Here is a 65,351-nt window from a genome sequence, read left to right on the forward strand (position 1 = left end):
TTACTCTGTAGACATTTTCTCATATATATCTCCTTTCTTCTGATGTTTGGTCTTTTCATGGTATTGTATTTCTATTGGTACAGGTTGCATTTAAGACTGGAGATTACAAACAGCAAGTTATTTTCATTGGTGGGCTGACAGATGGTTTTTTGGCTACTGAGTATGACACGAGACTAGTTCTATACGATTATATGCACTTCATGGAACATATGGTTTTGATAAGTTTCAACTGGTTGCGATGAGGGATCTTCCATATTATTTGTTGGTTTGAAGGGTATATCTTTTTATTTTTGGAATAAGCAGTCACTGGGGTGTGGAACAAAGTTTTGATCACAATATTGAAGAAACTGTAGAGTAAGAAAATCTAAGCCCATGCTATGGGGAAACTTCTACCACCAATTGAGTAGATCAAGCGAATAATGGTTGTTTCTCATCGTGAGACAAACTACCTTAGCTTTTATGTGAGCATAATCATAATATGCATATCTAAGTAGTCTACTTTTTTTTCTAGACCAGGTCATTTTAAATGGCTTGCTACATCACATTCTTTACCATTAGAAATAAGGGATGCCATTAAGGTTTGTGATGAATTAAGTAATTAGATTCATTTCCGCATTTATGAAAGCAACTAGTAGAATTGCTTTGATCCATAATTTTTATATTGATTAGAAATAGAGTAGTGACTTTGTGTAATTCATATTATTGAGTAGGAAGTGTATTGTCTTTTATCATGTGACACAAAAGTACTCACTCACACATCTTATAAATATATGTGGATGAATTATAATTGTCATGTTTAATGCTTTATATTGTCTTTTTTTCCCAAATGCATGCCCGACTAGGTCACATCTATTTTATATTATTTCATCCAAAAGTTGATGATTCTGAATCTTTCAGATATTTGGAACCTTTGGCAATAGCTTTGGAGAAAGAACATTGGTCATTGGTTCAATTTCTACTTTCATCTTCATATAGTGGATACGGTACCTCAAGCTTGAAACAAGTAATTTAATCTGTGTCCAGCTTCTTATTTTCTTTTTCTTTTGTTTGATGGAGTACATTAAAGCTCTCCTTCTCATGTTCTTTTATTGATGATAAAAAGTTTTATTCCCCGTCAAGAAATCTAATCATTCTCTGAGTTGACAGCTCTGTGAAAATATCTTGGTGAATTTGACTTCAAGCATCTCACTTCAATATTGGATCATATTTTAGTTTCGCAGTATGCAATTTCTATTATTTTTTTTCAAAAAAAAAAAGAGTCAAGTGAGGATTTCATTTTGGTAAGCAGCACTATTCAACTTTGACCTCAATGGTCATGCATTTGAGTCACCTTGAGGGGAACTGGAAAGCCGATCCTATTTCATTGCGTAAGAAAACAAAAGAGTTGGATTTTCATGTATGGTACTTCTTGGACTTTTTCTATCAACTCCTTTATTCAAATACACTGGAAAGTGACAATAGGTTGTCTTTGCGAGCGTCTGAATTCTATATTATTAAGTCTCTTGGCTAATCCTGCTTTTTTCATATTTTGTGAGAGGTTCTGATCTAATTTGTCACTCGTGTATCTTTGTTTACGCGCACACACACACACACTGGAGGAGGTCTTTCCCAAACACCCCGCACTATCCGCCAGATGGTTTTTTCTAAAACTGTAACCATACTTGATATAGCACAGTTCCTATTGTTTGCCTTCCTCCTTTTTGTTTGAGTGCAACGCGGACTGAGCAAAAACTCAAATTTTTGTTATTGAAGAATAAGAAAATTACTGAGAATGAAAATACTTACATACAGCCCAAGCAAGTAAACTCCTAACTGTATAAAATCACAAGACTCGAAGGAACAAAAACGTAATAAATGCCGAGTAATGATTTATTAACTTCTCTTTTTACTAAAATTTTAATGGATGCTTATGTTGATTGAAGGATGCCGTGGAGCTTGATCAATTGATAAGCTACTTGATTAACAAAGAAGATTCTGAAGGTGTGGTGCTACTTGGACACAGTACTGGCTGTCAGGTATTTCCTTTGAAGAAAACAAGCATCTGACGGTCAAAGAATTCTAAGGAGCCCTCAAAAATCTACATTTATGGCCTTCACTTGGGCAAAATATATCTAAAGGTCATTGTATTATGTGTGTAGGATATTGTTTATTATTTGCGTACCAATGCAGCCTGTTCAAGAGCAGTTCGAGCAGCTATTTTGCAGGTAATTTTTCCATTTAAATTTGTTGAAAATGAACGTGTTCTATTAGAGTTCCAGGAATTAAATTAATATTGTGATTTTATTTGCTTGATATGTGTTGACTGTTATAAAAATGCTTATAAAATGCTACATAATACAGCACCTGCGTGTCTTTGCATTTTTTCCTAATATCTTTTCGTGTTGATTGGCTTTCCAGGCTCCAGTCAGCGACCGGGAATATAAAGCTACACTGCCAGAAACGGCTTCAATGATTGATTTGGCGTCAAAGATGCTAAGTGATGGACGTGGATTAGAATTGATGCCCCAAGAAGCCAATCCTGATTCTCCGATCACTGCCTATAGGTGAGAGTGATTTGCTCCATTAGTTCCTTGGATCTAGGGGTGGATACAGGTATTCGGAAGAAAGGGATGAGACAGGACGAGGAAAGGGTGAAGGGGCGGGGCTTAATTGCTTTTGGGGGTCCAAACTAGCGGTGCTAAAATAATCACATATAATATTTTTTTTAAAAAAAACATTGCCCTTTCTGCTGGTTCCACCCCTGTCATCTTCTGCAAGTGATTTGAATCAACATGGTGTGCTTGCATACGGTTGCCATCTGATCATTTTCTAGCCATATCCAGATATCATTCACTCTGTGCATACAACGGTGATGATGACATGTTCAGCTCCGACTTCAGCGAAGACCAATTGAAGCAGAGACTCGGGCACATGTCTAACACGCCTACTCTGGTAAGTCCTTCATGTGTTACTTTTAACCCATGTTTTCTCCTGCATTGTGATTTATGTCACATATTGAAACAAACAATACATGTTAGCATGAGCAGAGCCAAGATTCTTCTTTCAGAAGCGAAACTAACATGATAAAATCAAAAGTTGGGAAAATACAATGTTACCCAAACAAGTGTTGAGAAGAATTGAAAAGAGAGCGGGTGGCAGACCACCACTCTTGCTGGTTCTTCTCTTTCCCAACTTTAAATAGCTTCCCTTATTACCCAAAGCATGTCATCATTATGAAGCTTCTATATTTTCAAAATAAAAGTACTGTCTACTCTTGGATATGCATTTCAATGTCCAATACCGTGATGTCAACGCAGTTCTACTCTCCTCACTTGATTTGCAGTTAAGCTAACTTTCATAACTTCCAATAACGGAATATACCTTATAAACTCCTTTGTTTGATCTATATCAAATTAATGTTGTTAAATTCAACTCCTTGAATTTGACTATCTCAACAGAAACTCATAATCCGACTTTCAATGGTTTAAAGATACAGCTAGCTATGAGTTCACAACTTCATTTGATTCAAAATAGCATTTATTCTTATTGCTTGTCTGAAATAACGTGATGTCAACGCATTTGAAATTGTGTCATGAAGTGATTTAGGGTCTCCGTTAATTTTCTCACTCTTACAATGTGAAAGTTTTCCAAGAACATTTGACATTGTCTGTCGTGGAGTGATTTAGTGTCTCCATTAATTTTCTTACTTCTACGATGTCAAAGATTTCCAAGAACATCAAGAGAAATTCTTTTGTAACCTTATATCCCTGCAGATCATGTTTTCCATGGGCGACGAAAATGTTCCGGATTATGTGGACAAGAAAGCTTTGGTTGATAGGCAAGAATACAAACTTATCGAATCACCCTTTTTTTCCGAATCTTTACATTTTTCACACCTGATTCGCAAAATTCAACTGATGGACATCTCATTCTGTGCTATGAACTGAACCAGATTGTGTAGAGCCATGGGTGGTGCAGAAAAGGTCGAAATCGAACATGGTAACCACTCTCTATCCAATCGAATCGAGGAAGCTGTCCAAGCCATTATGGAGTTCATCAGGCGGGATGGACCCAAGGGATGGGAGGATCCATGGAGTTAAACACAGTGCTCTCGTTGTCTTTGATTCTTGATTCGATTTCTTGGTGTTTTAATTTCTTATTCTGAAATTTTATGAATGGCAATTCATTCCCATTTCATAATCTATTTCTTGTTATTATTATCTTTTTTTTTCCTGTTTCGTTTTGTAGCTACCAGTGGTAGGATTGGTTATATCATCAACTCATTCTGGAGCAGAAATATACCGAAGTGTGATTTCATATTCATATGCGGTGTGGTGTATTTATCATCTCCTCATGTTTTTCACCCTGTTCACATAATTTGTGGTTTATTACGGTATTAATTTATTTATTTATTTTAAATTGAAGAGGGTGCTAAAAAAAATGTAAGCCCGTAAGAGTAATTAATTTAATTATACATCAAATGTGTGTTGTTAAAATTAAAATTAGTGTGCAACTGTGTGAGGAAAAAATGGTTGATTTTATTTTCTTCGCTGAGTTATACCTGATGCATGTTTGAATGTCTGCATATTATTGTTACGCAACGTTTGATTCGTTTAATAAGAAGATAAATAATGTATGATATAAAAGTAATAAATCAATATATATGAATATTAATAACATAATAATTTATAAATCTAATATTTTTCTAGAATTTGAGTCAAACGTTTGGATGAAATAAATGTGTAATCAACTAATGAGTGATACATTACAATTCGAACCAAACGATGTCTCATAGTATGGGCAAAGAACATGCTTTATCACATAAATTTTGCAAGAATTTGTATATCATCATTAAAATTTTAAGGTATTCGTATCTTTACGATTTTTATTGTTAATATTATTGATATTCAGTCTCAATCCATAATTTTATTTTTTTTAGCGATTTTAATCATTTGTCCCAGAGGCACTGGTACGACTCAATTTTGATTATATAGACATGAACTGCATATCAATTTTGACGATATAGGAATGAACCAAAATTGCAGAGAATAAATGCAGATAACCAAAAATACAATCTTCCCAATTTTTAAATATATCATTCTTGTATGAAATTGATTTTCTCGTAAAAGCTAGTTTATTGTTGAACCAGATTTGTCTCTTTAAAAGAAAGTTAAGCTCACACTCCTCTCAAGTCTCATGTAATATTTCAATTTCAAAATCCTTTCCAAACAAAGAGATAAGGTGTCAAAATAGAATCCGAATCTCCAACTTGATCCAATTCGACCTGAAAAATCAAGTTTGAGGGGTTTTCGATGTTTAAGTCAGACAGGGTTGGACCCGATATATTACCCGAAAAAATAATCAGGTTTAGGTCGGGTTCAGTCCAATCTGCATTTACCCCAGAATTTTTTTATTTTTAAAAATATATATATAATTAATAAATATTTTCTATATTTTTATATATTGTGTGTTTAAATTTTTTTATATATATTTATATCATAAATTTTAGTCATTTAATATTTTTTATATATTTTTAAAAATAATTATTTATTTGATTTAGTAAATATAATTTTAATTTTCCACAATTTATATATGATATGTTTTGTTATTGTGTGTTTATTTTAAATATTATTATTATTTGAATTTTTATTTAATTTTTTTTTTTTTTATAAAAAAAACAAAATCGGATTGCGTTGAATTAGTCAGGTTGTGGATGGGGTTGAGGTTGGGAGTTTTTCGTTGGTTCGGGTTCAAGTTAAGCAATTTTTTAATATTATTATGTGTCAAATGTTACGCCCCAAGCCCAAGCCCGAGCCCGTATCTGCCTGACTGTACAATAGATCCCTATAGCAACTAATTCGTATTTGTCATCGCTTTACCAAAATGATTAACTCAAGTTGCTATAGAAGTCCATTGTAAGCCCATTATAAACTCATTTTAAATCTTTAATTTTTAAGATGTGAAACAATGGGTATTACAATAACCTTTTCTTCAGAACGCGACGTTCTCGTCGCGGCCTGGCCCTTCGATCCACCAGCGCCGAAAATCTAGAGGTAACTCCTACTACAAGTTCAAGAGGTTGCTCCCATCATGTAGCATTTTGCCCCATAGGTTCAAGAAGTGGCTCTCATGCACGTAGCACTTTGCCTCGCATAGCACTTATTTCCCAGTGTTCCTTGCTGGTGATCGGCTCTGATACCATTCTGTCATGCCCCGAGCCCGATCCCGGGCCCGGGCCCGCGTCTGCATGACTGCACAATGAGCCCCTATAGCAACTACTTCGTATTCGTCCTCGCTTTACGAAAATGATCAACCCAAGTTGATATAGAAGTCTATTGTAAACCCATTATAAACTCATTTTAAATATTTAATTTTTAAGATGTGAGATAATAGATATTACATCAACTCGATCAGACATAACCCGATCTGACACTCTTACAAGCAAACCTTATAAAAATTGACAACCAAAACAACTTTAGATTTGCCATCTGTGGAGAGTATTTTGTGTAATCATATATTCTGTTTGTCTGCCTACTTTCGTTAATTACTATAATTATTTTTTTAACATAAAAACTCATATGAGACCGTCTTAAAAATCAATTTTATGGGACGGGTTTCTTACCCGACACGATCCATGAAAAATATCATTTTTTACTTTAGATATAATCTGGGACGATTCATCTCATTTCACATTAGAACTACTTTTTTTTAATTAATTTGTTGTCATCCGTATAACAATCATGATTATTCTCTTGCAAAAGTGCAATTACACATTAAAGCTGTCTTAAATGTAAAAGTAGCTCTAACCTAGTACATTGCTAACTGTCCGACTTGTTCTGTTTTCATTTGCTTTACATAAATTTATATCATAAAATTTTAGAATATTTTTCTTAAAACTCATATAAATCTTTTTTTAAAAGTTTTCTGTGGAGTTGTTAAGTTCTCCATTAAATATTTTTGAAATATACGTTTAAAAAAATATTTTGAAATATAAAATATAGTTGATTTATCAAATAATCAAACTAAAGTATATTATTATATTGGTTTAGTTAGTTAATCTGATAAAATCGAACTTTTGCGTACCCTTAATCAAATATGAAACTATATAAAAGAATAAAGTTAAATGCTTGTTCAATTATGATTCACGTTTGCATTTTTATATAAAAATTTATGGGGTAATGATGTAATTCAAATAAAAAAAAAAGGGACTTTGTTCGGACAAGTACTCTAGAATTAACTTAAAGGGTAATGATTTTCTCCAAATATAACTTTTTAAAAAAATTGAGAGTTTTCTTTTGATATTTATAACTTTTAAAACCTTTTTAACTGTAAAAACGTTTGTATAAATAGTCGTCCAAGTACATAATTATTTTTATAACAATTTTTAAATTTTTTTATAAATATTTTGTAAAAAAAATTTTATAAGTATTTCTCAAACTAATGTTATTAACACTTCTTAAATAAAAATAACACTCCTGTATATCCTAGCAATGTTTAAATATATACTACTGCACCGACGCACGCGTTGCGTGCTTGTACAATATATTTTATAATTCATTTATTTTATATTTAAATAAATATTAAAATATAATTATAAGAAATAATGAGTGACTACATTGTAATTTTGAATTTTGATATATGAATAAAAAAATAAATAGAAAAAAAAAAGAGAGAAAAAGACCAAAATAAGAATTGAACCTACAACTTGATGCTTAGGAAACAAAGACTCTATCCATTAAGTTAAATGTGATATACATTAAAATTTTAACACTTTAATAATATATATAATTATTAAAACAGGTCATGATATTAAAAGTTAATTACTCTAATGATTTCAAACATAATAATATAGTATATATGTATAAGAACACACGCGTCTATATTTATTCTAAAAGAAAGAAACAATATAAATTAATTTTACAATTAACATTTCTAAAAATGTTTTAATTTCAAACGATTGAATGGATCCCACGACCTATCATATATAGATGATAGATCCATAGATAAAGATGTGTGATAGCGCGTGCGCGCGTGCACAAAACGCCATAAAATGTTGGGTATACAAATTTGGCGATGATCACATCTAAATCTTTTTTTAGATCTAGCTATTTGTATATATATGAAAAGTGAAATCAATAAAACATCCTCACCTATATCTCTAACAACTAAACCTAACATATAAGAAAGTGCTCAATGCCAAGAAGTGGGCTCTAATCTCTCACTTAACAAAGGGAATGTTGGTGCACATTTTTATTACAACAAACAAATCAGTGATTCAAATAAAAATATCCTACATTTGTATATACTCTTGGGATCTTATCTATATCCCATATTATTTTATAATTGAAATTAATTTTTGAAATAATTACCATTTATTTAAATTTCTGCAATTTAAGTAACATTATGTCACAAATATCTCACATCGATATATTAATTAAACTAATAAAATTGTAGAAGTTACAACATCCAATAGGAAATAATTTTTAGGATGATACTTTTTTTGAGTTTATAATACACTCTTTATTAGTTTAATTTAATTTAATATATCAATATGAGACATTTCTAACATCATCGACTCCATGAGAAGCCGACGTCCACGGCGGTCTACTCTAGACAACTTTCACTCACTTTTTCAGTATTCAGTGAATTTATCATACACCTTAATCAAACCTATAATTTTTTTATCGACACTGATCTGATGGTAGTCTTTTTCTAGTTCGCTCATTCTACAATATCGACTCTCAATGAGAGCACTAATATATTAAGGTATACCATCTCAAAAAGCTTACCTATTAGATGATGTAATTCATAAGACAGTTTTTTTAGTTTAATATATCGATATGAGACATTTGTAACACAATCTTAATGAACGTTGATTATTAACAAAATTTAAGATTTAAAATTAACATTTGTTGTAGCTTTAACGTCAGCATGTTGTCGTACGGACACCTACTACAAGATTTTGCTAAAAAAAACATAATTTTCCCCATACAAAACCCTAATGAAATCATCATCCACTAAGCATAAATTTATAGTTTTGTCGGCTAAGTGTTGCCCTATGGATTTTTTTTGCTCCTTTTTTTAATAATAAAAAAAGTTCCCATGAGAGTAACTTTACGTGACGCACTTACTTGATTTCATTGGAATCCATGTGAGGAGACCACAACAAGTAGAATGACCTACCCTAACAATAAGTCTGGGGTGGAATAGATATATATTTGTCGTACGTATATTTTAATTATATTACATGTGTAGTCTTTATTTAAAAAAATATAAAATAATATATATATTTGAATTTGGACTATATTAAGAAAAAAAAAATTAGTGTGACAATAGCAAGGATGAAATTAAGAACTGAGCCATATGTTGAATTTCTAAGTATGAAAATGTCACCAATGTTAAACATTGATATATTAAACTATATAATAAATAGTGATTTATTAACTCAAGAAGCAGGTTACACCATCCAATATGTAAACTTTTTGGGATGATACCCATGTTATGATTATAACCTAATATTGGTATTCTCGTTGATAGTCGACATAGCGGAAAGAATAACTTAGAAAATAACTACTATCGGGTCAGTATTGATAATAAAAATTATAAGATGGATTAAGATGTTTGTTGCATGGATTGAATATTTAAAGGTGAGTGAAAGTTGTTTAGAGTGACCAATGTTACATCACTCAGTAGACAAGTTTTTTGGGATGATATCCCTCGTGAGTTTAGGGCATCTCCAACCCTGCGCCATTTTGGCGCAGGGGGAGAAGCTCCAACGGGTCAAAATAACGCACCTCTCATTCCCTCTGCGCCATATTTGGCGCAGAAGGAACCCCTGCNAATATAGTTGTTCAGATGTTTGAATTTGGATTCATATTAAGTTCTAAAAATAAATTATCTGTATTAAAATTATGTCAATTTTAATAATGAAGCATTTGTATTAATTCGTATTATAAATATTAGAGTTAATATATATAAGAATCAAATAAATAAATTTAACTATTAATAAAAATAAAATTATAATTATAATACTAATATTAACATTAATTATAATTATATTGTTAAATTTATAAATAAATAGTAAACAAAAATAATATTCTAGGAATATACTTTTTAGTGTAAGATTTGAAGTAAATGGGTTGGAGATGAATGTTATATTTCGTGCAGAAACTGCAATATTTTTGGTGCAGAAACTGCGCCAAAATAGATTTATGGGTTGGAGATGGCCTTATAGTCTAACAAGAAACGTCTCGTTTTTTAGTTTATCTAGAATGGAGAAACGGAAATAGCTAGCAAGCTATCAATATTTTTTATTTGATGGATCCAGCTAACAATAGAGTTACTGATTTTTTTAAGTATAAATTTATGCATGAAAGTGGATTTAGATATATTTAATTAGGACTTATGCATGATGGGATTATCTTATCTGCCTATATATATACTCATAAAAACTGAAAGAAAATTAATTAGAAACAATTAAAAAGTTTTGATAAATAAGAGTGTAAATAAAATTACTTTTTTTATATTAAAAAAAGCCAGAGAGAATACTGCTCAATATCTTATTAAATTGTAATGACTTCTGGGCAATTAGTTGTTGAAAGCGAACTTTGCTCGCTCGAAAAGCGTTTGGCAAGTAATACATATTACTGAGAAAGACGTCCACTCCATCAATTTTAGGGTATTTAATTTAATTATAATTACANTCACAACTTTGATATTTTTAATTATTCAAATTCCAGTCTTAGTCCTTTATATTTTTCTTTTTTTGTTGCTGTAATTTTCTTTCTTTTTTTGACGTGCCGGTGATGTAGCGATGATATGATGTCAATTATTGATGATATGTTAAGCGTCACGTCACGGAAATGACAAAAAATAAATTTAAAATAGAAGCAAATGTTGATGATCAAAACGGTAAAAATACATGCTTGATTTTGTAATTTCCCCTAAATGTATATCGGAAAATATTTGGAATAAAATAAGTAAATATTTTTAGCTAGGATGGATGGATATTGGAATAATAGAAATGTGGTCCTGATGACGTCTATGTAGTAAGTGGCGGTCGGCGGAGTCAGGAATATGACTTAACTAGGACAAAAATTTTAAATTTTATAATTTTGTTATATTTTAAATTGATCTCCCGTACTAATATCAAATTAATCCAAAATTTACATACGAGCCACCTGGGCTTATTAGCTCGGGTGTCATATAATGTGGCTCGGCCACTACCCGCGGCATTAAAATAACTTAATTAATTTGACCTTTGGTGGCTCTAAACGTGCATGCTTTATCAATCAAAGTACAAAAAAGCTTCTTTTGAAATATTTGGTCAGCCACTAATTACAGCTAGACGACACCAGTTTAGCATCAAAATACCATTTATCTTATTTTAACTATATAAATTCTTTAAAAAGAAAAAAAGAGAGCAACATAAAATAGGTTCGCGGAATGTTTTCTTTACCTTTTTTAGTTTATTTTATATATTATAAATCGTTTATCCAATCAAGCTCGTATAAAGTGAAATTTGGATTAAGCTTGTGACACTGAGGCTCAGCACTAAAAGAATTTATTTGAGAATGAATAATTGTAAATACTACTTAGGCTCAGCACGTTAGGGCATACTACTCGAATTCGACCCGGTTTAGATTTTGTAAGCATGATCTCGATTGAGTACTATTCATTTTTCAAGCTCGAAGTCGAGTTCGGCTCTTGAAAACATCAAGTTATCCGAGTCTAAGCTTGAAAAACTCGATAGTTTTGGTAGCATAATTTTAATGTTTAAAATTTGTAATTATACGGACAAAAATGACCTTTAAGTTAAAAGAATAATAATATATAGCTACCCGAGAAGTTTGTGAGTTATTCAAGTAGAAACAATTAAAACTCGAACTCGACTTGATCTTGGTCAAATCAAGATTCAGTTAAGATTTTTCTATCCTATCCCTAATATGTAATGTGCATGCACACATCAACAATTTGCATCGGCACAATCCATGCATCTTTGTTTAACCACATCATTGAAATATTATATATATTTATATAAACAAAACGTCATCTTCCCTCGTCCTTGATTGGGATTCAGAAAGTTTTCGATTTAAGATCCTTTTTTTTCCCTTTTAATCGTCTTTGATTGGGAATCAAAAAGTTTCCAACTTTTTGATTAATGTAAACAAAAGAATAATCACCATAGTTCATTCATGTGCTTACACAAGCGTAGGATCTTTTTCATACCCCATTTTAGTGCTCACACCTCACTTTCTATTACATCATTAGCGACTTCCGATCGATCGACTCCAAATTCATTTTTTACATGTATTAATTTGTGCTAGGGTTCTCCACACCTCGAAATCTACACATAACGAATTAGCCATGAACTTACACTACAAAAAAAAAACGGAATTAGCGACGGCCAAAACCGTCGCTAAAAGGGTTTAGCGACGGTTTGGAAAACCGTAACAGGAGGCCGCGTCGCTATTTTGCAGCGACGGTTTCTCAATTCTTTATCAAACATTACTAAGAATTTAGTATTAGAATCTTTATCTGGAAAAATTAGAAGCTGATCGATGCATGCAATGTTGATTTTCTGCTTTTACACTACTAAGAAGTTATTATTAGAATCAATTCTTTATCAAACATTACTCACTTCTGATTTTAAATTTTTCAATTTTTTTAAACACTACCCATTTTGGATTTTTCTCTATTTAATTATAATTTGTAAATTTAATCACTTGTTTAAAAGTATAAGCTATTGGAAATACTCATTTACTTCAGTTTGATTAGCATTAGATAAATCAAAGTATATCTCGAACAATTCGACTGACATAGTCTGTGGGGCCCTTAGCTCCTAATCGTTATTACAATACAATTTGATTAGGGTTAATTAATTACAGCGGAAAACGAGTTTAAAATTTCTTTACAATGAGCCCAAAATATGCTATTTGATTACTAAAAATAGTATTTCATCTCACATCATAAAACATGCCCACACATAATCAAAACAACTCATACAACAACAAATCATATCCTCGGGACATACCCCGGTATATAGATACATAACATATATACTGGGATAGACCACGAAACCTCAACTCAAACCGTGACTCCCTCCAGAAGTACCATCTCCGGTCTCCTGATATCCTGGAGTACCTGTCATTGTCCACATACAAAGACAACAACAGCCCCATCTGGGGTGAGCAAAGCTCAGTCTGAAGCAACCACAATATATACCACATATATCTAAACAATGATATATGATATGCAATGCATGTATGTCGTGGAGGTATCAGGTCAAATGCCCATCCACTGAGCACATGTCAGAGTCAATCGAATCGCTATCAAATCAATGCTCGAGCTGACACACCGACCTCAATCAGGGATAATCGTATGATAGCGTCGACAAAGCGCCATCAAATCCCGAATCTCAATCAAAGCATCGGGGCTACTAATGTCTATGCTTTAAGGGTCATGTAATACCAAACATAGCATTGTGTTCACAAAACCCAGAATCAAATCATATCATATCAGGGTATCCAAAGATCATAGCTCAACGTGCATGTCATGTATGCCACATCAACTCAACAAATAAGACATCTAGACATGTATCTCAATCCAATCAATCAAACATATATCATATAATACAGATACCTGTCGTATGTTACCCGATCGCAACATACCTCAATTCTTCGTTCCAGTCGATGTAGCTTGAAGATATCAGTATAATAATCTATCTATATCAATAACATATTCACTTCAATCGATAATTTCATTCAATATCAACAATAGAGGTTTCAAATATCTTTTGAAACTTTAAAGTTCATATCAAATTCAAATCATAGCATAATTCAATTCCGACTTCAAAACTTAGTTTCTTGTCGGTTATTCTACCGCATATATTTATCAGAATTAATAATAACTGACAAATAATTCTTCAATATCAATCCAACGATTAAAATTCCCTAATTATAATAAATTGGGAAAAATTCAAAATAACATCACTATAATCATCTCTTCTTCGTTAAAATCATACAATATTCAACAATCTCCAATTTATGTATGATTTAACAATTTATCGGATTTATTCCAAAAATCGACGAATTTCAAACATCACCAAAAATATAAAATTTATACCTCAAATCGAAGACCTCGTGTCAACGATCCCAGAACTGAAGTCGGTTCGTCGATTGGATAAACCGATAAGTCGCACGATTTAAAAGAAAATCGAAATCCTTATTATTTTCTCTCTTTACCTCTCTGTAACTTTCTTCTGAATTCACGTAAGGTGTGAGATATTTATCTTTTTTTTCCTTTTTTTTAATTTAATATTATATTATATTATATTAATAATATAATATAATATCATATATACTATTTAACATTTTAACGTCGGTATATCTCTTTGAATCAGTCAAACGATCACATTTTCTAAAACTCAAAACACGAAACTTCTATATCTTTGAGTTTTCTACGTTATATCCAAATTTCAAATCATTTGGATTTCATATGGAAAAGATATGACATTAATTACCATTTTGACTTTAAAATTAATTCATTATTTTTCAACTTATTTACGAAAATGTCATCAAACTAAATTGAATATTTTTCAACTTATTTACAAAAATGCCATCAATACTATTTTATTTTCGGGGTGTCACATAGTCTCAAAAATACGATCGAAATAATAATATATGATTAACAATGATGAAATATTTTATTTGATGAACATAATTAAACGTAAATGAGATCATGCATAATTCTAAAAATATTTGGATATTTTAACACTAAATAATTAAAAGATTCGATGATTAATGGTGTAAAGTGTTTTCTTGTTTCAATTAGATGATGCTAGCTTTAACTATATGATATTTTAAATTATTAGAAAATATTGGAATCATTTTTTGTCGGTTTTGTATGCAATGAACCGATATTAAAAAAAATTTTGGGTCAAGATATAATTAAAATAAAGAAGTATGTAGTGCTTTCTTTAAAAGTATATACTTCTCCTCCAAAAAATACTAGAAATATACGAAAGCATTATTGTCTATTAATGATACAAAAAGATAATGAGTATGTCTCTTGTGAGACGGTCTCACGAATCTTTATCTGTGAGACGGGTCAACCCTACCGATATTCACAATAAAAAGTAATACTCTTAGCATAAAAAGTAATACTTTTTCATGGATGACCCAAATAATAGAACCGTCTCACGAAATACGATCCGTGAGACCATTTCACTCAAGTTTTTATCAAATATAATATAAAGTTTCAAATATATATATATATTGGAGATATACAAAAACTCTTGTGAAACGGTCTCATTAGTCAATTTTGTGATACTGGTCTTCTATTTAGGCCATCTTTGAAAAATTATTACTTTTTATTGTAAATATGAACATGATTGACCCGTCTCATGAATAAAAATCTTTGAAACCATATCACAAGATATTTTTACTCTTAGAGATAATATTACACATAGGGGTGAGCATTCGGTCGGTTCAGTTACCGACCGAACCAAATTAGCAATAACCGAACCGAACTGAACTGAAATATTTAGTCATAACTGAACCGACCGAATTCATAACCGATGAAAACCGAACCAAATTAAATCGGTTTTACTTTTTATTGAAAAAAATTTTTTGATTTAAATTTAATTATATATAGATTAAAAACATAAAAATTTAAAATTAAAATATATATAAAAATTGATAGGGTTGATTTTAAAATTAAAGGTTGATTAGAATTAGAATTAGGGTTGATTTAAAATTAAAAATTAAAATAAATATAAAAATTGATAAAAAAAAAAATAAAAATTTATTAAATAATATTATTTATTATATCGGTTAATTTGGTTAACCGATTTCAAAATTTTGAAAACTGTAACCGAATCGAATTAATCGACATAACAGAATTTTTTAATTGAAAAACCAAATTTCCGAAATAACCTAACCAAATTTTCGAATTGGCTCGATTTGATCGGTTAATTCAGTTTAACCGAAATTTTGCTCACCGCTAATTACACATATAAACGGTGGGAAGTTGTAGGATGCTTCTTCACTCTAAATTGAAAAATATCGTTCAAAATGAACGTCTCCCTTTTGTTCCAAACCAATGAATTTCCCGTTATACCCTTCTGATTCAAGTGGGGCAAAAAGAACCCCCCACCGCCCACAGATTTAGCACTATAAATTAACATCCATATTTTTACTTCTTCTTCGTTCAAACTTCAATACCTTCTCCTTTAAACAATTTTCCTCCAAGTTTCCACCATGTCAACTATAGTTTACCAAAATCTTGTCTCATGTAAAGAAACAACCACCACCATCAAGCTCAAGTTCGCGGCGGCGGCGCCGGCTTCGAGCTTGGAAAATATGAACACAAGTCTTGATAATGGAAACTGGGGTTTGCTTCAAACATACCCTAAAGAACCAGTCGAAAGAATCGGCTTCTGCACACAGTACCAATCACCATTTTCACGACTGAGCGCGAAATCGCTGGAATTGTGCACCGAAAGTCTGGGAAGTGAATCGGTCAGTGATGTCATCACTGACTGCAGCAGCAACGTCAGCATTTTCTCCGGATCCTCTTCATTCAGTCACTCGGATTTGATCGAAGATACGTCGTCCTATTCAAGGATTGAACTCGAGAAGCCGGAACGGGAAGCGAAATCATCAGCTAGCCCACGTCAGGCGGGGAGGAATACAACCAAGAGGCCAAATAATTTCCCGCCGCCTCTGAATTCAATGTCCGGGACGAGGTCTCTGCAAATGCGCCGCCGTTGTGAAGGCGGAAGGCTGATAATCGATGTGGTGGAAGCACCGTTCAGAAATTCTTATCTGCATGCCGAGAGAAATGATGGCAGACTTAGACTCTGTTTCTTGACTGGCTCCGACTCGGCGGTCACCACCACCTCCGCCAGCTCTGCCATAGAAGAAGAACAACAACAAAGTGAACACGAATGCGGTGGCGATCAGGCGGAGCCGGAGGAAGCAGACGAACTCCAAAGTGAAATAGAATCAGGAAAGGAAGAATTCGAAGGCGAGATGAATTATGAAATGGGATTGGAGAAATTTCAGATGTTTGGTAGGTGCAAGGAAGGTGGGCATGGAAGCAAAGGGTTGTGCAGCGTGTGGAAGCCTGCCTTTTGTGTCGCCACTTAATATTTTATTTTTCTTGAATATTTCTCTCTTTTTCCCCTATCTTTAAAAATTCTGCTATTTCTCTTTTTAGGGTCGGTTTGGGTATTTTAGATATTAATTAATTTTCATGGGATTGAGATTTATCATGACTTGGAAGTCCGAAGTTATCATGGGAATTTAATTATATTCAAGTTTATGTTTTTTTACCACCTCGTAACACTTGTGTACCATTTCCATTTGGTTCGTGCAATCATTCGATTATTAAATTATCACTTTAAAAAGTTCGACCAAGATGTCAAAAACACATAAATTCTTGTTCTTGTTTTTTATATCTCATTTTGAATTGGTTATTCACTTATTCTACACATGGATCTGGCTAATCTTGGCAGTGTTTTGAGGTTCTTGAATCTTGAAATTAAAGCCCCATAAGCTACAAATTAAAAGCCATACGTGCATTTGCAAAAGCCATTAAAGGAATGTTGCGGGAAAGGGTGTACCACTTGTAAATAGACCCTTCGTTATTCACTTATTCTACACATGGATCTGGCTAATCTTGGCAGTGTTTTGAGGTTCTTGAATCTTGAAATTAAAGCCCCATAAGCTACAAATTAAAAGCCATACGTGCATTTGCAAAAGCCATTAAAGGAATGTTGCGGGAAAGGCTGTACCACTTGTAAATAGACCCTTCAAGTGTAGGCATAGTAGATGAACTCATTCAAGTATATATCCTTCTAACACCGGATTGAAATACCCCATCAAATAACGGATTGAAGAGTCGTATAGGTTATCTACTCACTCTGCCTAGAGTCCCCACTCCAACCTAATCAAGGGTGTAAACGAACCGAATCGAACTAAATATTAGTAAAAAATTTAAGGCTCAAATCAAGTATATTCGAGTTCGAGCTCGATATGTAAAACCCGGGATTTCGTAATATCGTGATCATATCAGTTTAATATCAGGTTAATAATTTGATGGTGTAATCTTGGATATTAATATTTAAATCATTCAGAATATAAGATTTGTTTTAAGGTTATCTAAGTCGTGTAGATAATTTTATCGTGTGCCGAATTATGAAACTCGAAAGTTAGATAGTATTATTTTTTAAACTTGAAAATTTGGTAGGAATAAATTTATCTCAATCTAAGGAATTAAAGAAGGAATTTTGAAAATAAGCAGATAAATATCTAAGATTTAAGTTGATACTGAGATACCGGGATAAAAGATCAAGCAAGAGATAATAAAATCCCTAGAATTCGAAATCTAACAATATATACCATGAGATCTTCGAAAATTAGGTGGGGAAAGAAGAAGGAGATTTCAAATATCTACCTAGATCACGAATATATCAAGATATTAGATTTGATTCACAGTTCAAACGCACGATAACTCTCGATCACGATAGCAGCCAACCCCTATAAATAGGAGGGCCCTAATTTCGAAAATCACACCTTAGACATACACAAAATTTCGAAAAAAATCTCCTCTAGTCTCCATAGGAATTTTCGAGCACAGCGAAGCGCTGCCACCGTCTAGCCGCCGAAGAGGAATTTTCGAAAATTCTGTGCAAGCAACCCTAATTATTCACGTAATTTTTGCATCAAGAATTTAAGGTAAGTGGGCAAATTTTAAAGTTTTAAATTTTTGGGTTATGTGTTTTTCTTTTAAAGAAAAAAAATGCGGTCGAACACCATCTACGTTTTTTAAATCTTGTTACGTTTTTGTGAGACACTGTGAGGATTCCCTGAAAATGGGTGGAATTCCAACATATGGCCCTTAACAGTGGGATAGAACTGTTTTACGGCCTCGCCCCCTTAGAGGATTAAAATTTAGGGACTGACGTCAGTAAACCATGAAAGGTGAAAAATTGCAGTGTTAACAATTATGAAAAGCATGCTGTAAATATATGTTATTTTCGAAAATATGAAATTTCTATGTGGTGTTAGATAATTCTCCCATTTACTGAGTATTCCATAAATACTCACCCCTTACAACCTTTCCCAGATAAATCCGAAGAACAGGTAGAAGAAGAAGAATCGGAACAGTTTTGGGGATGGTGATTAGTAGACATGATTATTTTTTTTTATTTTAGAAATTTAAAATTTTAGATTATACGTTTCCGCAAATTTATTTTATTACAGTTGTAAAGACAGTTGTTTTTTTGAGGAGTTATGAATAATAAACTGGTTTTCGGTTTATACTATGCTACGAGTTTCGGGGCGTGACACGATATGTTTTATTATTTTTTTGCTCGAGTTCGGTCCGAAATCTTCGAACATATTCACGAGCTATTCGAACTATTGCTCGAATAGAGGTTCGAGAATGAAAGTTCGAAATATGTGAACTCAAAATGTATATGTATTCAATATATAATTATATTTTATCAATAAAATATTAAGGCTCGTGAGATATTGAACAAAATATTTTTGACTCGAAAAATTATGATATGTTCGAGTTCGGCTCGAGTTCGATAAAGTAGAATGTAAATCAAATATTTATCGAGACAACTCAAAAAATTCATGAACCGACTTTATTCGTATACTTCTTTATGAGTCCAACCTCCTAATTCTCGAGTTTCAGATCTCCGGACCAACTTGGCGCATGCCTAAGACTTTTTATGTATTCCTCGAGTCTCCGACCGCCTTGGTGGCGCATATCATGCTTTGGTACACCATAATGGAACTTTGTTATTTTATCTATTAGTTTAATGTATCATCACATCTTAATTACATAATTATTATATTAAAGACCATATATAGAACATAAACCACTTAATTATGCATGATGTAATCAAATTATAACATTGATATTTTATTCTAAGAAAAAATGAAATATTAGCCTTGTATATTTGTCTTTATATTATTTTAAACAACTATGTTCTCAAACTTCAGTTTTGATTTGTTATCTTTGTTATTTTTATAATTTTAGTATGTCTTCTAACATGAAACTGATGTGACATCTATGCGGTGCCTACGTGTCTCCGACATGACGCTAATGCTTGCAGTGACATATCAACAGTATCAACGAAAAAAGACTGAAATTACTAAAATTGAAAGATGTGGGGAGCAAAAACGAAATTTAACAACACAAGTCGTACCTCCGAAAGTTTTAATTTTATTTATTTAATTAAATAGTTTATTATAGTTTTGTGTTTATNCCCAAAATCATATTTTGGGAGTAATTTATTAGTATTTTATTTTAAATATATTCAACTCGATTTGTAACTCGATTTATTATCTGAATCGTATAAACCAAACCATAATACAAGAAAACTAAACCGAACCAAAATAAAACCATTTCTCGATCGGATTAGACATTTCAGAAGACGAAAAACGAACATCTAAAGTGAAGTTTTATATTTCCTACTGCTCATATATTAAACCAATACTAATTATCCGACTAAATCTTAATTGTGCCTACAATGTGAATAAATGTATACTTAATAGAAAATATACTAAACTTCCTTCATTTTGTAAATTTTACGGCATTTAATTCATAAAAGAATTCATTGATTAAATAAGTCCAAAATATTTAAATTTAGTATTGGATAGGTGAAAAATAATATCATGGTAAGATCGATAATTTTTAAGGTTATCTGACATTTTAACCTTTAGTTATATATTAGACATATTAATTATTTTTAAAAAAAAATAGCAAGTAGAGGTCAAGATCGTAATTTTTTTTCAATAATTTCGAAAAAATTTATGTTTAAATAAAAAAAATGGAAGTATCAATGAAACATTACCCAATAACATTTTAACCTTAGTTCTGAAGAAGATAATGGTGATTGTGTGTTTTGCACTACGACTTTTATATATTTTAAATAAAAAACTTACAATTTATTATTTTTGGTCAGAAATAAAAGTAAAAAAGACTCATCAAATTGTTTTGACATCACAGTGTATTCCACGGTTCCATAAATATTTAATTATTTATGTCGACTTTCAATTTATCTTTTTAAAAAGGGGAAATTTCGAGTGCATTCTTTACTAAGTAAATCGTTTTTAACAATCAACGAGCCGCCTCTAAATTGCGAGTATTTTTTTACTTAATCCATTTGCCTAGTGGAATGTGTTATTTATTAAATATTTCAACTAAAAACTAGGTTAATTAATTAATTACTACATGTTTAAATAATTTTGATAAGATTTTTCATAAAAAAATTTATATCTTATGATTATATTATACTCAAATATAGCAAGTCGACAAAGTAAATACGTGCATTGAAGAAATAACACAAGGATTTCATGGATGTTCGGAGACTCTAGCTCTTATGTCTCTTTTTCTTCCACTTAGAGCATATTTTTGTTATAAGACTTTGGTTTTACAACTCTTTGTAACAACCTGATTCAACCTTATTACTTATTCACTGTCTAAGTCGAAACTCCTAGTTAACTCTTACAAACGGTTGAGACACACAGTCAAACAACCAATACAACACAAATGAAATAAAACAATGAATCCTCGTACTCAAACTATCAAACAACTCATCTAACGATCTTAACAAAAAATAGTTGAGTAGTTTGACAAGAGCCCTTGATGATTCTTAATGATTTGATAGATGATATTTGAAGAGAGGGCTGTTGAGAAGTAGTGAATATCACAGTGAAGAGTGCTCATAAATCTTTTGGAGAATGCTAGTTTAAAAAATTGCTTCGAATGCGTGTTCTTGTAATTTTCGTAACTTCAGCTCTTTTTGGAATTCTCTATGTACATTTACAGTGCTTTTTTGAATTTTCCGTTAAACGTTTGATTGTAACTCAATAAATGAGCATTAATGCAAAAGCATTATTGGTTGTCATTTCTTAAATTATAGCATACTTCAATTAATGATCAATTTGACATTTTCCAAATATGAAAAGAAACGGTCCTTGACAACAAAAAGTAATCAGCTCTAATCTATGACTTTTTCGGAAAACATCTTGATATTCTGATTTCTTGTTTCCAGTGTAGGATTAGATATTCAACGTTTCTGATAAAGTAGGTGAGATCTTTATAAGATGTGTTGCTTGAATATGATGATATACTACTCAACTGTTTTCAAATGTACTTCGACAAAGTGAATGGTTGAGTAGTCCTTATGCCACAAACGTGTATGCTTGAGCAGTCGAGGTGGTCTTATAAGCTGCTAAGGCTGAAACAGTTGGATAGCTTTACATCTTGTGATCCAGTTGAATGATTTCATTTGAATTTTCAGTAGGACGGTCGAGTAACTGTAACTATATCCAAAGGCAGCTTAATCTAGTAAAATAAGTTATTGTTTGGTATCACCAAAACTAAGAGTTCTAACATTATTGGAAAAAATTTATTTTCAATTCTATTTTTGTTATAAATCTATGTTGTCAATTTGAAGTCTTAGTGTGCTATATTTGTTTTTTTTTCCTTTCAATTTAGTTCTTTTTTCGATTTGACATTGACGTATATAGTTCCATAACAACGCTCTCAGTGAGATTTTCAGTTTCATTTTGTTATAACTCCATGTTGTCAATTTAAAGTCTTAGTCCACTATCTTTTTTTTAATTATTATTATAGATCCAAAACAACGCTCCCTATGAGAAATGACTAAAATTATCAAAAATAAAATAAAAAATCAGAACTGAGACTGAAATTTTATAATATAGAAGACCAAAATTTTAATTTTTCCAACAATATTTGTCGCATGAAAGAGTAATTTAACATTCAATCGCATTAACCATATACGATAATAAATTAATTTCTTTTGCACCATCACTGTTTTTCATTGTCAAATAACTTTATAATAATCTTGACATAATTTATCATTTTATAATCTCCACATTTCATGTTGGAGTAAAGTTTTCTCACACCTAATGAGTAACAAAAGTTTAAAATTTTTTGTTTTGGCATTTCAAAACGTTCCTCGAGCCTCATATAATTTAAACTATTCATAGGGTATTCTAGAATAGTTTACATATATATGCGTATATAACGCTGACTCTAACTATTTTGGATTTTAAACGGAGATAATTCTTGTTGTAAATTCATACGAATAGATCTTCCTACTTCTTCAATCGTCTAATTAAGTCAAAGATCAAAAACTTGATTCATCGTATAGATCACATTAGAGATATAAACGAAATTTATATCGAGAGTTGATCGTCGGAATTTCATAAATCCTGCGAGATGGCGGTTGTGATTTGCTGGAAGGTGGTCGACTTTTGTGATGGGAGAGAGAAAAAAATTTGATGGACAAAGACTTTTGTTTATTATCACCCTTTGATAACATATTTATAAATAATATTTCTCAATCCTTATATGATTTTAATCTTCTCAGAATTATTTATTTTCATTATTTAAAATTCTCATGTAGTATTTTCAAAAATACCATGTAAAGTCAATTTTTAATAATGCATTATATGTGTGTAGATATTGATACATCTACACATATATACAAACATTTATAGTCATATATAAAATAAAATAACTATTATTTAATTACTCAATTAACTATTAATTAATTAATTCTAGATTACTCGAGCATATTTCATGAGAATCTTGTACGTAGTAGTCATCGTTATTAATTTTTAAATTTACTAACTAAATAATTGTGAAATCATTATAATCTCGATCGACGAATTGTGAACTTCTTTACTAAAATATTTACTTTCACTCATTGAATTCGACTATCTCAATGGGAGCACATAATATGATACTTGTGTGATTCTCAATAGTTTATGGATAAGGCTAACCGTGAGTTCAAGATTTCATGTGATTCAAAATAATATCTATTTTTATTTGGGCTTACCCTAATTAGTCCCATTCTTTTCATCAACCCCTTGATAAAAAAACGTAAGAACTCAAGTATGATTGCACACATCAAATTATGGTAAGATCGTCTAGTGGCATTGCCACATGATCCCGTAGGTATCACTGATTGTGTCTGCAAGAACCTTAAGTTATTGTTAACGTTTAGTACGGTCCCTTCAACTCATATATACCGATCGAATTTGCAATCATTGGTATATCGAGAGTTACAAATTAATTCAATAACGATGTGATATATATTTGAGTAACAATATTGAGATGATAAGTGTAACTGAAGAAACACCTTTCTAAAATGCACATGTCTTACTCTAGCAAGAGATTCTTTGTATGATTAACTCATCAGATCACATAGGATATCTCCATACGTAGGAAAGTGACGAATCCTTGATTATAATGCATTGAATCCTACGTATTTCAAAAGTACAGCCAAACTCATCATCTGATGACCCTAAATGGAGTCAGTAAAAATATTAAAGTGCATTGCTAGTATACAGAACCTTCATTTGTCTCGGGTCAAATGATTAATGTTATACAACCATAACGCATATTATTCTACTGATAAGTGATAACTACTTAGAAAGTCCGAGAGAAGATTGTTCAGTGCATTATCAAATAATCACACATTTGTATGAATAGACATCTTCATATCCTTACCAATGAAACATGATATTTATATTACATATTGTAGTCTCAAGCTCGAGCGATCTTTATCCTTATTTTAGGATGCTGAATCGACTAGAAACCTGTTTAGAATATATAATATACTTCCTAATGAGTTTCATGGTGATCTTAGCATACCTCATGGTATCTTTTATATATCAAAGGTTTTTTTTTTATCTATGCAGCTTGTATGAATGTACATATAAAATAAATTTCATAATTGATAAAACATTAAAATATTATTAAAATAAAAATTATTTTTACATAAGAGTCAATAAAATTTAAGCCATAAATTAACTCGTTCCCCAAGCACTGTCTTACAGTTTAAGCTTTGTTCCGCATAATTTGGAAAGCACTTGTCTTCGTCACAAATTTTCATCAGGACATACATCTCAATAAATGACAAGCTGAGAATGATAATAGCTGCTTTTAGCTTATTAGGATTGATTATTATAATAACTAGCAATGAAACACACACGTTATATTCAATAATGTATGATATTTCTTATGTCCGTAACATATTTTTATAATGGATATTTTTAATAATTCATATCGAAATTTATTTCAAAATTCAGAAATAAATCATACGACAATTTATAATTTTGCGACTTCAAAACAATTTATAATTTACTTACAAAAATTCAGTACAATATATTTTATAAATCATGTCCAATTATTTTTCTAATACATCTATTATTGAAAAGATCAAATATAATAAAATAATAAATAAATGATTCCATATTTATCCTGACTTCACAGTAGATAGGGTCCCATGGCTGAGTAAGGTGGTCCATCGGGGCTGTTAAAATTTGGGAGGCCCCTACCCCGTGGGGCTGGGGTTCAACACGTAATATAATGTACGTATATGCATAACATGCAAAAATCCTTTCATGCAAGATTTTGTAGGGTTATTTAGAAGAATGGATTCCATGTTCCATTATCGTCTCTTTGAAACTGGTTGCAGCTTTAATATTTTAAATCATATATGATATTTATAGAATTTAGCGTTTTCCTTTCGTCAAAAACTATTGTTAATATTGATGATACAACTCAAAAATTTTAAATATCATGTTTCGAACTTTTTACATATAAGAGTAGTAATATATTTATTGGAAAATTTACACCAAAAAATTTGGTGGAATAATTTTAGATAAACTTTTTGTTTTTATATTTGAATTATTTTGTATATAAAAACATTTGAATTTTTTTTGTCACTTTGTTACTCAAGAGATGTCTCCGTCGCTCCCCAGTGTGATATATATCATCTTTGCGGATTATTTTGTTTTCTTGGTATTAATTATAATGGAAATTATTAAGACTGAAATTTGGACTTAACTCAATGTCAAAAGCTAGCTCAAGAGACGAGGATTGTCCAAGTCCATATATGCAACCACTACAACAAAAATCCTATTTAACAACACATCAAAGACAACGGTTTTAACAAAAACCGTTGTCTTTTTACTTTTAACAACGGTTTTAACAAAAACCGTTGTCGTAGCCTAAAAAAATCCGCTCAAAGACAACAGTTTCTTTAAAACCGTTGTCTTTGATATATCTACGACAACGGTTTTTAAAAACCGTTGTCTATGAGCGTTTTTTTTTTTGCCTACGACAACGTTTTTTAAAAACCGTTGTCTATGAGCGTTTTTTTTTTGGACTACGACAACGGTTTTTAAACTGTTGTCGTATAAGCGTTTTTCTTCAAGCTACGACAACGGTTTGTAAAAAACTGTTGTCTTTCAACTGGTTTTTCTACAAATTTTGTTGTCAATATTAGATTTCGCGACGGCCTAAGTAAAATCTGTCGCTAAATTTAGCGACGGTTATACTATACCGTCGCTAATTTAAATATTGCGACGGTTTATGTATACCCGTCGCTAAAAATTACGACGGTTTTAAGTAAAACTGTCGCCGATGTAGATATAGCGACGGTTTTCCAAAAACGGTCGCTAAATTTAGCGACGGTTTTTGTATAACTGTCGCTACAGTTAGCGACGGTTTTATTAAACCGTCGCCGATCTATAATTAGCGACGGTTTATATTTAACCGTTGCTAAATAAAGCGACAGTTCTTATAAAAGCGTCGCTAATTTTAAATCGGCGACAGTTGAAAAAATAACTGTCGCTAATTGCGACGGTTTAATCAAAACCGTCGCAAACTGTCTATAAATATCCCAACCCTCAGTCCATTTTCTACCCTACCACTTCACAACACTTAAAATTTTTCTCACTCACAATTTTCATTTCGTTTTTCTCTTTAAAGATTAATAAATTTTTACCACTTCACAACACTTAAAATTTTTCTCCCTTGCACAATTTTAATTTCGTTTTTTTTAAAGTTTAATAAATTTTTAAAATCAAGAATATAATATTTTCGACTGAAATTTTTTTTTATTTTACTGACAAAAATAGCGACGGAAAGCATAAAACACCGTCGCTAATATTAGCGACGAAATTGAATTAATACTGTCGCTAAATTTAGCGACGGTGTATAAAACCGTCGCTCTTTAGCGACTATTTTAATTACGACCGTCGCTAATTTTAGCGACGGGTAACGATGATTTCCGTCGCAAATAAATTACGACCGTCGCTAATTTTAGCGACGGGTAACGATGATTTCCGTCGCAAATTTATTTGCGACGGTTGTTTAAAAACCGTCGCAAATTGTAACTACAACAACACTCTAGAACCGTTGTCTTTTAGCGAATTCTTTAACCACATGACCTTTAACAACGGTTTTGTATACCTACGACAACGGTTTTTACCGTCATCTTTAGACGTCTACGACAACGGTTTTTCACCGTTGTCTTTGAGCACACCCTTTAACCACAGGGCTTCTAACAACGGTTTTAAAAGGCCTACAACAACGGGGAAAAACCGTTGTCGTAGGCCTTTTTTCTTGTAGTGAACTCTCGGGAATTTTATCCAACCGACGTGGGACAACTGACACACCCTCTCATGTTCATGAATAAATATCTGGAACATGAAGTTTACAAATGATCCAACTATGGACAGAACGAGTGTCCCAACTATGGGCAATCCAACATAACAGTGGAACTTGACCTCTGATATCATGTTAAGATTGAGACTTGAACCTAACTCAACCGCAAGAGCTAGTTCAAGAGAGAAGGATTGTCAAAGTCTATATATACAATTTCACAGAGATTTTGTTCAGTCGATGTAGGACAACTGACAAAAATGAGTTTTTTTATTTNATATATCGGATCTTATGAGTTGACAAGCATTAGGGTTTGGACCAGCAAGAAAGAATATTATGCTTTATTGCGTAGAATTTTATGGCAGAAAACAAAATCTTCGCCCATTTCAAAGAAAACATACGCACACTGAAAACTGAATATAAACAAACAAATGAGGATGCATGCATGAAGCTCCCACTTCACTTTTTTCTAACATGATTATATATATATAGTACCGGGTGCATAAAATAAATATCCTATGATTTAATCCAATAATTATGCTAGGGTTGATTCACTTGGGAGACAAATAATTTCCTTGAATTTTGGGAGAATAAGAATTGCTAAGAAGTGTGTAACACCAAATTTTGCTTATATTTATGCCCGGTTTGATTCTATGTTGATTTCGATTCTTCAAAAACGATTTTGGTATTTTGGTAAATAAATGAAATTTTTCCAAACAATTTCACCACAATATTTTTTTCCTGATCCAACATTGGTCTTTAAGATAACATCATCAAACACTATCTTTTCCAAACACTCCGATAAAGGTATTTTTAGTATTTTATTAAAAAAACTAATATTATAATCAATTAATTACCAAACACTTTACCTTATTTAAAAAAAAAAAAACAAAAACTTCACTTTTATTTTCAAACACTACTCATTTCTATTTTTTTTTTTCAAATTTTCTTCACAATCTATAAATTTAATCATTTCTCTGAAAGCATAATATTTTGCAAACGCTATATTTCAAAATTTTACATTTTATTTTTTATTCATTTATAAAAACCACAATATTATACCCTTTTTCGTCATGTAAATAACGATATATTTATTATTTCATGTTTATAAGAAAAGTGGAAGATCAAAATGAGAAAGACGACAACACAAGGGTGGAAAATTATTGCAATGGGCACTTTTTTCCATTATTTTATGAAACAAATGGAAGAATTATTTCATGGAAATAATATATATTTGTTGGCTTCATCACTTATCTTCTAAGGCTCCCTTTTAACTTGACAATTATTTGAGAATGACAAAAGAAAATGACTCCTTACTCATTGTTGGATTTGAAATAGATTTAGGAATATTTGCTTTTTATGTGGAATATATTCTTGGAAAAAGGGCTAAAATAATTTAGAGTAGGTCTCTTGTGAGACGGTCTAACGAATCTTTATCTGTGAGACGGGTTAACTATACCGATATTCACAATAAAAAATAATACTCTTAGCATAAAAAATAATACTTTTTCATGGATGACCCAAATAGGAGATCTGTATCACAAAATACGACCCGTGAGACCGTCTCACACAAGTTTTTGCCAACAATTTGAGATTTGCTCATACAATTTGTCTATAAACTTTCAATTAATTTGTATAATTATATCTAACTATTACTATTATACTATCTCAATATCTACCTATAATGATTATTTTCCCATACTAAACTAAGTGATCTATATCTGATACTGCCATAACCATTGAATGAGGTGGACCCTCTTTTAAAATATGAGCTGTAAGACATCGTTTCATTCGAATGATGAGATAATAAAAGTTGTGTAAGATATCGTTTTGTAGAACTTTAAGTCAAACATTGTATGAAATCAAAATGTGCAATCGATCATTCTCATCAAACGCCTAGTTTATTAATGATCAATACGATATATAATTAGTCTCTATACATATTCAAATTAAGAATAGTAGATTGAAACAAATACATCCTTTGACTAGAGCAACCAATAACTAAATAAATCATAGTTTTAGATTGCATTATAGAAACTTGGAGATTTTTTCCATCATTTTCATTGATCATGTATATTGATTGGGAAACAATAGGTTTCACACTTTCATAGCACCATGTTCCTCCCAATATACCTGCAAAAATAATGATTCTTTGACTTCAAAAACACAAATTATTCTCCAATAAAATATTTTGATTTGGAAATGGAATCCCATGAGAAGGTCATGATTTGGTTCTCCAACGCCACCATATTTGAGAAATTGACATATGAAATGTAATGAATTTATAATTAAGTCTCTTTTTCACTTGAGAAATTTTGAAAAAATCATTTTGCACCATTTATATATTTTATATGTCTAATATGATTTTACCACCTCAATACATTCCTATGTACAAAAACATTCGCAATAAAAAAAATTTTATTCCAAAAAATAAAATTGAACATACATAAAATTTTTAATATGTTTTCTAACAAATCTCTCTCTCGTTTTTTTTTTTTAAAAAATTTTAGTAGATATTTTTAAAAAATCGAAAAGAAAATGTCTCCAAAGTAATGAGGTAAAGGAATTTTAAGGTTGGCAAAAGCTCGGATTAATGCTTAGTTTGTATTAAGTGGGCTAAGGATCTGAAAGGAAAACGGGTTGTGTATGGCCCAAATGTCTTATCTCGGCCCACAAAGGGTAAAGCCCCTTTCTTCCTAGTTTACCCAATTCCGAAACCGTCGTCTAATCGATATTGTCTCACGTGCAACTCACTCGCCACCGGCCAACTTCAATAGCTCTTCGTTCTTCTTGATTAATCAATCACAAGGAATTGGGAAGGTTTTCTGAATGGAATCTTTGGTGGAGGCGAGCTCCGGTGCGGTGGGTGCACTGGTGAGCACTACCATTTTGTATCCTTTAGACACTTGCAAGACCAAATATCAAGCAGAGAATCGAGCTCATCACCAGCAAAAATACAGGTTTCTTCCCCCTTTTCTTTTTTCTTTTTAGGTATTTTTGTCTTGTTGAAATTAAGACCTAGATTATCATGATTTATGTGATGGTGGGATGTGTTCTCGTTTTGAATGCGATTTTCTCTTTATTTAGGCCTCCTTTTTCTTGAATTCTGATATGTTTTGTTGATACTGGATTACATACTTGGTGGCGTACTTGATTCCATGATTTTTTCTGGAAATTGGTGTATTTTGGAGTTGAAGTGAACCTGGGACTTCTAACGTTGTCGATTATTGAAAGATTGTTAAAATACTTTCAGAATGAAAAAAAAATGTCTAAATGTTCTTCCTTAACTATGTTCATGAAATAGTTGCTTGTTGGAGCATGTAATGACCTTAAGATACGATACATATCACAATTAAGACTACAAGGGGTTGGAGGGTTTTTTCAAGATCCTTTAGAGCTTGACTGGTGTAGGCTCTGGAAGTTCAACAAAATCAAGCATCCATTTGCATACGTTTGATAGTTTATGCATAGTCTGAGGATGGCCTAAAAATTTTGAGGGTGTGCAGAGAAGTTGAGTCCCTTTTTTTTATCTTATTATCCGAAAATATTAAAAACAATCTGGGCTATCACAATGGATTGCTCTATCTTGATTCTTGAACAGGAACATTTCGGATGTCCTTTGGGAAGCTATATCGACCCGCCAAGTGCTCTCATTGTACCAGGGCCTAGGAATTAAGAACTTTCAGGCATTTATTTCTCAGTTTATCTATTTCTACGGTTACAGTTTCTTGAAGAGACTGTACTTACGACAAACTGCAAACAAATCTATCGGAACTAAAGCAAACTTGATTATTGCGGCCACGGCCGCGGCAGGCACAGTCATAGTGACACAGGTAAATTCGATGTTCGAATCATCTTTTGATTCCATACCATGAATTTCAGCACTATCCATTTAACGATGAATAATTGGGTAATTCAGCCTTTAGATACAGCATCTTCTAAGATGCAAACGAGTGATTTTGGAAAATCCAATGGGCTTTGGGAATCTCTTTCAGAGGGCTCGTGGAGCGAGGCATTTGATGGCCTAGGCATCTCGCTTCTTCTTACTTCAAATCCTTCCATTCAGGTTGTCACCGATATCAAGGAAAATACTTGTTAAGTTTTCAAAATTTTGTCACTCAAGTAGGTCACTTGGAAGTTTTCTGACTTCTAATGTAATTTTGGCAGTTTACAGCATTTGATCAGTTAAAACAAAGAATATTAAAGAAGAAAACAAATAAAAAGGGCGACAACAGTGTACCATCTCCGGAAGCTCTTTCGGCATTTTCTGCTTTTGTATTAGGTGCCATCTCAAAATGCATCGCTACCTGTTTAACATATCCAGCCATAAGGTAAAAGTTTCTTGTCTTTAACAAATTAAGTTCCACCTATATTTTTTGTGAAGCTTGATGTTGACCTTTTGAACAGGTGCAAGGTGGTGATTCAATCAGCTGACTCAGATGAACACGAAACGGAAATATCCCAATCAAAATCCCATAGAACAGTGTCTGGGGCAATGCTTTCCATTTGGGAAAATGAAGGTTTACTTGGTTTCTACAAAGGGTTGCAGGCCCAAATCTTGAAGACCGTTCTTAGCTCAGCGCTGCTTTTAATGGTAAAAGAGAAGATCACAAGAACGACATGGGTACTAATGATAGGACTGAGGAGGTTTCTGTTCTTAACAAGAACCAGGTTAAAGAGTTCTTGAAAAAGTCTCCGAAGATATCCCATGTAAGTAAAGGGACGCGCCGAATTGTATTTATGGGACACAGTAAAATGCAATTAAGGCGTGGAATGAAATTAGTAGGTGTGCTAGTTTGATCCTCAACTGGTGCAGGACAGGGTGTCAGCGGGATCTGTTGTTCTAAGGAGTAGAACTGGATAAAAATTTCCCTCTTTTTCTTCAATAGCAGGCAGAGTAGGGGGAGGGAAATGGATAGTCAATTGCAATAGGCATAAATTCCTGTGTCTTGAAATTATGGCTAACATTTTCCTGCACTAAAATTTCTTACTCATAAATTTTTGAGAGTCGATATTTTGTTGATTAGAACCTATACAAATATTGCAAACATCACACTTGTTTGAATCTCAAAAGCATTGCTTGATGAGGTCAAATAACATGCCCCGTGTCATCAAAGTCGTGTAAACAAATGTAACATAATAACATCTGAGTATCAAATTCATTTTTTCAAACATATATAAGAGCAGAAATTAGTTATCTTTAGAAAAAGCAATAGATATTCTTGTTGATTGTCAATTACCTTCTAATTAAGTAATTTAATATATTTCAGGGGAAAAAACTTGATTTTGAAATGATGCTGATTTCCGACAACCAGTGGTAGGAGTTGAAGAATGGGAAATAGAATATGATAAAAAAATTACTGAAAAATGGACAAATATTTTGAACTCAAACACACTCTATCTGAACTTTCAGCTTGTAAGTTGATGGAAAGTTGGAAACTGACTTCTCATATTTTTAACACGACGTTTCAGATGTCCTCTTGGGATCAATATCCAGGCATCAAGTACTTTCATTGTATCACGGCATGGAGACGAAGAATTTTTATCTTTCATTTCACAATTTAGATACTTCTGTGGATATAGCTTCTTCGAGAGACACTAATTGAGAGAGCAGATCTAAATCTGTACGAACTACAGGGGATCTGGTCATTAATGCTGTTGCTGCTGCAGCTGCATCTCACAGGAAGCCGTGTTTCCCCTAATATCAGTTTCAACTGTGGTTGCTGGTCAGTTTAGGGCTGCATGGTGATTGTTTGCTGCATGTTAAATACCCATGGTCTTATACTTGCTGTTGAATCATTGGTTCGAGATAGTTTACATTCTCTTATGTTTGATGCATGCACGGTTAGCACATTTTCAGACAGATGTATGTAGGAGTTATAATATTGAAAATAAACCACATTGTCAGTCGTGTGTACCCAAGGGCCAAGTCAGGCCACTGCCATGGACTAATTAACTAGGCTGCATGATTCTAACTTACCAGAGCCAATGCCCAGAAGCTGTGGAAATCCTTCACGGAGGACACTGTGAGCAACACATTTGATGGTCTAGGCATTTCTCTTCTTCCAAGGACAAGCACTTCCATATAGGTTGATGCTTGTGCTTTTTTCTATGCATTCGATCTCTTTTTGTATTTTGGAAATAAAGACTTGATCAACTAAAGCGGAGACGATTAAAGAACAAGATAAGCAAAGCAAGAGATGACGCACCATCTCCGGAAGCTCTTTCTGCATTTTCTGCCACTGTTTGGGTGCTGTTTCGAAATGCACCACAACCTGTTCAACATTCCCAGCCATAAGGTACAAAAGAGGTCCATCTTCCCGTTCAACTTTGGTAGCCTACAGTTCAAGATTTTGAATCAAATTAGTCTCGTTTGCATAACCATGAAGCTAAGTTCTTGATTATGGAGAGGTGAAGGATAATGATTCGATCATTGAAAGATGAAAACGAGGACTTGAAACTAAAACCACATAAAACTCAAGTGTCTAGAATTTTCTCATGACATTCTCTGTCGTGAATTGGATGCTCTTGAACCGCGATTCCGTCATGAGCTTTGGCCCTAGCGATAAAGGAGAAAAGCACAAAGACCACACGGGGACTAACGTATAAGATTCATTCGTGCTCATGGCGGAACTGGTTCAAGAGCATCCAATTCATGACAAAGCAAAGCTTCTTGGTTGGTACAAATAAACTCGTAAATGTCCTCATATTTACGAAAAGTATGTGATTATTTTCAAGAAACGAGATGTTTTAAAGAGAAACTGGGACTTTTCACTCTGTATTAGGGAGAAATATTATTGCACCATATGAAAGAATCTTTGATAAAGAGAATCCTTTTATGCCTTAAAATTACTAAAGGTTTCTAAACATATCTTTTTGAGAAAAAAACATACAATAATGTCACTTCTTCGTTCACAAGGGATTTCTGTCCACTAGCAATTTTTTAGTGTTTTTATGATCCACGAGGTTTTTACCACTGATTTGAGATATTTTCATCGTCCACAAGGGATTTCTTTGAAGGGATACTTCAGCGGTCCTTACAAATATATAGCATTTACACTTTACAATATGCATATTTATTAATATTATTCTTCTACTTGGATTTGGGCTCCATTTCACCTGATTCATGAGCTCAAGTGAGACTTCATTTTCTTACTTCATCGTTCAAAACAATAATAAGATATTAAAGAAACATAAATAAATCCGAATTGATTCAGAGATATATTTGACATTTTCATTTGTCCTATTATGGAACAAATAATATCCCCATAAGCGATAGAATTATAGAAACCAATAGGATATTCTAGAACAAAATGTCATCTTTAAGGGCATTTTAGTAAGAATACCATAATGCAGCTATTTTCCACTTCCAAAATTTCTTATGAAAATGAAAAGAAATTAGTGGACATAGTTAAATTTGGATAACGTGGCTAAAATCTCAAATTCCATGCATTCCATGAAAGAACACACTGGTTCACACAAAAATTCCTCCAAATGAAAACCATAAGTTTATATACCTGAAAAACTTTCATCTTACTTTCTGTACAAATGGCCATCGCCGCTGATGGACGCATCGCCCTATTGGATGCCGGAGTGCAGCGCAGCATGGCTCGATTTTCCGGCGTAAATGGGAAGCATGTTATGTTTTGTAACGGACAGTTGATGGGAACGAAGCTGAAGTTTACTGATTCATCGATTCAAAAAAGGAACAATGACAATGGTGTTAGGACTACTGTCCGCATGTCTCTTACTGCAGAAGTTGCAGGTGAGAGTAAGGTGAGTTTCTTGATAAATTCGAGTAATACGAAGATTAATTCAAGGCTTCAAGCATTTGCAAAACTTGAAATATTGATGAACAGATTCAGGAATTTTCAAGTGAGATGTGACATACAAAATGATAAGTATGGATTAAGGTCGATGAAAACAGAACGCGCTTCTGAATTATTTTTGCATCTGCAGTTGAGGGACCTGGAGATGGAGAAGAGGGACCCGAGGACCGTTGTGGCAATCATACTCGGTGGGGGAGCCGGCACTCGTCTGTTCCCGCTCACAAAACGGCGTGCCAAGCCTGCTGTGAGTCAGCATTCCTACTTCCCACATATGAATTTCAGAGCCATTCTAGCTAACTTAATATAATGCTGATCTTGATCTAAAGATCCCAACTTAATCTGGTTTACTAGACTCGAACTACATCAAATATTCTTGCTGCGTATTTATATTTCAGGTTCCCATTGGAGGATCATATAGGCTAATCGATGTGCCTATGAGTAACTGCATAAATAGTGGCATCAACAAAGTCTACATTTTGACTCAGTTCAACTCGGCATCGCTCAACAGGCATCTTGCACGAGCTTACAACTTTGGAAGCGGTGTCACATTTGGGGATGGCTATGTCGAGGTAAACTGTTCAACTTTGACTCTTCAACCTCATATGATGCAAGAAACAAAGTAGTCCAGATAGAAAATGGATGTAAATTTGTCAGTGTAGATGCAACTGAGTATTCATACACAGGTTTTAGCTGCAACTCAAACTCCAGGCGAGGCTGGTAAAAGTTGGTTTCAGGGTACTGCAGATGCAGTGCGGCAATTTCACTGGCTTTTTGAGGTATAAAGATACACTTTTGTAAGGAATGTTAAGAAAACTATAATGCACAAATATTACTCAAAATATGAAACTTCTAAGACAAAGCACAGGGATTCAGTTCCCATAATGCCAAATCCTGATGCTCTAAACTACATTTGTCATGCTAAATGACCAGCTAATGTTCAAAGAACATGATCCGGTAACGGTTATTATGACAACGATCTAAAACTAGTATGTTAAAAAACCATGAACAATTTGAGATTCATGAATGTGTGACATTAACATGAAGATGTTTGCCCCATGCACCATAGGATCCAAGAAGTAAGGATATTGAAGATGTTCTTATTTTATCGGGCGATCACTTGTATAGGATGGACTACATGGATTTTGTACAGGTAATCTAGAAATTACATGCAGAATATATAAATATTTGCAATTAAAGTGTGTAGGTTCATGAAATTACATCAAATAACACTCCATGATCTGCAGAGTCACAGGCAAAGTGGTGCAGATATTACAATTTCATCTTTGCCCATAGATAACAGGTAGACCTTTGTTTCATTGCAATTAATTCCACTCACAGGCTTATCTCAGCAAAGTTGTATGAAAAATTACAAGAAAAGTAAGAAGGAAGGCAAAGTTTGCAGAATACGATTGTAAACATGCACGAATGCAAACTTTCTTGGATCGTTTGCTGAGACAAGAATACATTCTGGAAAATGTGAAGAAAACAGAACTTGATAACCAAGTATCGAACATATGTCAGCAGACATTGTGGATCCCTTCGCATTCAAACAAATCAACATTTTAAAATCATTTATCCATATTTTCATGACAGCCGTGCATCAGATTTTGGTTTGATGAAGATTGACAATGAAGGAAGGGTCATTTCGTTCAGTGAAAAGCCCAAAGGGAATGAATTGAAAGCGATGGTAATTGCAAACAAATCCACAAATTTGATCTATTGTTGCCTCAGATTTTAAGGGGTCGCATTTAATTTGTTATATGTTACAGGCAGTAGACACTACCGTTTTGGGACTCTCACAAGAAGAGGCGAAAAAGAAACCCTATATTGCTTCAATGGGAGTTTATGTCTTTAAGAAGGAAATACTTCTGAATCTTTTAAGGTGATTCTGTACAACCTAACCTATAAATAGCAAATTGCAGCATGAAGTTTCAGGGCCCTTCAGAGAACAAGTGAAACTAGGATCTGTGTTACTCTGTGGCAATACCAGTGCCTAATCACAACTCATGGAACATGAGAGACAATTAAATATTGTTTGTTTTCCTGTTGATTCAGATGGCGTTTTCCGACTGCGAACGACTTCGGGTCAGAAATAATCCCAGCCTCAGCTAAAGAATTCATTATCAAGGTATCTAGAAAACATTTTCCTATTGCATTTCTATTAAGTTATAGATAATTTATTCATTAACTTTTTTGTCCCTAGCAACAGCATAGTTTAATAAAAATCTCTGTCGTCTTACCAATCTAACAACGCAGATACATTAAGGTCCGCAGACCTGCAGGTTGAATTTCTAACAAAAAATATATATATTCTGCAGGCCTATCTATTTAATGATTACTGGGAAGACATTGGTACAATCCGGTCCTTTTTTGAAGCAAACCTTGCCCTTACTGAACATGTAAGCATTCTAGATCACACAGTTCACCATCTAATATGATTTCACCATCATATTCTTATTCTTTGTTATTTATTATATTCATATTTTGTCATTCAGCCACCACGATTTAGTTTCTATGATGCAGCAAAGCCTATCTACACATCTAGAAGAAACTTACCACCATCAAAGATAGATAACAGCAAGGTTATTAAATATCTACACAACCTAGTTTCTTTACGGTGTAGCAAATTCTTCACCATACCATAGCGCTTATAAACTCACCGCATCAAAATTCAAGCCTCAATTTTTCCATGCACATCATAATGAAGCTTATTCTTTTACAGATCGTCGATTCAATTATATCACATGGTAGTTTCTTGACTAATTGCTTTATCGAGCACAGTGTTATTGGAATACGATCACGCATAAACTCCAATGCTCACCTAAAGGTTTGTTTCTGATTCTATTACCTTGAAATTTTGGTAATATTTTTAGTGCTATATTATCTTGGATCATCAAACAAAGACACCAAGGACCATATTACCTATAATACATGCACATGAAATTAGCCAAATACACAGCATAAGTTTTAGGCTTTGGGCTTTCTGTCCATTGCTCACATTTTTTAACCATTTCAGGACACAGTGATGCTGGGGGCCGACTCTTACGAAACGGATTCTGAAGTTTCTTATATTCTTGGAAAGGGAAAAGTTCCAATTGGAATTGGAGAAAATACTAAAATCAAGTACAGGAATCTTCCTATGAGTAAATCTTCACATGCTGTTCTCTCATTTTACTTTTCTGCCATGTAACATCTTTACATTCATTTTATGCAGGGAATGCATTATCGACAAGAATGCCAGAATTGGTAAAAATGTGATCATTGCAAATTCAGAGGTAGGTTTCTCCAAAAAGTAGCTTATCCAAGCTAAAAGCTAAAAGCTTGTGCTTGGTTACTGATGCTTATTCCCCAGACAACTTTCAACAAATGATAAGGATCTGAGGTAGACTTATTTATGTTGTTATTTCAGGGCATACAAGAGGCTGATAGAACTTCAGAAGGATTTCACATCCGATCAGGTGTTACAGTAATTATGAAAAATTCAACAATTAAAGATGGAACTGTGATATAGCATTTTCTTTCGTCTCTCTGATATCGAGTTTGGTGAATATCCAAAATCCTGAGAAGTGTGAGCTTCTGCATAAGTATGCAGAAGTAAGATAATATTCATGGCTCAGAATTTTCCAACATCCATACGCATTTTCATGAAGTTGACATTTTCGCAATATGTAACCTCTTATTTCCAAAACATGTAATGAAAGTCCAGTCAAGAATCAAGGATTCTCCAGACGTTTTTGTTGATTCTCTCTCTCTCTCCTCAAGTGTTAACTGGCATGGAAATGTTGCATATCTCCTTATTTATATGATTTCGAGAAGCTAAAATAGTTTATGACCAACCTATGGTAACCAAGTTGCTCAATTGCTACCATGCTAGTCATTGATCAGATACTAAACCTCACAGGAAAGGTCTATAGTGTTGACCTGTTTCAGAAAATTAATCTGAAATGCCAGAAAACAAAAGATAGTACAGATATCAAGTAAAATCATTTTACCGTTGGAACCAACAATGAAAGTTCATCTAGTAACCGGTAATCCTCAAAAAATGATACTTGGTAAAGTTTTCTATGCCTCGGCCAAAGTCAGCTAAACAAAACATTAGTTCATTCAGTTTGATCCTTTGAGTTAATGCTTCAGTTATCAAACAGAAGTAAATGCATAACCACACAGTAATAAAGAGGACATATATGAGAAACTAGAAACAGAGGACACTAAACAACTAGAAATATTTCCAATAAGAAAACACAATTGCTTCTATATGAATAATTCTTCACATTGAAAGAATAATTCGTTCTCAAATCTCTGCAATACAAAGCGTTCTTCTGATGTTAATATACTGGTAACATAACATTTACTATCTGAGAATGGCTTTCTGCCGGTTCTTCCAGCTCGATGGAGATAACTTATAGCATCTTTTGGAAGATTAAAGTTGTAAATGTGGGTTGTCTCAGGCAGGTCAACCCCCCTAGCAGCTATATCTGTTGCAACAAGAAGATAACCACCTGCTTGTTTAACTTCCTGTATTGGAGAAAGTGTTATTAGAAAGTATACTGGCACCGATATATCACAACATATCTCTATAAGTAGTTGATAAATTGATCACAGGGCCTAGAGGTACGAACAATGATGGATGCTGCTCGTTGGTTAAAGTTCATTTCTTCCTCCAACATAACTATTTCTGGGCATTCCCTGTGTGAAGTCCTCAGAAATTCAACTAAAAGAGTCGTAGGAGGAGAATCTCCAGATTTTTTTGACTTTTCGGACTGCAGAGTCAAGTGAGAGACAATGTTAGCATAACGATGTCCCATATTATATTTTTCTGCTCAAAATCAATCAATCAAATACATCGAATATTTTCTGAATTTGATCATCTAAAGCTTCTCCATAATTGAGAAATATAATCTATTGAGTGGAAAGATGATTAATTTTATTCAAACTAGATGGATCTTTTTCAAAGTAACCCACTTGTGGCAGTGCTTGATGTCTACTACATCATTGCTCATGATAACATAATGGATTAATAGCCCCGAATGTTATGGAACTAATTTTGGATGGTGCAATTCTTATTTCAGGTTTGTAGATGCAGTTTATTTCATAAAAAATACCCTTCATTGTAAAGTATATCCACATTTGGCAATTGCAAGTCTCTTAAGTATTTCAATGGTTAAAAAACCATGCACAAATAATAATAGGAAACTAATCCTATTCATAGGTTATGCAATTCATAACTACAGATAATCGTCAAACATCCTAAATGTGTCTGCCAATGAAACAGTTGAGGGCTAAAACAGGTACTAACTTGCTCCCCAACAAAGACTATGGCAGATCGGGGTACGTCTGACTGCAATAAATGTAGCAGTGTTGAAAACCTCTCCATTCTACCACATATCTGTGAGAGAGAGAGAGAGAGAGAGAGAGAGAGAGAGAGAGAGAGAGCTATGTTAAGAGGGGTAAGGTTGCAACAAAAAAGCATAAAAGGTATGAGAGAGTGGATTGGAACATGGCAAAGATTATCAATCATTGAGAAAATGAATAGCTGCATAGTAACAAAAGCTAAAAAAGGACCCAGATAAGAAAGTAGCATCTTCTCACCAAAAATCTGTGATGTAAACATGAAGGCATAGGTTCAACAGGATTTATATGGACATGAGAAACATTTGCCTGTTGCAGTAATTGAAACAGCAAGATAGTAGAATTAGCAAACAATAGAAAAATATTTTAAAAAATGTATAAATGGACTTAATAGTTAATAAATGAACAAACCTTGGTCCATTTCTGCTGTATACAGTCATAGAGAAATCGTCTATGCTGCGGAATTGATGCACTAGCAAATATGGTTTGCCGGTTATTGATTGAAGAGTAGGTAGTCAAAAGCCTCCGTAAATAACTCACTTCCTTAGAAGAGTTGAACAAAAAATCAACCTACACATTCGGGGAAATGTTCCATGTGCTCCAAGGGTCAAAAAAGGACATTAATATTAATTAATCATGAACTCCAAGCATCAAACTCACAATGATTACCTCATCAATTACCAACACACGCATTGCATCCAACTTAAGAATCTGCTTATCAAGCATTTGACAGAGACTCCCCAAGGTTGCAATTACTATTGCAGGGGGCTCCACCTGTCAAAGTAATGGTTTTCAAAGGTTCGGTTAGATGATCAGAAGAAACATTGAGTAAAAAGCCAAAGATTATGTTAATTAGGTATAACTTAGGTTAAGAATTAACGAAATAACAGCCTTTGAGAAATTTAGACTCAAATTTAATTATATTACCAATTGACCTAGTATACTTGCTAGTCCATTGAATCTGCCGATCAAGATGTTGTGTCATATCAGAATGTTTTAAATTATTTAGTTTTCTTATATATTATGATTATTACAAATTCAATATTATAAGTATTGTGGCAGAATATAATATAATGTCTGGTTATGTTTAGGGAAAATGAAAATATTTAACGGAAACACAATTGTAGCTCTGTGCTACTCATGTGTCTTACAGCATCCTAGAGAACCATTACTTCAAGCAGCTTTTACGTACCTTTAACCAACTCTTATGTCTTCTCAATGTTCCTCCATCCAAAAGAGCCATGACTGTACATGAATTTTGTCCTGACTCTAGTTCAGAAGATCTTGCAGCCAACATGCGTGCAACTTTTGCAACCTATTTAGTGGAAAGGCTCGAGATAATGTTGTATAGCATAAATAATTTACAAAATGATTATTAAAAATATACAGCAATTAGAAAAGTGGGACAATGTCCAACCTGCATACCCAACTCCCGTGTGGGCAGGACAATTAGGGCCTGAACAGCCGATCTCTGTGCATTGACAACAGAAAATATCAAGAGCAAATATGCCAGGGTTTTTCCTGAACCTGTCTGGAGAACCAAAGAGAAATGAAAAGATTGAAAGATCGTCGGCATTCATCTAAAGCTGCAGAAACAATGAAACAATGAAATACATGCTCAAATTATCCAATGGAAACTTACTTATCATTCTTCTCGACAACAAATCATAAGTAGCTAGCAATAGGAAGGGCAAATTTTCACTCAAAACCTGGCTGTCAAGACCCACCCTCTGAACATAAAGTTCCAATGATCTAAACAGATTACACTAAATATTTACTTCGAAAATGCACCAGATCATACAAGTTACGGTTTCCAAAACATGTAATTATCTCATGATTAAGCAGCTAAAAAGCAGAACCATGACACTTATCCATCATGAGAAGGGCCAATCTCTTAGAAACAGAGCAACAATGTAAACACTATAAGGTACTTACATGAAATACACCAAAGGCGAGAATGAGTCTTTCATCATGAGAAGGAACAGTTTCTTACGAATAAAGCACACGATGCAACAATATCTTATTTTTACAAGTCAACGAGCACTACTTTGCAAAACATACGCCTACATTGGTTCATTGGAAATGTTCGACTAACTCCACAGCATAGATCAACTTTGTTGATGCCAATCAATCAAAAACAACAAGTCTCAATCAAAGTTTATTCCTTAATCAGAAAATGAAAATCAACCACACCAACCTGAGCATGAAGCACGCAGTCACAACCGGAAAATAACACCGGTAGAGCTTGCCTCTGCGCTTCTGTCGGCACAACATATCCAAGCTCCTCGGCCCTGCACTAATCCTATCCAATATGTTAGAAACCACTGCATGGTATATTTGCATCCACAAAACATAGCATTTAATAATTTCTCCTTTCAAATTCGAGATCAGATCCTCCCACTTTGATTAACAAAGCAACATCAAACACAGAAAGAAGTCCAACACTTGCCTCCGAATCACGTGATCGGGCACGTAGGACTGACATAGTTCTCGCAGAGTCGAAGCAGTCTTGTTCTTGGCCTCCTCATCGCTTGTTGATACACAAGTGGGACTTCGAGAAACATATAAAGAAAGTTTCTTGGATTCAGGAAACAATGAATTCGTGAAAACGAGATAAAGGGGTTTCTTTGGGGAGGTCCAGGGAAAGAAACGCAGGTGCGGCGAAGGGGAACACGCCATGGGAGTGGAGCTATCGAGTTCACTCCGGTTGTTTAAATCATAAGATTATCCTATTTAAAATATTTATTGGAAATTATGTTTCATATAATAAAAAATCCAATTAAATTAAATTAAATTATTAATCTACTTGGTCAAGATCTAAACTTTTTGCTAACTAACCTTCATTAATATAACGTAATCAAAACTGATTATGTTATATTAAAAATATTTATTGGAAATTATGTTTCATATAATAAAAAATCCAATTAAATTAAATTAAATTACTTGGTCAAGATCTAAACTTTTTGCTAACTAACCTTGATTAATATACGTAATCAAAACTGATTATGGGAGGAAATCACGTATATATAAATTATTATCTATACTATTCTATATTATCTAATTAAAGTTGAGACACTTAGAGTAACTAACTTTGAGCAAAAACTTGTGTGAGACGGTCTCACGGGTAGGTCTCACTGGTCGTATTTTGTGAGACGGATCTCTTATTTGGGTCATCCATTAAAAATTATTACTTTTTATGCTAAGAGTATTATTTTTTATTGTGAATATCGGTAGAGTTTACCCGTCTCACAGATAAAGATTTGTGAGACCGTCTCACAAGAGACCTACTCCTAACTTTGATGTCATGGTGTGTTTTAATTATTATATATATTAATAAAATGTTAAAATTTTAATCCAAGTTATATGTAGTTCAGCGGATAGAGTCATTGTTTTTTTTGATTTAGGTTATATGTTCAATTCTTACTAAGTTCATTTTTTTATTCTTTTATTTTTCAATTGATTTTTTAATTTATATATCAAAATTACAGTGTAGTCCCTCACTATTTCTTATAATTATATTTTGATCCTAATTCAAATATAAATCAAACGAATTATAAAAAATATTATACAAGCAAGAAACGCGTGAGTCGGTTCACTAATTATTATTATTATGCAATTTAATTTTCAAACATGTATCAACGATCATAATTTTTTTTGCCAATTTCAACATATTGTATTTCCTAAACTTTTAATCCAAACGTGTAAAATAAAACTAGACACTCCATTTCAGTTCAGTTGTCTCCGAACTCCCAAACAAGGAACAAGCGCGGTATTTGTTCTTGAGGAAACACGTTAGTTGGACCCATTCCACCAACCGTTTGAATAAGTAACGGAAAAGTTTACTGCGTATTCTGCTCTTTCGTCTTCTCCTTCATTGATCATTTACCATGATTTTTTCATCTTGTTTTTGTGGGATTAACATTTCTGTTGTTAAAGCTGTGATTTTTTAATGAGTCGAGTGGAAATGGCTGCCGATATGCAATCAGCGTCTTATTCTGTTTCAGGGGATGATTGCATCTGCGATGACAGTGTCGAAGATGGATGTATCATTTGTCTTGAACCCTTTAATTCTCTTGATCCTCCAATGGTAAGATAGACACACACACACACACACACGTGTGACGCAGTAGAGGCGTTTGATCGATTGTCTTTGGGTGTATGCTGTATAGCATGAGTACTTTTTGGTACATAAGTGAATGCAGTTTGAGATTTTGTTATCACGGAATATTTCTATGTTTCATGGGCTGCAAATGATTTTTTACGTGTACGTATTAAAGTGTATTATGGCTGGTAGTGGTATCATTTTACATTTATGTGTGAGAGTTGTGTTTTTGTGCTTCTTTTATACCTGAATTTCACTAGAATAATTTGATCTATCAGTTTTTCTCGATGCCGTTATGGGTGTGAATAAGGGAATTCAACCAAAAGACAGATTGTTCAATAGGTAGTCCCATGGACAATTAAATCGGTTTAATGTATATGGATCCAATCAGTCACAACCTTCGACAGAGAGTAAGAGAAATCGAACTATAAAGATCTATTATCTACTAAATGCTTTTAACATTTTTCAAATCTTGTTATATTTCATATTGTCATTGCTTTTTTCGTGGTCATTTCATTTAAGTTCTATCACTTGTAAAGTCATTCAAGTTATCTAAGACATGTTTTCTTTTCCAGGTCACCAAGTGTAAGCATGAGTATCATTTTCAGTGTATTCTTGGGTGGTATGTTTTTCTGATGAAACATGAATTTTCTGTACGATATTTTCTTGATACTTTTCTTGTAGTTCCCAGCACAATTATGATTTTGGGAGTTTCTTTGTCATTTACTCATTCTTAGAATAAAGTCACTTTCTTTTTAGGTCCCAGAGAAGCTATGAGTGCCCAATATGTTCTCAGCATCTTGTCTTGAAGGACCCTGCAAGGTATTTAATATCTCAACAAAAGTCAACCAAATTCTTCTATGTGACTTTCTGAAAAAATGGAGACTCTTTACACAAAGGGTGGGCTATAGTGTATGTAGATGTTAAAACTGTTTCTTTTACCTCCCTTTTGAATATCATTTACAGCCAAGAACTGTTAGGTGGAGTGCAAAGTGGCAGGAACTTGAGGCATAACTTTTGCTGCGTTGATCAAGACGGTGATGTCAATAATGAGGTCAATGGTTCAAAATTTCAATTTAACCTGAACATTTTGTTTACATCTGTTGTTATTTCATTTTTGCGTGACATGGTTATGCAAAATTTCTTAGGATTCCCCTCAAGAGGATGATCTTGCTTTTGAGCAGCGAATAATGAGACATTTTACTGCTGTTGCCAGCAGAGCTCGTAACATCAGCAGAAGAAGGCAGACAATTCCAGATATTGGCCATTCGCAGATTCTCCCTTCAGTCTCTATCCCAAACATGTCTAGCAAGACACGTGTCAACAGCTCTTTGGAGGTGCACCAGAATCTAGCTTCTTGTTTCTCAAACTTTGATTCAGCCATCTCTATTGGAGCACCAACTGTTACTCAGCAAACTTCTTCATTAAATATTCCATCTTTTGGCGATTCACTATCCAGTACTTCAGAGAACGTGCATTATTCTGATAAATTCAGGTAGCACTCGCTGGCCTTCTATTTTTTACATTAAAATGGTTGAATACATTTCTAAAGGTTGTTCTTAACATTGTTTTTTCAAGTTACGACTTGCAATGTACAACACATTCTTGATTTTCATCTGGTCCTTGATATGCTTACTGCTTGAGTTATTGTCAGTGAATCACCACCCGATACACCAAGGAGATCAAGCTCATATGAGTTTGTGGCCTTCTCAGAGTCTCTTAAGTCGAAAATTTCCAATGCTTCAACCAGGTAAGATAGATTTAAAATGCATTTTATTTTGGCTCCAACATGCACTTGACCTGGGCAAATCACACACAAAATAACAGGTATAAGGAATCAATATCTACTAGCACACGTGTTTTGAAGGAAAAGTTAATTGCTCGGAAGGGCTTTGTTAAAGAACTAAGTAGAGAAGTTCAGCGTGAGACAAGTGCAGGTATTGCTAGAATGATTGAGCGTCTTGATTTTAGCACGAAAAGAAACTCGAAATCTCCACACGAAGCAAAGGGAGACAACAGTATGGTTCAGTCGGCTAACCAAAATATTAAAGGAACTGTGCATGACAAGATCATAGATTCATCCTCAATCAACATAAAACGCATCTCAGGAGGTTTAGAAGTTTGTGGTGCAAAGGTTTGAAAAGATCACTCATAATGTTCTGTAACCAGTGTAGCTTCTCAAATCTGTGTCTATTTACTGTTGAAAGTTTTTATGTATATTTAATCTTTAGAAATTTTGAATTCATTGACGTTCAAACTTCATAATCTCATGGTGTATGTTCATTTTTGTTAATGTTCTCAGGTTAGGACTTAGTGAGAGATGAAATCCATGACCTGATCTCAACCAAGAAGCTTTTTTTTCTATTGACGGCACCAAAAAGTTTATCTATTTCTTGGATGATTGATTCGCATCCTGCAATACATACATGCGAGGTGGCTGTTTAGGAGTTCAGATTGTTGCCATAGCATCATGTTACAAAGTTATACAAGGCGTTTCCTCACCGTGCACTAACTTTGCTTATTTTCCTTCTATTGTAAGTGATAAGAAGGAAACTAATATTGTCCACTGATTTCTCCATTTTCCATAGTTTGTATGCTCTGCACATTTCTTGTGCAAGGAATGCTATCATAAAGACAACTTATGCAATGCTGATTTTGAACTTTTTCTTTTATCTATTTCGCTCCTCCGATATAAATGCTATTCGGTTAAAAGGCACAGTGATCAATATACATTTAGTACATGAGATGAGATATACAGTATACACAAAGTATAACGAAACATTTGGCATGTAAACCTTCGATGACATGTTATTTCCCCCTTTTTTTCTGATACCAATCTGGTCAAAACCAATAGGAACAAATATATTCAATGAGCAAAAAAAATAAGGTTACATTTAAGCTAAGAATGTATACGAAGTGACTCTTCAGCCGGGGACACAAATTGTGTACGGTCAGTACTGCAAAAGAGAGAATTTCCTTGCAAGCAAGATGCGACTATATCCTTTATTTTTCTTTAGCTACTACATGCGTTTAACTTCATCCACTTAATACAGATGTAAAACACGAGGGCATGTTAATGGTGCTTGAACTCGAAGAAGCTCAAAGTTCCAAATTCACGTGATGGTCACAACACAACGTCAAATATAACTGCTACAAGAGAACATTCAAAGCAAGATACCAATCTTCATATAAACATTATTTCTTGGCATGCCATTTTTTGATGCTCTCAAACCAATTCCATTGAAAAAATAGGCCAACGAGGCGGACTATACCAGCGGTCATTATCTCCACAAACGCCATCAGATACGATCTCTGAGGCGATAGACCAGCGGTTGCTATAGAAAGCAAGAATCCCTCTAAGTTGCAGGGAACGATGAAGGTACCCGACTTAATCCCGTTCAAAGACTTTTTAGCAACTTCATCAGCTTTCATCACACCAGATGAAGCAGCTATTATACTCGCAATTTGTGGCCTCCTTTTGGTCTCTGTAATTAGCATATAAAATTTCAATACCCTTTGTAACACAGGACATAGAAATGCATACCATAAGAGCGAAGAAAAAGATGCCCTTTTTCACTTCTATAAAGAAGTGTAGCATAGAACTCAGAAAAGAAACTTAAGGGCAATAAAAAGAACTCTCAGATGTATCATTGCATCCTGACTAGGATTAATTCTAGATCTCAATATAGAGTTGGGGGAAAATGATAGTTGAAGGCTGCATTTCCTCGTACACACATGATATAATCATCATGAAATTCCCTGTTACATGTTACTGAGAACACATCATATGAAATATCATTAAAACACGACGACAGAAGAAGCAGCTACTATACTCTGTAAGTTGTAGCATTCTTTTGGTCTCTGCAACTAGAAGATAAAAATTTCAATATAAAACCGCTGACATAGTAATGCATACTATAAGGGCAAAGAAAAAGATGCAATCTTTTTCGATTATATGAGGAAGTGTAGCATGGAACTCAGAAAAGACACTTTAATTCAAAAGAACTCTCAAAGGTATCATTATTTCCTGGCAGGGGCTAATCTAGATGTTAGCATAGAGGTGGGAAAAAATCATATTTGAAGGCTGCAATTCCTCGTACATACATAATATAATCATCATGCTTAAATTCCCTGTTACAAGTTACTAGCAACAAATCTTATGAAATAACATTAAAAAAGATATGGACCTTCGGCAAAACCACGTGTTTCGGTGTCTGGAGGGAAGATCACAGAGACATGAATGTTGTCTGTAATAACCTCTTGTTGCAATGCTTCTGCCAAACCCTTGAGGCCAAACTTACTGGCTGAATAGGCTGTGTAACCATATATACCAACCTGACAAATAAATTAACAAAATATAAGACAAGGGGTGATCAAAAAAGGAAACATCAAGAAGAACTTGCAATAACATCCGTAACATCCTCCTTATTGTTGTAGAAAATTAACAAAATACAAGACAAGGGAACATAAAAAAAACGAAGCTTAAGAAGAACTTGCAATAACATCCGTAAAATCCACCTTATTGTCTTAGAAAATTAACTTAAACCAGTATCAAAAAGCCATGGGAAGATATGAACCCACATCAATTCTAGCACCTTTTTTTCAGTATTTTGGTGTTTATGATGACATACAGCAAGGTTTCCGGAAAACAATGCTTTTGACCAGAGCCAATATTGTTTTAAGGAACGTGGTAAATGTATTGAAAATGCAAGTGTCTTGGATGTTCACGAAAACAAAATCAAACTTCTTGCTTAAGAAAACCTACATACGCATACAAGAATCCCAATTATGTTGAACATAATCATTATTCATTTATCGTAGTGGAAGACCACCAGCTGGTCCATACATTCCTTCACACTCCTAAGCTAACACACAGCCATATATAAATGATAATCAAAAGCAATTATAAAAATTTGAATGCTACTAAACCTCCCAGATTAATTGAACCTTCGAAGGATAACATAAATCAGTGGCACAAGAAGATGGGCACAGCATTAAGTTGGTGAAAAACCTTAAAATACAGAGACACGGACAACATCTAACAAACTGGAAAATGAAAGGACATACTTCAAAACTAGGATTAAATATAGCTGATATTTCTTACATTTCCTTGAATTGAAAACAGAAACCAGTCAATTGATTTAATGTTTGAGGTCCTATAAGCATATCATAATTCCAAATTTCATAGAATATCGGTCCCAAGTTATACCTGACCGGCCTGCGACGACATTATAGCAATCGAACCGGGTCCCTTCTCCGCCCTATTCTTCTTCATACCGGGCAAAGCCGCTTTGATCAAATGAAATGTACCGATCAAATTCACATCGATCATGAACCTAATCTCCTCCAGTTCCTGTTCCTCCAATTCTTGCGGCACATACACCCCATGGTTACACACAAGCACGTCGATTGGACCCACCTGCTCCACCGCCCGCTTCACAGCTTCGTAGTCCCTTACGTCAGCGCTGAAGACGTTGACGTCGCGACCCGTCGCGAGCTTGATTGATTGCTTGGCCTCCTCGAGCTTCGAGACGCTGCGGGCGAGGAGTGTGACGTCAGCGCCCTCCTGTGCGCATTGGTGGGCTAGAGAGAGGCCGATGCCACTGGAGCCTCCGGTGATGAAGACGTGGCGGTTCTTGATTGGGATGCGGACGGGCTCGGGGCGGCATATGAGGTAGAGGATGAGGAGGAGACAGATGGGGATGATGAGGAAGAGAGAGAAGAAGGAGAAATAGACTTCCGCCATTGGCGAAGAGCTCTGTAGCTAGCTGCGACGGAGATGTGATACGGAATTTTTCTTTAGGATTAATGCTTAGTCCAATTAAATAGCATCTCCTGTTATGTTTAACAATGACAAAATATTAGGGAAAATTGGTCACTAACACACAATTGAAGATAACACCCAAAAGGTATCGAAACATATAAGCCTACTAATATATGTCATCTGACCCCCATTTCCTTCCATATTTCTTGCTCCAAAGGTGAAATCGCTCACCTTAACCGTCCTTCACCCTCGGCCCGACAGGATTGTGAGATGAGGTAAATCATAGTGACTCAGCCAACCAACAGCAGCTAGACCTTATGCTACGCCGCGCACAAGGAGCTCCACCACATTGAAGGGAATTTAACTGTCACACTGCCTCTTGCGAGACTCGATCCCTGGTTATTGGTCCAAGATTCACTTATGCATAATTATATAACTTGCTACATAAATTTTAGGAATATCCAGGAATTAATTTATCTTATTTCCTTTCACCTTGTATGATATTTCAATCTTGCAAATCTTCTTCCCAATTTCGAAAATATGCATGCTTATGCATAAATTATTAACTTGATATTGTATTTTCAAAAGTATTCCAACATTTTCTCATCTAAAATATGTACACCAAAAATTCAATAATAAGCATCCTAAAATTAAAGTTGCATAAGGGTTTTCACATGGGTGTTTCAGATACGATATTTTCAATGAGCTACAATAGCTCGTGTTCTAAGAATATTAACACTGATTAATTAAATCGAGTTTGGTTTTACACCAAGCGAAAGACACCAGATGTAAGGAACCGACGACTCAGCCGAAGCCCATATTCACATAACTCCCTAGCCCAGGTGCTGGAGTCACTGTCTCCCTAAGAATCGAACCTATGACTCCCTGGCTTAAGTACATAGTTCCTTGATTCTTGGTAGCCACTTGAGCTAGCTCAATTGGTATCAGGTTTCAAGGATCAATGTACTTGTCCTGGAGGTCATTGGATCGAAACCTGGGGAGGCACGTACACCACTGCCAAGGGTGGTGGGTTCTGTGAGTAAGGTACTTGGGCTGTCATGAGGGAAGCGTTGGCTCGGTCCAAGCAGGCCCAGGTCCTTACACTAGAAATAATCGTTCGTAAAGAAAACTGAAATAGTGCAAAGATCAGTTTGAGTTTGTATCAATTCAGTTATGGTGAGAACTAAACAGATCAAATCAGATTTAAAACAGATGCAATGCAGAAAAAGGCAAAAGACGGAATTTGTTTATGGATGTTCAGAGACTTCAACTGCTCATACGTCACCACTTCTATCTCGCGGGTAGGACACATTATAATACTTTGATTTATACAAAATTTTGTATAAACTCACTCAACTTAGGATTTACCCTACTACCTAAATGAACTCCGAACACTCAACTAGACTTAAGGCAACACTCTCAGCCCGCACCAATTTAACGTCTATGTGCGAAGACTACAAACACATTGTTTAACGTCTTTGTGTCAAGACTCACTCAGCTGAACTTTAAGGCTCAACGCTCTGTATATTTGTGAGTGATTTGTGTGTGCGTGTGTGAGAACTGATCTATGGATACAAGGCGAAAGTGTTCTCACACACCGAAGGATTTGTGCTTCTAATCTAAACTGATATGACTTGAGCATGCCCTCTCTTGTTCATCCTCGTATCTCTTTTCTCAGACACACCCATTCTTTGATGGTCTTCATCTTGTATTTATAGAGACGAAGCTGATCGTACGTCAAGACTCATCAATTATGTCTGTTGTAGTTTGAATTTGTTTCTCGAAATGGTGTCTGTACTTTCTGAAAGTCATTCTGGAAACTTTCTACTTTTAAGCTCTGCAGCAACGTTAATTTTTTAACCTTTGATTGTACAATTTCTTGTACTTTTGTGCAAAGCTGGATTTCACTTGAAAATCTTGTTGTGATCTCCGAACTGGTTTGCTCCAAGATATTGCTCTGAACTGGTCAGCAACTGGTCTTCGACTGAACTGGTGAAATCGGTGGGCTCATCAGCTGGACTGATTTCACTGATTCAGTTGAAATGGTCAGCCAGACTCTTCATCAATTGGTCGGGCTTCTGATAGTCTTTTGCTTAAGCACATATCAGCTGGACAATCAGTGAAACTGGTTTTCGATATATCAGTTTGACTGGTTAAGTTTGGACAAATAGTTGGAACTTTCAGTTTGCATCTCGTTAACTTCAGTTTTGGCTCGGGAACTAATCAATTCGAAGCCTGATCAGTTTCAAATTTCTGTGCACTTAGGTAAATTGTTAAAAATATAATAACAAGTTTTGTTAACATCAAAATCAAGATTTCGAACATGAAATGTTCCAAAAAAACTCACCAACATTTGATATAACATTTTTCATCACGTATTCAATTAAGATTTTATACAATCGATCATTTACGAGCCAATATGACACATTTCTGGATCGAAGTCAAGTTGTTAATATGAACCATATATTAGGGTTTATAACTTATTGTTCATTGGGCTCACTTTCTGGGCCAAAATTATGTTGTTCAGTTAACTCAATTTCTGGTACAATGACTGTTGTCGGTGACTCCAAATTATTATCAATAATTTACAATAGTTCAAGAATAACCAGAATCAATAACAATCTCACAATATCAAACATGCAATACAATATGACCAAAAGAATGTGACATTTCAATATGATGAAATATCTAATAATGAAATTATATAAAATTTACCGAAAATAACAGCCAAATGCCAAAAGCTATATAGAAATAATTATGGCAGTAAGACATCATCTTTCTAACTTCTTTCTTAAGTCGATTATAACCCGTAAAATTATATTTTTTATGATGTTATATCTGTTAGTCTCGCACTTTGACACTTGACTCCTCAAATTCTATTTCTTAAAAAAAAAAAAATACAGGTATTACTTTGAATTTAAACAAAAATTCCTAACAAATCAGAATCTTTTCCAAAAATCATTAAACTTAAAAATTAGGTTGGAAATGTCCCCAGAAACCTTTGGAAATCAAAATTTTCCGACCCGAGGTGGCGCGTGTAATGCACACGCCAAAGATTCGGTTTGTGGCCGGCCTCCGACCACCACGTGGTGCGCCGGTTTTCCTATGGCTGTGTCTCGTTGAGCACTAAAACTTTTTTATAAATTTTTTTTTTTCTAAATTCTAAGTCGATACCCAGAATGCATATTTTTAAAATGGTTATCAAGAGTATTAATTTGCAAGAAAAGAGTGGTTACCAACGATTTTTCGAGACTTTGGCCGGTGCTTTGATGTACTAGGTAATAAGATTTACACTTTTTCTTTTATATTTATGTCCAAAAAAACAATGTGCATGAAAGTAAAATGTAAGAATCAAAACAACTCTCAAATCACTTAAAATTCATATGATAAAATCATTATTTTTTTCATTAAATATTCATATTAAATCATATACTATTCGTAAAAAAATAAAATATGGACACAGAGCTTGAAATTAGTGCAAAAACCTTCGGCCATAGTTAAATAAATAAAACGATCTTGTGCGTGAAGGGCACACGCAATCTTGTCAATGCGTGGGGGCACTCCGATCACCATGTGCGGTCGGTGTTTCTAGGGTAAACCCATCGTGGCATATTCTACAACTTTTGTTTTCAAAATGTAACAAAATTCTAATTCAATGTGTCCCAAATTTTGTATTTTTGAAATGTTTTTAATTGAGGAAGTTGGTGAAAAATCTCCAATCAAAATATTTCTTTGGGTCCACTCCCTACCCACAAAATTGTGGTACTATGTCATACAAAATTTGGTACACTTCATGTGGAAATGTGGTACACTTCATGTGGAAATGTAGTACTCAAAAGTACCCAGGGACTGAACACAAAAAAAATCGACGGCTGAGAACTGAAGGCCAATTTCTCGTTTTTAATTTGTACTTTCGTCAACGGAGTAACAGTGTTTTCGGTCACCTAAAAACAAATAGCTGACATTTATATAAACTAGACATCATAATGAACAACTTTTGTTCTAAAATCAAGTATATATTTGTTTGGGAAATATGAAATGAAAGGGATTTAAACTAATTCTACTATCAAACTGATGTTTGTATATTTAATAAGCAAGAACCGGAATCATCTGAAAATGAGTGTTCTATAATAATTTGAGTTTGAGAACTATCAATCCAAATTAAATTTAAACTTTTTTTTATCTTTATATGTTTTGTCAAATATCTATATATTTAGGTTTCAATTCAAATTTATACGATATGTATCACAATATGTATATTTTGATAGCATTTCTCCATGTGAAAGTTTCATTCTCGTAATTAGAGTAATTCGTTAAACCAAAATCAGAAATTGTCATCTTTAATTCCCTTGCATTGTTGAATGAACTTTAATCTTCTGCTTGATAATTTGAAGAAATTGTATAATATAAAATTTAGAAATATGAAAAATTAAATAAAATAAAATAAAATTAATAATGTAAAAGAATTAGTGGAGAGAAATGAAATAAATATAAATATAAGAGGGTGTATGTGATAATTAAACATAGTTGATTGTTGTTGTTAATATGATAAACCTTGGGAAAGTAGACGTAATTAACGTAGTTAATTTATTAAGTGTTAGATCCAAATTTATGCTTGGTTAATTAAATAATAACAAGAATGATGAGTGTAATAATTGTTTATTTTGAATAGAATAATAGAAATGTAGTGTTTGAACAGTTGTGATTTTTAAAATATTAGAGTTACATCGTTGCCATCAACTATATTTTTTTGTAAAAACAGCATGCATTCGATCTTATAATTGATATTAGAGTCAAGATCACGAATTTGATTCTCATTAATTATGTCGATACTTACAATTATAATTTTTTATAAAGTGACAGAACGTTGGTACTAAAAAAATCTTTTGAATTATTTTTTGCTTTTGGTGATGAGACATAATGTGGTGCATACTGCATCGTCAGCTATGAATTAATATTTGATGGGGTCGTTTACCATTAAATCAATATTATTTATTTTGGCAGAAAACAGGAACAAGTGGTTGTCACATGCATCAAATAGTTCATGTAGAATTAAATTAAAATTTTAAAATAGATTAATTAGTTTAAATATAAATTCATATGATATATATATACATACACACACACACTCTCTTATTGATATTATCGTCGATGTTAATATTCTTTAAAGGTTATATCGTCGATATATATAATAACCTATTATTGTATATGTCACACTTTNTACGATCCGTGAGACCGTCTTACACAAGTTTTTGTCAATTTAATGAACATGACTTATCAACTCGTGTGCTTTATTTAGTAAGCAGTCATAGTATGTACTAACATTTAAATAATTATAAGAAGTAATTTCGGAAGAATCAAAATAAAATTGATGAAGAAAAGAAGATATTATATGATAGTCGTAATTGCACAAAACAATAAGATAGTAAAGACTAGACACACGAAGAGGTGGTATACCGTACTCTATCAAAAACTATATACTATCATATCGAAAGATTATGGTGTAAGAAAATATATATCGAAATCATATTGAAACTTTCGGCATACGGTTTTTATTACGTATAACGAGCATATCGATAATTTTGAAATTTTACGATACACTGATATTTCGTTACGGCAACGTTATATATTGTTTTATATCAAAAAATATATATACCTTGTTATTTAAAAATTTATATAATTTTTAATTTTTATATATTATTTTGATATTTCTATATATATCGAAATTTTTCAAATTTCATATCGTTACATTATCGAAAATTCTGATATCAATATCATATCGTACCGAAATCTTCGATATACTAAAAATTAAAATAAATTTTGTATTTTTCGATATAATAATTTTGATATATCAAAATTTCTATATTTTTCACATATAAAACACACGGAAGAAAATAAATCAGATATGGAATCATGACACATGCAACTTTGAATGATATGAGTCATATGACCTGTAAAGAACTACAAATATCAATACAACTTTTATATAAAATTAAAAAACCCGAGGAAATTACGTCCAATAATACATTATGTGTTTTGTTTGATGGAATGAGTGACTGTTTCATCAATAGTCAGAAATTCAATATCCATACCGACACATTTCTTGGCGATATTGTCACACATGCTATTATGTTAGTCCGAAATTTTATCCAGAGCGAATCGAAAGGTAACGGTCGCGAGTTCGCACGTCATAAAAATTATATAAAAAACTAAAAAAAATAATAAACAAGGGTCTCCAAAAGACGTATTCTCTTATTAATTTATCCTTTTAGTCCAAGTTTAATTTATAATTTGTTTGTCTTTTGGGCTAAACAAATGTGACATTATCCGTCACTAATTTGCGACGAAATTTAATTTCTTCGCTAATTTCCATGTTTTCTTATAGTGAGCTTGGCTGTTTGTATTGTCGGTTATAGCGTTGGTTTCTCTTGGATTGATTTTTCGATGTTTTCAACGAATTTCTTCGATACTTGACTTACATGTTCAAAATTTCTTATGAATTCCTTTGTTTTAGGTTATACAAAAGGTTGTACTTACTTCTAACATTTAATTCAATCTACGTTCAACTATGTACATCAGAAAATATCAAAATGAATTAGATATGTCGAATCAGTCGTTCTCCGATCCATATAAAATAAATAGGTTGAATTGTCAATTTTTCAACCTATCAAAATGACAGACCACATAAATTGATTTGATAATTTCTCGACATATAAAAAAGCAGGCCAAACTACTTAATAACCCATTTTGATATGTGTAATGTATAGTAATTTATACTATTATATTAAGTGTGAGGACATGATAATAACTGTGGGGTCCCGAACGCTAATCAATTCTTAATCATCATTAGGATCAATTTACTAATTACGTAATTAGGGTCATAAAAATTTTTTTAATTGCGGAACGTAGTGAAATCAAACTCCTATACACATCAGTATAAAAGTATAAATCTGGTACAACATACAATCATTTAAAACTAAGGTTCAACAACTAAATGTTAAGTGTCAAAACCCTATATACATCAAAGTCCGAAGTCTCCACTCTAATCACGATCTCTCCTCATCTCCTGGACCCTGATCCTGTCCCACCTGTTGTCATGCACACATACAGACAAGACAACAGCCGGATAACTCCGGTGAGAAATAATTCCCAGTATAAATCAACGAAACACGCGAGTATATAATCAATACAAAAGCATGAAACAGATATCAATAACATGTACCAAATCTGAAAACATGAATCAATATAAAACTGGAAATAAACTCGTGACTCCACATCTCAGACTAGATNCATCAAGTGTCTTGACCTATCCGTCAAAGACTTTGGCACCTCCGCCAATAACTCCTCTGTGACAATGTGCAATGGGCCAGTGACTACTCTATCACCGTCTGGCACCTCTGTCACAAGACCAATCGTCTAATCACGCTTTCTATAACTCAATAGAACAAGCATATCAATTCAAATCAATGCATATAATAATAATAAGTATGTGGTTTAGGGAAACTCAAGTTATATCTAACTCGAGTCATTCTCCCAGGTTCGACATTGACTTATACCTTTCTTTCGTAGTCTCGGTCTGAAGCAATATAAGTGTTGAACTCAAGACTGTCTCTGTAAATCTGAAATGACATATCGAGAATAGCAATATCAACATTCCATTCACAATTCAATACCGAATCTGATCAATCTGAATTTAATTCAAATCAACGGCATAACGGCACAATCCCGATATCCCCGTCAATACAATAACAACATATATCAATTACAAACCATAACCCATATCCGTTACAATCTGTAATCAATCCATAATCCAAATCTGTTCAATTTCAATCGATAAAATTAGAAAATCATAACAATTCCAAAATCAACTTGTTCTTCGATCTGATTACGGTTCTATAATCTCTATATACTCAAGAACACATATCAACAATTAAATCACAAATCCTCCAACATCTAAATTTCGAAACATGCTGGAAATGGATGAAAATTACCTCCCCTTGAAGCTCTTAAGGTAAGGATCAAGAATCTATACTTGGATTAATAAGTTGATGGTTGGATGTTGCAAAATGAAGCTTTGAAGATAAAAAAAAACATTAAGGAAGCTAGCCATGGATACTCTCGGTTTTCCCCATGCCAATTCTGAATTTTAAGTAAACAATGACACGTTCAAGGGATGGCCAAGACAAGTGTCCCATTTCAATTTCCATATTTGCACTTTAGTCCCTCAACTTTTCACTATTTGCAAAACGGCCCCCGCTCAATCTTTTAATTCAATTTCAATCCTACTTAATTACAACAAAGCCGTGGAATCTAATTCACCATTCCAAAATTCGTAAACTAAATAATCTCGGATTAAGGTGATATAATCTCGGGCCTTACAATTCTCCCCCTCTGAGACATGATTTCGTCCTCGAAATCTCAAGCAATCATGTCCCAAGTAATCAAATCAGAAATACCAGAAACTAAAATAGTAAACTCACATCAGTGAAATAACTCTGGGAATTCCTGTCTCATATCTGATTCAGTCTCCCAAGTAGCTTCTTCAATGCCATGGCGAGTCCACTGGACTTTCACAAGTGGGATGATCTTCGTTCTGAGTTGCTTTTCTTTACGATCAATAATCTGAACCGGTTTCTCAACGTAACTCAGAGATTCATCAAGCTCGGCCTCATTTGGCTGAATAATGTGAGAATCATCAGGGAGATACTTCCGCAGCATAGATACATGAAAGACATCATGTATTCCAGATAAAGAAGGCGGTAATGCAAGTCGATAGGCACGATCTCCTATCTTCTCGAGAATCTCATACGGCCCGATATATCGTGGAGACAGCTTCCCTTTCTTGCCAAATCTGACAACTCCTCTGAAAGGTGAAATCTTCAGGAATACTCGGTCTCCTGCCTCAAATACCAACGGTCTCCGTCGAGCATTGGCATATTTGGCATGTCTGTCTTGAGCAGTCTTCATTCTCTTCTGAATCAGTTTCACTTTCTCAGTCATATCTCTGATCATATCAGGTCCAATCTCAGGTACCTCAGAGACATCGTCCTAATACAAAGGGGATCTGCATTTCTTGCCGTACAATGCTTCAAACGGTGCCATCTCAATATTCGTCTGATAGCTGTTGTTGTACGAAAACTCACAAAGTGGCAATGCATCTTGCCAACTAGTGCTAAAATCAAGCACTACGGCTCTTAGCATATCTTCCAATGTCTGGATAGTCCGCTCTGACTGTTCGTCAGTCTGTGGATGATATGCGGTACTCAGATGTAACTTCGTCCTAGAGCTTGCTGCAGACTCTGCCAAAAGTGCGAAGTAAACCGAGGATCACGGTCTGATACAATCGACTTTGGCACTCCGTGTAATCTGACCACTTCTCTAACATAAATCTCTGCCATCTGGTCATATCTGTACGTCATCTGGTACGGAATAAAACATGCTGATTTGGTTAATCTGTCAATCACAACCCAAATCGCATCACAACCTCTGGAGGATCTCGGTAACTGCGTCACAAAATCCATGGAAATCTGATCCCATTTCCATTCAGGAATTGACAAACTGTGCAGTAGACCTCCTGGTTTCTTTCTTTCTGCTTTCACCTGCTGGCAATTTAGACATCTGGATACAAACTCTGCAATATCAGCTTTCATTTGTTTCCACCAAAACTGTCCTTTTAAGTCATTATACATCTTTCTGCCACCAGGATGAATACTGAATCGACTTTTATGCGCTTCTGACAATATCTGTTGTCTCAAATCTGAAACATCTGGCACAACAAGACGATTATTCACATACAGTACATCATCACGTACCTGATATTCTGATCGATGACCTGATCTGACCATCTCAATCGATTTCTGCACATTCTGATCCACTTCCTGAGCCGCTTTAATTCTTAACATCAGCTCTGGTTCAACTTGAATAGCATACAATCTCAGAGGCTGACAATCTGTTTCAAATGCTAATACAGACAAACAGCATTCTTCTATCAAATTTGAAACACCTATTGTCGATAAGGATAAAGAACATACCTTACGACTTAGTGCATCAGCTGCTATATTAGACTTTCCCGGATAGTACTTGATTTCACAATCGAAATCTTTCAGCAAATCAAGCCATCTTCTTTGCCTCATATTCAGTTCTGATTGTGAAAACAGATATTTCAAGCTTTTGTGATCAGAATAGATCTCAAATTTCTCACCATAGAGGTAGTGTCGCCATATCTTCAATGCAAATACAATGGCCGCCAATTCAAGATCATGAATTGGGTAGCGAGTTTCATGTGGCTTCAACTGTCTTGAAGCATAGGCAATGACATGGCCTCGCTGCATCAAAACACAACCCAAACCTCTGTGAGAAGCGTCACAATATACAACAAATCCACCAGTACCTGAGGGGATAGTCAGTATCGGTGCACTGGTCAATCTTTTGTTCAATTCCAGAAAACTGGACTCACAGTCTTCTGACCACACAAACGGAGCATTCTTCTGAGTTAACTGAGTAATCGGTTTGGCAATGCTCGAGAAATCTTTAATAAACCGACGGTAATATCCTGCCAAACCCATAAAACTGCGAATCTCTGGCACGGATGTCGGTCTCGGCCAAGAAATCACAGCCTCTACCTTGCTGGGATCAACTGATATACCATCTTCGTATATGATATGACCCAGAAATACTACCTGTCTCAACCAGAACTCACATTTTGACAGTTTAGCATACAATTTCTCAGTTCTCAGAATTTTCAACACAGTTCTCAAATATTCTGCATGCTCAATCATATTCTTGGAGTAAATCAGAATATCATCAATGAATATAATCACAAAATCATCGAGATACTTTTGAAACACACGGTTCATTAATCCCATAAATACAGCCGGTGCATTCGTCAAACCAAACGGAATGACAATAAACTCGTAATGTCCATACCTGGTTCTGAATGCTGTCTTTGAGATATCGGAATCCCTGACTCTCAGCTGATGGTATCCAGATCTCAAATCAATCTTGGAATATACAGAAGAACCCTGCAACTGATCAAATAAATCATCAATACGAGGAAAGGATATTTATTCTTTACCGTAGCCTTGTTCAGTTGTCGATAGTCAATGCAAAGTCTCATAGAACCGTCTTTCTTTCTCACAAATAATACTGGAGCACCCCAAGGAGATACACTCGGTCTGATGTAACCCTTGGCCAGTAAGTCCTCCAACTGTTCTTTCAACTCTTTCAACTCAATCGGTGCCATTCTGTACGGAGCTCTGGAAATCGGAACTGTACCTGGCATCGACTCAATGCTGAAGTCTATCTCTCGAATCGGAGGCAAACCAGGAATCTCATCTGGGAAGACATCAGGAAACTCGCAAACCACTGGCAAATCCGCCAATGACGGACTCGCTTTCAGTAAATCAACTGAATAGACAAGGAATCCATCCACTCTTTTCTGCAATAATCGAGTCATATTCATAGCAGATATCAAAGGAATTCGGGCTCGAGAACCCTTACCGTAAAATTTCCATTCCTCAGCCATCTCAGGTCTGAATCGTACAATCTTGTGGAAACAATCAACTGTAGCTCTGTACTGGGTCAGCATATCAATACCGATAATACAGTCAAAATCAGACAACCCAAGTACAATACAGTCTAGCTCAATCTCATGTCCGTCATACTGTAGCACACAAGATCTAACCGAAGTCACGGATATCAAACCTTTCCCCAAAGGAGAAGAAACAGATACTACAGTAGATAGGGCCTCAACAGGCAATGCATGCATCAATGCAAATCTCTCAGAATTAAATGTATGCGATGCACCACTATCAATCAATACATATGCAGGATAACCAGAAATACAACAGTTACCTGCAACAACGTCATCAGGTGCGTCCTGTGCCTGCTCCTCAGTCAAAGCGAACACCTTGGCCTGCTGTTTAGGAGGCTGGCTCACTGTCTGGCTTCCTCCTGACCTCTGCTGTGACTGGGTAGATGGTGCTGGCTGGAAAGAATGAACAGCTGAGGGTCGTCTCCCTGTCTGAGCCACTGATCCAGATGACTCTGCTCCCTGGGATCCCTGAGAACTTCTCTAGGGACATACTCTAGCAAAATGTCCCTGATGTCCGCAAATACGGCAACTGCCAAACACTCCTCGGCACTGCTCTGTGGAATGTCTCCCTCCACACGTTCTGCAATAAGGTCCTGTATAACTTTGGCTCTGACCAGTCTGTCTCGAGCCACTGGAACTGGAAGAACTGCTGCCAGACTTCTTAAACTGTCTTCCTCTGGCTTTCAAATAGTCCTTCTTTCCACCACTGCTGCTACCACTCTCAAATCTGGGAGGGGGTTGCTGTGGTCTCGGTGCTGGGGCAACATATGAAGCTCCTCTCTGTCTCATCAGACCAGCTTCTGCTCCCTTTGCTCTGTTCAGGGCGTCAGCAAAGTTGTTTGGTCGCCCAGTGTTCACCAATGTAAATATCTCCGGATTCAAGCCATTGATGAACTGATCAGCCACCGCTTCTTCATTCTCGGCCACATGTGGAGCAAATCTCAGTAGTGTAGAGAATTTAGACACATATTCCTCAATGTTCAACTGCCCTTGTCTCAGATTCGCAAACTCAGCACCTTTATCCTTTCTGTATGACACAGGGAAGAATCTCTGATAGAATTCGGTTTTGAAGACATTCCAGGTAATAGGCGTACCTCGTTGCTCCAAGGCCCTCTTGGTCGTAATCCACCAGTTCTTGGCAACATCATGTAACTGGTGTCCTATCAGTTTCACTCTCCGCTCATCAGTGTAGTCCAAAGAGTCAAACAGCATCTCAATGTCATCTAACCAACTCTCGCAATCAACTGAAGTCTCAGTACCCTTCAGAGTCGGTGGATGGAAAGACTGAAATCTCTTCAGCAAGGTTTCCATTGGTGTTGCTGTCACATCCATCGGATTTGCAGAGGTACTGCCATGTTCTGGGATTCTTCGAGGAGGCATACCTGATTATCAAAAGGATTAGTAACCCAATACAACAAATCTGTTTCAATTCAGTTTCACCTCCGATCATGTTAATGCTGCTCAAGAATCGGTTCTGATTCATTCTCAATTAATACAGTTTACCAATCAAATCAGATAATCAGGTAAATATGTAATAATAAAAGCAGTAATCATGCTAGCAATCAAAAGCAGGAAAGAAAACTCAATCTACCCCGCTCACTAGCTTCTATCTAAGGAACCTACCGCTCTGGAACCTACAGCTCTGATACCACCTGTTGTGGGGTCCCGGACGCTAATCAATTCTTAATCATCATTAGGATCAATTTACTAATTACGTAATTAGGGTCATAAAAGTTTTCTTTAATTGCGGAACGTAGTGAAATCAAACTCCTATACACATCAGTATAAAAGTATAAATCTGGTACAACATACAATCATTTAAAACTAAGGTTCAACAACTAAATGTTAAGTGTCAAAACCCTATATACATCAAAGTCCGAAGTCTCCACTCTAATCACGATCTCTCCTCATCTCCTGGACCTTGATCCTGTCCCACCTGTTGTCATGTACACATACAGACAAGACAACAGCCGGATAACTCCGGTGAGAAATAATTCCCAGTATAAATCAACGAAACATGCGAGTATATAATCAATACAAAAGCATGAAACAGATATCAGTAACATGTACCAAATCTGAAAACATGAATCAATATAAAACTGGAAATAAACTCGTGACTCCACATCTCAGACTAGACTCACTCCTAGTCTAGGGATCCCGGTTTCCAGACGTTGGTAGTCCATATCGATTATCAGTAATAGAAGAAACTCCAATTCTATCCCATCGATATAACCAAACATTCAGTGTCTTGACCTATCCGTCACAGACTTTGGCACACTCGCCAATACACTATCCTGTAACAGAGTGCAATGTGCCAATGACGATTCCATCACTATTCGGCACTTCTGTCACAAGATTACTCGTCTAATACTCGTCTATAACATGCTTCCTATAAATCAGTAGAGTAAGCATATCAATTCAAATCAAGGCATATAATAACAATCAGTATGTGATTTAGGGAAACCCAAGTATATCCTACTCGAGTCAATCTCCCAGTACCACATTGACTTATACCTTTCTTTCGTAGTCTCGGTCTGAAGTTACGATCTCGAGTCCGAATCTTCTACACCAATTCTGAACATGCACAATTCGAACAACACCATATCAATCAAACAATTCAAAGTAAGACTTGGTTTGCTCAAAACTCAATCTATATCAATTCCGACGGCATAATGGCGTAAATTCGATATACCCGGCAACTCAAACATCAATAATCTCATACCAACGACTAAAAACCTCATAATATCAACCACAACATAATAAAATCTGCCCTACTAGGTTCGAACAGCATGTTGAATATTTTCAAACCAATTCATACGATTTCCGTTCTTCGATCCGATTACGGTTCTATAATCTTTACATACTCAAGAACACATATCAACAATTAAATCACAAATCCTCCAACATCTAAATTTCGAAACATGCTGGAAATGGATGAAAATTACCTCCCCTTGAAGCTCTTAAGGTAAGGATCAAGAATCTATACTTGGATTAATAAGTTGATGGTTGGATGTTGCAAAATGAAGCTTTGAAGATAAGAAAACCATTAAGGAAGCTAGCCATGGATACTCTCGGTTTTCCCCATGTCAATTCTGAATTTGAAGTAAACAATGACACATTCAAGGGATGGCCAAGACAAGTGTCCCACTTAAATTTCCATATTTGCACTTTAGTCCCTCAACTTTTCACTATTTGCAAAACGGACCACGCTCAATCTTTTAATTCAAT

General features: G+C 34.3%; 7 protein-coding genes across 10 annotated transcripts in view; 5 read left to right on the top strand and 2 right to left on the bottom strand.

Moving 5' to 3' along the window:
* LOC140981282 (UPF0613 protein PB24D3.06c) overlaps positions 1-4,325 on the top strand; it is a 6,573-nt gene extending 2,248 nt beyond the window's left edge. The window contains exons 2-9 of the mRNA XM_073447644.1: positions 84-160; positions 898-1,003; positions 1,923-2,015; positions 2,139-2,204; positions 2,398-2,543; positions 2,823-2,931; positions 3,753-3,817; positions 3,932-4,325. Of these exons, the coding sequence (XP_073303745.1) occupies positions 84-160; positions 898-1,003; positions 1,923-2,015; positions 2,139-2,204; positions 2,398-2,543; positions 2,823-2,931; positions 3,753-3,817; positions 3,932-4,079 (810 nt within the window). The 3' untranslated portion in view covers positions 4,080-4,325. The remainder of the gene's footprint in view (positions 1-83; positions 161-897; positions 1,004-1,922; positions 2,016-2,138; positions 2,205-2,397; positions 2,544-2,822; positions 2,932-3,752; positions 3,818-3,931) is intronic.
* An 11,876-nt stretch (positions 4,326-16,201) lies between these two features.
* Positions 16,202-17,289, top strand: LOC140981386 (protein FANTASTIC FOUR 3-like). Its single transcript, XM_073447773.1, has one exon. It carries the CDS (start codon positions 16,239-16,241, stop codon positions 17,127-17,129), a length of 891 nt encoding a protein of 296 aa, XP_073303874.1. The 5' UTR covers positions 16,202-16,238; the 3' UTR covers positions 17,130-17,289.
* A 12,914-nt stretch (positions 17,290-30,203) lies between these two features.
* LOC140981859 (peroxisomal adenine nucleotide carrier 1-like) lies at positions 30,204-33,392 on the top strand. 2 transcript variants are annotated; one of them, XM_073448350.1, is made up of 6 exons: positions 30,204-30,446; positions 31,088-31,319; positions 31,406-31,552; positions 31,654-31,817; positions 31,894-32,196; positions 32,959-33,392. In XM_073448350.1, exons 1-5 carry the CDS (start codon positions 30,316-30,318, stop codon positions 32,171-32,173), a joined length of 954 nt encoding a protein of 317 aa, XP_073304451.1. In that variant the 5' UTR covers positions 30,204-30,315; the 3' UTR covers positions 32,174-32,196; positions 32,959-33,392. The 2 variants fall into 2 exon arrangements, with proteins under 2 accessions (XP_073304451.1, XP_073304450.1); XM_073448349.1 differs by lacking the exon at positions 32,959-33,392 and having other exon boundaries at positions 31,894-32,583.
* Positions 33,393-34,911: 1,519 nt separating this feature from the next.
* LOC140980528 (glucose-1-phosphate adenylyltransferase large subunit 3, chloroplastic/amyloplastic) lies at positions 34,912-39,056 on the top strand. The gene is made up of 15 exons (XM_073446405.1): positions 34,912-35,262; positions 35,446-35,559; positions 35,711-35,884; positions 35,999-36,091; positions 36,382-36,465; positions 36,560-36,615; positions 36,909-37,002; positions 37,085-37,197; positions 37,371-37,443; positions 37,634-37,714; positions 37,811-37,897; positions 38,038-38,142; positions 38,332-38,438; positions 38,530-38,590; positions 38,725-39,056. Exons 1-15 carry the CDS (start codon positions 35,035-35,037, stop codon positions 38,824-38,826), a joined length of 1,572 nt encoding a protein of 523 aa, XP_073302506.1. The 5' UTR covers positions 34,912-35,034; the 3' UTR covers positions 38,827-39,056.
* A 453-nt stretch (positions 39,057-39,509) lies between these two features.
* Positions 39,510-43,392, bottom strand: LOC140980529 (DEAD-box ATP-dependent RNA helicase 58, chloroplastic). Of its 3 annotated transcripts, none has more exons than XM_073446408.1 (10): positions 43,114-43,392; positions 42,862-42,955; positions 42,082-42,195; positions 41,857-41,979; positions 41,334-41,438; positions 41,076-41,234; positions 40,905-40,973; positions 40,612-40,701; positions 39,935-40,075; positions 39,510-39,830 (listed from the first exon to the last, which is right to left on the bottom strand). In XM_073446408.1, exons 1-10 carry the CDS (start codon positions 43,341-43,343, stop codon positions 39,567-39,569), a joined length of 1,389 nt encoding a protein of 462 aa, XP_073302509.1. In that variant the 5' UTR covers positions 43,344-43,392; the 3' UTR covers positions 39,510-39,566. The 3 variants fall into 3 exon arrangements, with proteins under 3 accessions (XP_073302509.1, XP_073302507.1, XP_073302508.1); XM_073446406.1 differs by lacking the exon at positions 43,114-43,392 and adding an exon at positions 42,307-42,416 and having other exon boundaries at positions 39,520-39,830; positions 42,862-42,979; XM_073446407.1 differs by lacking the exon at positions 43,114-43,392 and adding an exon at positions 42,307-42,394 and having other exon boundaries at positions 39,520-39,830; positions 42,862-42,977.
* Positions 43,393-44,409: 1,017 nt separating this feature from the next.
* Positions 44,410-47,438, top strand: LOC140980735 (E3 ubiquitin-protein ligase RHF1A-like). Its single transcript, XM_073446775.1, has 9 exons — positions 44,410-44,455; positions 44,669-44,751; positions 45,342-45,388; positions 45,526-45,588; positions 45,733-45,820; positions 45,915-46,261; positions 46,421-46,516; positions 46,594-46,900; positions 47,069-47,438. The coding sequence occupies exons 2-9, from the start codon at positions 44,749-44,751 to the stop codon at positions 47,078-47,080; spliced, it is 963 nt and encodes a 320-aa protein (XP_073302876.1). The 5' UTR covers positions 44,410-44,455; positions 44,669-44,748; the 3' UTR covers positions 47,081-47,438.
* A 193-nt stretch (positions 47,439-47,631) lies between these two features.
* On the bottom strand, positions 47,632-50,596 carry LOC140980734 (3-dehydrosphinganine reductase TSC10A-like). Its single transcript, XM_073446773.1, has 3 exons — positions 49,976-50,596; positions 48,954-49,101; positions 47,632-48,251 (listed from the first exon to the last, which is right to left on the bottom strand). The coding sequence occupies exons 1-3, from the start codon at positions 50,510-50,512 to the stop codon at positions 47,962-47,964; spliced, it is 975 nt and encodes a 324-aa protein (XP_073302874.1). The 5' UTR covers positions 50,513-50,596; the 3' UTR covers positions 47,632-47,961.
* Between the last annotated feature and the right edge of the window lie 14,755 nt (positions 50,597-65,351).

Source organism: Primulina huaijiensis, chromosome 7 (assembly GCF_012295235.1).
Source record: "Primulina huaijiensis isolate GDHJ02 chromosome 7, ASM1229523v2, whole genome shotgun sequence".
NCBI lineage: Eukaryota > Viridiplantae > Streptophyta > Magnoliopsida > Lamiales > Gesneriaceae > Primulina > Primulina huaijiensis.

Excerpts from the sequence above, each read along its gene's own strand:
- LOC140980528 (XM_073446405.1), top strand. The coding sequence starts at position 35,035 with ATGGCCATCGCCGCTGATGGACGCATCGCCCTATTGGATGCCGGAGTG. Across the intron at positions 35,560-35,710 it reads AACGGCGTGCCAAGCCTGCT|GTTCCCATTGGAGGATCATA; the intron begins GTGAGTCAGCAT and ends TTTATATTTCAG. Across the intron at positions 38,439-38,529 it reads GGAGAAAATACTAAAATCAA|GGAATGCATTATCGACAAGA; the intron begins GTACAGGAATCT and ends CATTTTATGCAG.
- LOC140980735 (XM_073446775.1), top strand. Across the intron at positions 45,389-45,525 it reads TTTCAGTGTATTCTTGGGTG|GTCCCAGAGAAGCTATGAGT; the intron begins GTATGTTTTTCT and ends CTTTCTTTTTAG. Across the intron at positions 46,262-46,420 it reads CATTATTCTGATAAATTCAG|TGAATCACCACCCGATACAC; the intron begins GTAGCACTCGCT and ends AGTTATTGTCAG.
- LOC140980734 (XM_073446773.1), bottom strand. The coding sequence starts at position 50,512 with ATGGCGGAAGTCTATTTCTCCTTCTTCTCTCTCTTCCTCATCATCCCC. Across the intron at positions 49,102-49,975 it reads TGTCGTCGCAGGCCGGTCAG|GTTGGTATATATGGTTACAC; the intron begins GTATAACTTGGG and ends TTTATTTGTCAG. Across the intron at positions 48,252-48,953 it reads AACACGTGGTTTTGCCGAAG|AGACCAAAAGGAGGCCACAA; the intron begins GTCCATATCTTT and ends TGCTAATTACAG.
- LOC140981859 (XM_073448350.1), top strand. The coding sequence starts at position 30,316 with ATGGAATCTTTGGTGGAGGCGAGCTCCGGTGCGGTGGGTGCACTGGTG. Across the intron at positions 30,447-31,087 it reads CATCACCAGCAAAAATACAG|GAACATTTCGGATGTCCTTT; the intron begins GTTTCTTCCCCC and ends ATTCTTGAACAG. Across the intron at positions 31,818-31,893 it reads TTAACATATCCAGCCATAAG|GTGCAAGGTGGTGATTCAAT; the intron begins GTAAAAGTTTCT and ends CCTTTTGAACAG.
- LOC140980529 (XM_073446408.1), bottom strand. The coding sequence starts at position 43,343 with ATGGCGTGTTCCCCTTCGCCGCACCTGCGTTTCTTTCCCTGGACCTCC. Across the intron at positions 41,439-41,856 it reads GACATAAGAGTTGGTTAAAG|GTGGAGCCCCCTGCAATAGT; the intron begins GTACGTAAAAGC and ends TTACTTTGACAG. Across the intron at positions 39,831-39,934 it reads AACGAGCAGCATCCATCATT|GAAGTTAAACAAGCAGGTGG; the intron begins GTTCGTACCTCT and ends TCTCCAATACAG.
- LOC140981386 (XM_073447773.1), top strand. The coding sequence starts at position 16,239 with ATGTCAACTATAGTTTACCAAAATCTTGTCTCATGTAAAGAAACAACC.